Genomic DNA, 72,089 nt, shown 5'->3' with positions numbered 1-72,089 from the left:
CATGCGATTGATGGTCGGTCGGCCTGGGATTGACGGATCCTACCTGCAGCACGTAGGACCAAAGATGCGACCAAACGAGTGGCGTGTACGCGCATCGGATCGGAATCGGATCAAATAAATGACAAAAAAGCCCAAAAGTACATACAATCTGCATACAACCGGTCGGAATTAGATCTAAATTGACAGAATCAGGCCCTAGTCGTCCTGGTGTGTACCATGGCTTTCATGGCACTCCTAGGCCAAAAGTTTCTTACAGAGAAATTTAGAAAAACATTTTAAATTGAGTAGGTTATGTTAATGGTTCATAATTAACTTTAATTATGTAGTTATGTTTAGGTGATTGGCAGCCACCAGCACTGATTTTTCCTGTTACATTGATCATGGATATTTAAAATCAGCCCAGGACCACCATCCCAAGGCATCCCTGCAAGTTCCCCACAGCACCCCAGGGTTCCACAGCACAAGGTCCGCTGATCGGTGCTCCGGTGAGGGCTGCCAGTCATCGGGTTTCCCTGCTGCTCCGTGACCACCAGTGCAGTAAAGTGATGCTGCAAAGTGGCAGCTCACTTTACAGCACCGGGGGTCATAGAAGCAGCGAACTCTGAGGACTGCCAGGGCTACAGGAGCCAATCCTTAGATGGTATGATCAGCTGTAGTTGGTGGTGGGAAGGCGGTGTGGTGGTGGGGCATCATGGCGGGAAGGGGGTGCGCGCGGTGATGTTGACCGTGGCACATGCGAAGCACAGGATTGGGTTATTTTTTCTGAAAATACCCTAATAGTGCTGCGGAGACCTATCGCAGGGACAGAGCTTTATTGCAAGCTCTGCCCATGCATGCGATAATTGATACATTTGTGTGATGTAGTCGGATATTGCATTGCAAGTTTTTCCAACACACCTGCATCGTCAGATGAGGATGGTGACGAATCTGCCAGTTGGGAGAAAGACAAAGTGGACAGAGATAAAATAACAACCAGCTCATGTGCTTTTATAACCACAGTCTGTAACATGACAGGAGCAGATTGCTGGTACTTTAGTACTAGGGCAGGGATGGCTAACCTTGACACTCCAGCTGTTGTTGAACTACACATCCCAGCATGCCCTGCTACAGTTTTACTATTTGGCCTACAATTTTTGGGTGAGTAGTCTAAGCCAAATAGTGATGTTTTAATGTGTATAGAGGCCAGAATAACATAGTCCTACCTACTGTAACAATCTCCACAGTCTTCTGCACAGCAATATACTCTATTTTCGTCTACAGTATATAGATTTGGCATACAGTCTTGAAAAGAGGCAAGCAGGGAATAGTGCATCTACCCACGTATATGCAGAGCTGTTCTAATCACTAGAGGTGCCAATATCTGCATCACTGGACTACGTACTTGGTTTTCTACTAGTCGTCGTCGTAAGAGAACGCCTTGCAGCTGCTCTATATTAAGTGCAAAAGATACACCTCCAAAAAGGCATATTTAATCCTACATCCAGGTCTCCATGAACTTCTGTATGTCTACATACAGTACAACTGAAACATGTCTGGCACATACTGGCATATGCCCATTTTCTAAGCATGAAAGAGGCAAACAAGAGCGGTTTCCTTTGCATCTTAGCACCCCCCCCCCCCCCCCTCTGGGATCAGTGCAGACATATGTAATGCACGGTCAGGAAATTGCTGAATATTCAATTATATATCAGCCTCTAATTAACCACTTTAGTTTCCACCTACTTAACATAGTACCTTCCATTCCCTTATCTAGCAAAAGGACACAAACACCAGACACAGGCTGTACTGATAGCCCCCTCTAGTGGACATATGTTGCACAGACATAACCATTAATTCCCATCATTATACTGCACAGATAGGGCCTGATTCAGACCCATTTGCTGGGCTGTGAATTGGCAGTGAGTATTGGACTACCGCGCATGCGTATGCAGTGTGCATGCGCAAGACGTTCGACCGAAGGCAGTGAGCAAAGGTGTTTTCTGGGCATCCTCCTGAAAACGCAGGTGTTCCCCGGCTGTCTGGAGGGAGGGCCGCTATGGTCATAATCGGCCTTCGCAGCACTGAGTGAATCCTGTCTCAGTCTGCGCTGCGAGCAGGGTGATAATCATTTGATGGTGAATGATTTTCCTCATGTGCACGGCTACGTACGTGTTCGGAGCTGTGCACATTGGCGGGGGAGTACGATGGGTGTGCATTTGGTGGGGCAGTGTTTATGTGCTCGCTGAGCTCCAAACACTCACAGCTCAGCGAGCAGGTCTGAATCAGGCCTATACTCTCCAAACACAAACCATATCCTTCCTCTTTGCAGAGAGGAACCTGTAATCAGGGGTTGAAGTGAGGAGGAATGGGGTGTAACTGAGCTCCACCAGCTCTAATGGTAGGGGGAGCTGAGTTCCACATCTACCACAGCACTGAACAGTAATTCCAACAGAAAAACCTGTCCCAGCGACTGCTTCTTCTGGCACAGCATATGTGATGTCATGCCATCACCTCCGCTGAAGTGAAGAAGAGCCACTGAGAGGAGCATACTCTGTGCTTGCTGAAGGTAGGGTGAGAGGGGGCTGGAGGGACTCAGAGGTGGGGAAGCTGCAGGAGGAACACAGGGCATGGAGCTGCTGCGGGACATGGACAGTAGGCTGCTGGAGTGACAGATGTGTATAAGCAGTACAACTGTGGACATTATGTGTATAAGGGGCACTACTGTGTGATTTAATCTGAATCAAGGGCACTACATGCGGTGTAATGTCTATATGATTGTGCTACTGTGTGGCATTTTAATTGGTGTTACTATTGTGTGACCATGCCCCTACCTTGTGGAACCATTATCCTATTATGGAAGGTTGGGCACAAATTCCCTGGCACTGGTCTAGGCTCTGCCTAAAGGGAGGGGGGGTGGGGGTGTTCGAGTAAAGGAGTTCCACCACCTCTCCAAGACCACTTTAGGCCCCGCCTGTAATTGTAACTACTAGTTGGCACAAAATCCATTTGTCTCATACGTTGTATATATCCTGTTCCCTTCCATCCAGCATCTTATCAGTTAATAATACTTCCCTTATTCTCTTCGGAGCTTCAGTGATGAAAATAGATGATCTAGTTCAGGGGTGCTCAACATGCAGGACGCCAGCTGTTGTAGACCTACATGTCCCAGCATGACCTGCCACTGTTTTGCTATTCAAGATTGCTCAAATTGTGGCAGGGCATGCTGGAATCTGTAGTTCCACAACAGCTTAAGGGTTGCATATTGAACACTCCTGTTATCTGTACATCTTCATTTACTTACATTAAATTTAGAACTTTTAGTTTAGAATGTGTTCATCCCTTATGAAGCATTGTTTTGGATCCAGATGTTCAGACAAATCATCCATCACATGGATCCAGTAAATCTGGCCACCCACAGACTGTCTGTTTTGTGATTAATGTGTGTAACCAACTTAGGTTTTTTTTGTTATCAAAAAAGATCAAGAGCTGGGTCAGTATTTTCCTCTTTTACATTATTTTCTGCTCTTTAGGACAAGTAAAATCATTGTGTGAATATTTACAAAATGTTTGGCAATATCGAACATCTGATTCCTCACTTGGTTGAGGACTGCATCTGATTGTGTAGAAATACCAGTGGTGCAATTTTGTTTTTTTTTCTCTGCATATTTATATATGGGTACACACTGGCTAATATATCAGATATACAATCGAATATTGTGGATGCTCCAGTGGATGTCTACCCCCTTTATGTCTGGGAACGATTTTGTTCACAGACATATTGCAGTGGCCCTACAGCAATGGCTGGAAAATCTGCAGTTTTATTGTCGCATTGTACTGTGGTCTGCCTGTACACTTGACTGCTATCACAACAGGGTGGGTATATGTAAATGCAAACGCCTGTCCAGTTTGGGGCCAATGATCAATAAGTGTGTATGCCCTTACTAATAGTCACATTGGTCTGTTGAGCGGCCATAGGGTTGATCTGTGGGCCTGGTGAGTACCACGCATTGCAGAGTTACTGTACAGCTGCTCAGTGTAGTTGGGGTATGGGTCATTGGGGTGACCCAATTTAGGTCAAAATGCATTTGGTCGACCATTTAAGGTCAACAGGCCTTAGGTGGACACCTGAAATAGGTCGACATGGCTAAGGTCGACAGATTTGGAAGGTCGACACAAGCATTTGGTCGACGGTCAAAAGGTCGACATAAGTTTTTCATGTTTTTCCGTTCCAAATATCGACATTCAGGACACCATCAAAGTGTACTGAGAAGAAGCATTAAAAAAACGTATCTGGAATTTGGTAATTGTACAAATTGGGGACAGAGTCCGTGTACTGGAGGAGTTGGCACTTCAATAATTTTACAGTGAATGGCTCCACCCTTTATACCCATCCAGACATCAGTCTTAGAAAAACTGTGTCCGAGAGGAGAAGAGACCAGGCGAACAGCAGGGAAGGAGAAACAGCATAAAAGAAAAGGCAAAGAATAGACAAGAAAAACCAACACACGACACATACACACGCTATGGCAGGAACACATGCACTGAGAGGGCCTGCAGTGTCCCCTGCTGAATCGGAGAAATGGAATTAAGTACCAAATTACTATTTCTCCTTCATGCAGCAGGGACACTGCAGTCTTTACATTGGGGACTTCCCAAAGCTTCCCTCAGGTGTGGGAGAGCACTGAGAGTCCTGCAATACTGCTCTACCAAATCTGGATGTAGATCTGGCAAAAGTGTAGGTATTTCAGCCTGACCAAGTAGCAGCCCTACACACTTGGGAAATGGAAAAACATCTCTAGCTACCGCCCAAAAAGTACTAACAGAATGGGTAGAATGAGCTGAGATCACAGTAGGGGTCCGACGTGCAAAATGTTTGTTGGCCTTGTGAATGGTGAAACAGATCCAACAGGACAAGGTCTATTTTGACACTGGCCATGCATGTTTTATCACACCATAAAGGACAAACAAACAATCTGACTTTCTTACTGTTGAAGTCCTTGAGACATAGATTCTTTGAGCGAACACCACATCCAATGAGGCAGCCTCTCTGGACAAGAGTGGCACCACTATTGGCTGATTTACATGAAATGGTTTAACCACCTTGGGTAAATAATATGGCCTAGTACATAATTCCGCCCGGTCTCTGTGAATGATCATATAGGGAGACCTACATGACAAGGCATTCAAATCAGAGACCCACCAGGCCGAAGCCAAACCCAATAACATTTTGGTCTTCCAAGTCAAAAATTTGAGATCCACAGACTACAATGGTTAGAAACCCTAGGATTGTAAGAAAGATAAAACCAAGTCCCATGGTTCCGTAGGTGACACAAATGGTGATTGCAATCTTAGGACCCCTTAAGGAACATCTGAACCTCTGGAATGAGTGCCAGATGTCGATGGAAAAATACAGAAATCTGTACTTTAAGGGACCCTAAACAAGGTCGGGCAGAAAAACCGGACTGCAAGAAATCGAGTAATCGATATAGGCTGAAAACCGCATCAGGCCAATGATGTGACTCACAAAAAGAATCATACGCCTTCCAAATCCGATGGTAATGTGCCAACGTTTTTTTCCGACCCTTAAGCATGGTTGGAATTACCGTGACTGGAATATCACGTCTTCTTAAGATATCGGGTTCAACAGCCATGCCGTTAAATACAGATGAGGTAAGCCGGGGTAAAGTAATGGTCCTTGTTGAAGAAGATTGGGTTGCAATGGGAGACGCCAAGGCTCGTCTGCTAGGAGTAGATGCAGATCCGAGTACCATGTCTGCCTCCTCCAATCTGGAACCGCAAGAATCACCAAAACAGACTCTCTTTTGAGTAACCTTGGAAGAAGTGAGAACGGAGGAAACAAATACACTAGATCATAATTCCACGGAATGGAGAGAGCATCTACTGCTACTGATGCTGGGTCCTTTGAATGGGCACAATACTGTGGAAGTTTGTGGTTCAAAATCAATGCCATAAGGTCGATCTGGGGCATGCCCCACCTCAGTGATAGTTGAGGGTGTAAGGCCCATTCCCAGGGGTGTTTGTCCTGGCGACTTAGACAGTCTGGCTCCCAGTTCTGTACTCCAGGGATAAAGACTGCTGATAGATTGGTCGCATATCTTCCGCCCATAGCAGTATTGTATGTACCTCCTTCATCGCCAGGCGACTTCTCGTTCCGCCTCGGTGATTGATATACGCAACTGCTGTTGCATTGTCTTATTAAATATGGATTGCTTTTCCTCATTAGAGAACAGCTGTCTTTAACAAGGCTAAGTGAATTGCCCTCAACTCGAGGATGTTGTTTGGAAGCCTCAATTCTGCTTGAGACCAATGTCCCTGAAAAGTTTGACCCAGGCTTCGGGTCTACGAAAATATTGGAGTAATATTCTTGGTTTCTTTGGTCCAATGGAACTAGAGTCAGGGCAGGATTAAGCCTTCAGGAGGCCCAGGTCACTTTAGACAGGGGGGCTCCCTCCCACTTGTTATTACTGGCCGCAAACTGCATGGGAGAATATTACACTGTCAAAACACAGAGTAAAGGCAGTATAAACTTGTCCTCCATGGGTCTGAGAAGCATATGATGAGCTCCACCAAGCAGAGCTCAGAACAGGCCTCTCAGCCTCTGACCTCTTGTGCAAATTCTCAAGGGACTTAGTCAACTCCCAATAATGCACTGCACACTTTTGCAGTCAGTGTGCCTTGGCTTCAGATGTTTAGCACCATTAATCATTGTCACATTGGTAGATATGTGAAGCTGCAGCACTACCCCACTCCCATGCACTGAGCTACCCCCCATAGAACAGCAGCAATTAACGGGGATTGACAGTATCGGTGTATTTTAATTAAGATCTGGTATACTGGTTTAGCAGGGTCAAACCATTTACGGCGCCGGACTTAGGAATATTGCTTTTCAGTATGGAGGAGAAATGCAAACTCGATTCCGTAGCCAAGGAAAACAATGTTGAGAGCCCAGATGTCTCTGCAACTTGATTTCCAGATGTCCCGGAACCTCAGCAATAGTGTGTCCACAATGGGGTCACCACATGGGCAGCGATCCCATTATGCCATAGGCTTTTCTGTTGGCTTAGGATCCTTGCGACGTCCAGTTGCTGGTGTAAAGAATGAAGAATGTTGACTTCCCTGCAGCTGCTTGTGAGATCAATTAGTCAAGTTCAGGTCCAAATAAAATTTCACCAGTAAAAGGCAGTGCATCAACGGCTCTTTCAATCCCCACTTCTGCTTGCCAGGAACGCAACCATAAGTTGCGTCTGGCCAAAACAGTCGAAGCTGAAATCCTAGCACCTAAATAAGATAAGTCTAAAGACGCCTCTCCCAAATACGAAGCAGAATCCCTAATATATTCTGCTAGGGGTACCAATTCCATTCTGGGTCTATTCTGCTGTAAACCTGCGGCAAGCTCATCTGCCCACTTTTCCATGGCCTTGCTGACCCATGCACTAGAACTCCCCCGTAATATAAATTGTCTGGGTGAAGTGACCTGAGACGTTTTGAAATCTGAAATTTTTTGTCAGGCATTTTCCACAGTGCTTGTAATGGATTTTCTAATTCTGATGAATCCAGAAAGGCAACAGATTGTTTCGGGACTTCCCCAAAAATAGAGGCCTGTGTAGGAGGGTCATCATCGGTAACATTAAGGGTCAGTTGAGCAGCCTTTATTAAACCGTCAACGCCCTGAGAATCATCCTCCTCAAGATCCCCTTGAGGCAACTTTGGTTCAGTATCTAGAACAAATTCCCCCTCCTCTGGGGAAGAATCATGGTCTCAATCATTGTCTGAACCATTCCGTGAATGTAAAGGGGGGGGGGGGGGCAAACCTTTTGTTTGGCCATGACTGGAAAATGTGTCCTGACTCTAGCAGGTGCCGACACAGACCTAGTTAAAGTATCAACAGACTGAATGAAGTGTCTGGCCCACACAGGCTCTAAAGAACCTAGTTGTTCAATATGAGCATGAAGAGCCTCTCTCTCTTTGCAGGACACCACTAGTTCTGCAGCTAAATTAAACATAACAGAAGTAAATAAGTCACCTGTAACAGGAGCTGAAGAGACTACTGACCGACCTGAAGCTTCTGAACCAGGCACCTGAGGCGGTGCCATACAGAGCTATACATACACAAACACAATCACACCCAGTCATCAGAAATAGCAGGGTCTGGGTGTTGACAGGGGTAGAGGAGCCACCACAAACCCCAATTTACTGCACACAATATTGAATAGAATCCTCTCTGCAGGATGTAGTGTCCCTGAAGTCCTTGTGAGGATGTGCTGGAGACTGCACAGGTACCCAGGGGACCAGGAGCTTCTGCTGTCTTTTGGGACACAACGTGGGCAAAGATGGTGGCCATCTGTGAAAATACTTCAGCCACTACACAGAGAGAGAAGCAGCTCCGCCTCCTGGACCTGCCATCGCAGCGCACTCAGTGGTGCCCTGTGTAAGAAAAGGTGCCAAATTTAAAATGAAGTGTCCCATGCTTACCTGTAGCAGGTCACCTGGTGGAATGGCAGCAAGCCATGGACCCGAAAAGTGAGCTGCATGCAGCTGTGGCAAGGTCACCAGAATAAGTGTCTGGTGGCTGGGTCTTAGGGGCACACTGCATGCAGTGACGACCTGTACCCCACCAGAGACTCCCACGTAGTAGGCAGACAGAACTGTCACTGTGTAAAAAACAGAAACTAATGAAAAAAGCAAATAAAAAAACCTATAAAGCCCAGGGATCCAACTCCTCCAGGCACCTTTTCTAAGACTGAGGTCTGTGTGGAGATAGAGGGGGGAAGAGTCAGCTGCTATAAAATTATTGAAGTGCCAACTTCTCCAGTACACCGACTCTATCCCCAATGAGAAGACTGCAGTGTACCCTGCTGCAAGAAGGAGAAAGGAGGGTTCTGGTCATACTTGTCTATGCTCAAGTAAGGGATCTCTTTCATGTGGAAACACTGATCAATTATTCCAAACAGGATGAGAGAAATTAAGTGGGGAATACTTGTTATGCTAGCTAATGGGACAAGCACGCATGTATGTTTATGATAATAAAAATGAGTTGTACAGTATGGTGGGGTCATGTTTTTATTCAGAGTCGGTGTATATTATGCTGTAATAGAGAATGTGATTCATCCAGGGCTATAAATAGATATTGTGTCATTTATTTACACAAGAATACGACCCGTTCGTCACTCATGGTCTTCACCCGTTGTGTCTGTGTAACCTGCCTACTGTGTTATCTTATAGCTGCATATGTGTAAATCCAGAGGCCAATGAGACAGAAATACTGTACTAACAAGAGCACACTACTATGGGTATCGGATTCATGCAAATCAACTTTACATAGCACTGCACAACAGTAAAAATGTTTCCAATGTGAAAATAGTTACATTTAAGCATATGGAGAACAAATATGACATTTAAAACTCCAAAATAGCTCTTGGTTTCAATATATAGCCCATGTATGATGATGTAGACATGCCAGCTGTTCCTTTTGGGAGGGAACAGACAAGTTAATCAGAATGGGGCATGGAGGTGGCGGTCTGTGGACGCTAAGACGCAATCACATCATCGTAGTCCACCACCCGCTTTACAATGCCCCCTCACTGCCATTAAATAGTAGGGGCTCTGTTTCTATGATGTAATTTACCGTGAATCACATCATCGCCTTGCCCTTCTTCTGTTTGAGTGGATGTAGATTTGGGGTAGGGGGGTGAACAACTGTATTGGGGTGTGGGTGAAGCGGGAGTCTTACCTACTTATCCAGAGAAGCTGAGAGTGCCACCCTGTATTCGGGAGCCTCGCGGCCATTTTGGCTGAGTAGGAAAGTATGTATAGGGTAATCTGTATGGAAGTTTTGCGTCAAGAGAATAGTTTTCCAACCTGAATGCTGAGTCATTCTAGGCAATATTTTGTTATGACAAGAAAGTACAAAACGGGAGTATACTGATGCGCTGTCAGACAAATAAATAGGGTGGATTCGTCACTCCTTCTTCCCTGGTCCTGGATTCTGTCCAAGGGTTTTTATAGGTTCATGGGTAGAAGAGGAAACAATAGATAGTCAAACCAGACACAATCCCAAAGAGGAAAATCGTTGTGATTAGGTTCTAGGAAGAACACTGACCTGTCCAACAGGCCCTATGTGCCCGTAAAGGTATCTTTCAAACACCCACGTTTTTTCCAAATTCCCATACACTTAATGCTCACCTTCTGGCAATGCCCTATATGCACATAGGGGTATCTTTTCTGTTCCCTGGTTGTCCAGATCTCAGCCTCAAAATCATAGGCAGTTGACGGTATAACAAAATTTTATTTTCACAATCCGTACAATGATGAGAAAAACAGGATACAATGGACAAGCAGCATAAAAGATAAAAGATAAAAAATTTCCAAGCAGAGCTTCACCTCCTATCCCTGCCAACTCAGCACTCACCCGGGTCTAGAGGAGAGTTGGTGCCTCACAAGATGACAAAAAAGTGAAGAGGCCAGAGGGGATGGATCGGCAATGCTGGAAAACGTCACTCCACAACACCAGGGGCGAAATGTAATAGGGTGTGATTTTTGGACGAGTTCCAAACTCGTCAGAAATCGCACCTTTAAAAATCGTGTTTTTTGCCGCGAATTCGCATATGTAATGAGATGCGAATTAGCGGCAAAAAAATGCGATTTGCCGCGATTTCGGGCGATTTTTAGTCATGAAAATGTGCGCATTTTCAGTCATGAAAATGTGCGCATTTTCATTAATGCGATTTTGTGCAAAAAAAAAAAAAGTAAAAAAAAAACGGCGTGGGGTCCCCCCTCCTAAGCATAACCAGCCCCGGGCTCATTGAGCCGGACCTGGTTCCAAAAATACGGGGGGACAAAAAGCATAGGGGTCCCCCGTATTTCTGAAACCAGCCCCGGACTCTTGGACCGGTCCTAGTTCCAAAAATACGGGGGACAAAAAATCTGGGGGTCCCCCGTATTTTGAAACCAGCACCGGGCTCCAACAGCCCGCGGTGTCATGCCACAGCCGGGGGACACTTTTTATACAAGGTCCCCCGGCCATAACATGAGCACCGTGGCTGGTCAGCCTTGGACGGGGTACCTGGAGGAGTGGGGACCCCCCCAATAAAGGGGTCCCCCCCCCAGGCTTCACCCGTCCAGGGCTGAAGCCCGGGGCTGTCACCGGCGTCCGTGGCCAGTGGACGCCGGCCTGATAGGGTTAAAATCGATCATACGTTACATTGCTTTATACCGGAGAACTACAAGTGCCAGCAGACCTCCCCCGCATGCTGGGACTTGGAGAACCACAAGTCCCAGCATGCGGGGCATTAATGGGCCCGCTGGGACTTGTAGTCCACCTGTAAAAAGAATGTTTATAAAAAACACACACACAGAGAAGTAAAAGTTTATTACACACACACACCTCACTTTTACACCAGCGTTACTTACCATTCCTGGATCCAGCGCTGGTCTGGCTGCTTCACAGCCGGCTCCCCCCGCACTGACAGGCAGCGGGGAGAACCGGCTTTCTCCGTTGCTTCTAACAGCTTCTGTAGCGCTGTCCCAGTGCTACAGAGGCTGAGAGCGCGATTGGCTGAGCTATGCGTCTCCATGGAGACGCATAGCTCAGCCAATCAGGACTGAGCTATGCGTCTCCATGGAGACGTATCGGCCAATTGCGCTCTGAGCCTCTGTAGCGCTGGAACAGGGCTACAGAAGCTGTTAGAGGCAACGGAGAAAGCCGGTTCTCCCCGCTGCCTGTCAGTGCGGGGGGAGCCGGCTGTGAAGCAGCCAGACCAGCGCTGGATCCAGGAATGGTAAGTAACGCTGGTGTAAAAGTGAGGTGTGTGTGTGTAATAAACTTTTACTTCTCTGTGTGTGTGTTTTTTATAAACATTCTTTTTACAGGTGGACTACAAGTCCCAGCGGGCCCATTAATGCCCCGCATGCTGGGACTTGTAGTTCTCCAAGTCCCAGCATGCGGGGGAGGTCTGCTGGCACTTGTAGTTCTCCGGTATAAAGCAATGTAACGTATGATCGATTTTAACCCTATCAGGCCGGCGTCCACTGGCCACGGACGCCAGTGACAGCCCCGGGCTTCAGCCCTGGACGGGTGAAGCCTGGGGGGGGGGTCCCCACTCCTCCAGGTACCCCGTCCAAGGCTGACCAGCCACGGTGCTCATGTTATGGCCGGGGGACCTTGTATAAAAAGTGTCCCCCGGCTGTGGCATGACACCGCGGGCTGTTGGAGCCCGGTGCTGGTTTCAAAATACGGGGGACCCCCAGATTTTTTGTCCCCCGTATTTTTGGAACCAGGACCGGTCCAAGAGTCCGGGGCTGGTTTCAGAAATACGGGGGACCCCTATGCTTTTTGTCCCCCCGTATTTTTGGAACCAGGTCCGGCTCAATGAGCCCGGGGCTGGTTATGCTTAGGAGGGGGGACCCCATGCCATTTTTTTTTTATAAAAACACTTTTACACATTTTTATTAACAGGACCATGCACAGATCTCAATGATCTGTGCATGGTTCTGTGAAATTCGCCTGTCAGAACCTGGTCTATTTTTTTTGCGATTTTTGGTAACATTTACCAAAAATCGCACCCTATTACATTTGCGAGTTGTATACTTTATAATGGGAAAACATCTGGATGCGAATTGAAATGTGACTAAAAATCGCACTTCTAAAAGTGCGATTTCGCGGTAAAAAGTGCGATTTTTTACCGCGATTTTCAACCTATTAAATGTGCGATTTTCGGAAAATGTGCGATTTCGGCCGTTTTTGACCAAAAATCGCACATGTCTAAAAAATCGCACCCTATTACATTTCGCCCCAGGTGTTTTCCAGCATTGCCGATCCATCCCCTCTGGCCTCTTCACTTTTTTGTCATCTTGTGAGGCACCAACTCTCCTCTAGACCCGGGTGAGTGCTGAGTTGGCAGGGATAGGAGGTGAAGCTCTGCTTGGAAATTTTTTATCTTTTATCTTTTATGCTGCTTGTCCATTGTATCCTGTTTTTCTCATCATTGTACGGATTGTGAAAATAAAATTTTGTTATACCGTCAACTGCCTATGATTTTGAGGCTGAGATCTGGACAACCAGGGAACAGAAAAGATACCCCTATGTGCATATAGGGCATTGCCAGAAGGTGAGCATTAAGTGTATGGGAATTTGGAAAAAACGTGGGTGTTTGAAAGATACCTTTACGGGCACATAGGGCCTGTTGGACAGGTCAGTGTTCTTCCTAGAACCTAATCACAACGATTTTCCTCTTTGGGATTGTGTCTGGTTTGACTATCTATTGTTTCCTCTTCTACCCATGAACCTATAAAAACCCTTGGACAGAATCCAGGACCAGGGAAGAAGGAGTGACGAATCCACCCTATTTATTTGTCTGACAGCGCATCAGTATACTCCCGTTTTGTACTTTCTTGTGTTGATTTTTGGGGCTGGTATCCCAAGGGGGTATTAGTTGCGGCAGTCAGGTTTGGCGCATTTACAACCACTACTAAATTGCTTTAATATTTTGTTATGGTCTGCGTAAAGCTTTCATTTGATTTTTTTAGTTCTAATTTACATTAAAAGCCAGGATTTCACGTAAACATTGCTGCCAATTTTTATTAAGTGTTAAAAAAAATCTGAGTGGTGGGTTTTGCTTGGCAGGTTTGTCCTGCCCCAGCAAAACCCACCACAGAGCTGTGGGCCACCCTGTCGCTCCCCCCCACCTGTCGCTCCCCCTCCCCCTCATCTCTGCTTCAGAGATCATACGCCGGCGCTCCTGGGCCCTGCCGCTGCCCCAGCCGCCATTTACAAAAAGTGGCAGCCTCGGGGATGTTCAGAGCGACTTGGGAGGTCTTGGGCACCTGCACTCTCGAGTCCCCCCAAGCCGACATCCCCGAGCCTGCCGCCTGCTTACTACAACTAATGACGGCAGGGGCAGGGGAGCTCCAGCGTGCTATCGCTGGAGTGGAGAGGTGAGCGATGGGAGAGCAGCCACTGGGGGGTGCCCGGACCGGTGATGCACCAGTGGTGCACAGCTGCAGGCACCACTGTTGCACACCTTCATCTTAGTGGTATGCCTGTAAATTTTCCGGGACAGCCAGCTATGGCAGCACAGCTGAGCCTGGAAAATTTTCGGGCATACTACTCAATTGGTTAAGGAAGGAATTTTTTGATTGTCTGCAAACATGTCAACTTCTTAAGGATGAAAACATTGACTAAATCCTCCAGGTTAATCAGGAAGCGGCTTGGAAACACATCTAACACAGCACAGTTTGCATATTCATGTATTAAATATATTCCATTCCACCTATATAAATGAGTATTGTCTTTTAAATGAAAAGTGCATCATTCGAAAAATAGGTTTATTCATTCTTGCATAGCGTTTCTTGTAATGCAGCTGCTAAACTGGGGTATCAGTTTTAACAATTTCACAACAGTTTCCTGTTTAAACATCATTATAGAAGTTTTCATGAAAGCTGTGAATATATGTGTTTTTTTCTGTGTGAAGTGGCACACCACTTAGTTTTAGGTATTCAAATGTGAATTCTGTACGCAATCCACTGACATTGGGCCAGATGTACTAAGCTTGAAGAGTGATATTACATGTATATTTATTATGTTGTAATGTTGCATTTTAATCACTATGTGTCCCCACATTGGTTTTACTTTAAAAAAAAGTTAAGTTGGTGTTACAGTGAAAAAGTTGACACATGTCGACTTCTGTGAATTGAGTGTCCTGCTTTTTAAAGTTTACAAAAACACTTACTGAATGGGTGTAGATGGTTATAAAATAAATACCTTGACATATGTAAGCAGGTCTTAGAATGAATCTTACCTAAAATTAAAACAACCTTTACATGTAGAGAAGTGTTGAAAGATATGCTTCCAATGTGTTTGAGGGCTGTGTGTGGCTTGCAGGTAGTGAAATCATGGTTTTCACTTAATAGGCTGCAGCATTGCTTATTACATTCAGGTGTAGTAATCAGCATTAATTAGCAGACCCAGGCGTCCGCTCTCATACGGTGTCTCTAGGGGTGGTCTGGAGCTATCTTTGGGGTCCGCATGTTTTTGGCCCGATCGAGCGGTTGTAGCACCGTACATTTTTGGTGCACACCCCCGTGTACGCCCAGTTTTTCTCATTATTCCGGCTGCTCCCCTTAAAACGCCCCCATGCCGCCCACAATGACCGTACTCTTGCGGACAGGTTTTTTCGCACAGAGAGACCCGTCCGTGAGAGGTGTGAGGTCGCCGCACCAGCGCATTGCGAAAGCTACTCATGCACAGATGAAAATAAAAAACCCGATCCGCCCGTATATGGTCCCACCGTACGAAGCAGAATAAGGCCCAAAGTCTCACCACTTGAAGAAGGATATTAATTCTGGGTTTGGGCCCTTGATCCTCACTATTCTGCGGTAGTAGTAATAGTACGTTTATTTATAAGGGGCCACAAAGTGTCCTCGTGCCGTACATAACAAACAAAAAAACAAATTACAAGGTAACATACAGGGTGTGTTGATAAAATAAAGAATAAATAGGGGTATAGCTGGTAGAACTAAAATCAGCATCAGTTCTGAAGTAGGTGTCAAAATTGTCGAGGAGACTGAAGATGAAGTAGAGGAAGGGAAGAACGGGACAGGAGCACAGGTGAGGTAAAGAGGTAGGGTGAGTACGTGAGGAAAGAGGGCCCTACTCATAAGAGTTAACAGACTAAAAGGAGGTGGGTGGACGAACGAAAAACAATAGGATAAGTAGGAATGGATGGGAACGGTTGGAGCAGTCGGGTAGGCAGGATAGGAGGAGCGAAAGAGGATAGGAGGAGGAGGGATAGGCTAGTCGGAAGTGGGTTTTGAGGGAGCGCATGAAGGAGGTAAGGGAATCAGAAATCCTGACGGTGGCGGGAGGTTGTTCCAGTGCAGGGGGGCAGCGCGAGAGAAGTCTTGGACATGGGAGTGGGAGGAGGTTATTAGGTGAGAGGTCAGTCGGCGGTCAGCGGCGGAGCGAACAGGACGGGAGAGAGTGTGGATTGAGATTAGTAAGGAGCGGTGGAGGAGAGAGCCTTGTAGGTGGTGGTGAGGAGTTTAAAGAGAACTCGGAAAGGAATGGGGAGCCAGTGAAGAGATAGACAGAGGGGGGAGGCGGAGGTAGATTGACAGGAGAGGTGGCTAAAAGACATGGGAGGGAGGCTGACAGAGAGGGAGGCTGAGATGTAGAGGAGGCTGGAAGTTACGGGGAGGCTGTAAGACACAGGGGAGGAAGGCTGACATCAAGGGAGGCTGAAAAACACGGGAGGGACTGAAAGAGGGAGGTTTAGTGACACAGGGGAGTGTGGCTAAGAGACAGAGGAGGCTGAAAGACACAAGGATGCTGAGAGACAAGGGAGGGAGGCTGGAAGGCATAAGGAATGGAGGCTGAATGACACAGGGAAGGGAGGCTGAAAGGTTGGGTGGCTGAGAGACATAAAGGAGGCTGGAAGTCACGGGTGGCTGAAAGACAAAAGGGAGGGAGGCTGACAGAAAGGGGGCTGACCCCCGAAATGTAGTCAGGCTTTCACATAATGGATTAAACCTGGTCCATGGTTTTTCACCCATCTCAGTCTTTAAATGCCTTTGTATCCACACTACCTATCCTGCTGGCTGTGTGTCCCATGCAGCCACCTTACTCACGGCAATGGAGCAAGCTGTTGTTACTGCAGCTCAAGTAAGTTCTGAGTGTTGGTTCTCCCTTTGCTCCTCATATATGTGTGTGTGTGTTTCTCTGTGTGTGTGTGTGTAGAGATGTTTGAAGGAGGTTGGCGGTCAAGTGTGGTCAGGGGTCGGAGATATCTGTGTACTGGACCCCAAACTTTTGTTGTAGACCCTGCGTATATCTCTGAATAATACATCTGAAAAAGCTCAGATGACGTCTGCTGGACATTCAGTCTTAAAAGGCAGGTAAACTCATTAAGATGATCACTACACCACTCCTGTTAAAATGACAGATGTTTTCTGTTCTCATCTGGAGGTAGTTTGATGGGTATTATAGCAAAAAGATCTTATCGTACTCCATTATCTTTTAGCCCACTGTTAGAGCTATATAAGGGTGGTAGGAGAGCCAAAACCGCCAAGAGGCCTTTTACATTGCCACAGATACATGGAATGGTACCTCACTATCACGATTGGAAAGAGAGAGATGGCTAATGTGAATGTCACGAGGCGCGAATATTGATTTACAAGTGCAATAATCACAATGGATGTAAACAATATCTTGTGGAATTAACACTTTGTAAGTATTGAGACAGCGACTAACTACTAATCCAGATTAAATTATTACAACTACTAACTACTATAGCCGCCCCCAGTTTGAAACTTTTTATTTATTTTCTTTTTAATTTAAGGTTTTTTTTGCAATTAACCCTTATAAGGAGATGCATCTTCGTTACATTACAGATGTAGCTGGTAAGATTAGGTGCCAAGTATTTTTATTTTATATCTCTGAATAAGGCCCACAGCATAGAAACATTTTTGTTATATTTATAACAGTGAAGACAATATCATTACATTATTATAATGTGCACACTCAGGAAATGTCAAGATCATAGGTGAGATTTAATGGGATGAGAGATTCAGAAAGTGAGAGATTTGGTAAGAAATCTGCAGTTTTTTTAAAGCGGCAATCATTTACACTGCAAAACCAGTTTGATTTTGAAGTGTAAATGATTGCCGCTTTAAAAAAAACTGGAGATTTCTCACCAAATCTCTCACTTTCTGAATCTCTCATCCCATTAAATCTCACCCCATATCTCTATTCTTTTTTTTGCATACTAGTGTCAGAAAAAAGAATACGTGGCTATATATATATAGGCTTTGTCCACAACAGTCTTTATCCACAACCTTCTTGAATGTAAGCTTTCACAGTAAACTCCCTACGTCTAGATCATGTTTGTTCACTGCTGTCTACCTCGTTTGCGCCTTGCCATGACTTTTATCAGATCTGATGCTGAACTTTTCATTATGCCATTTGCTCTGTAAATTGCATCAATTCATTTCGTTTTCTGCTCATTTGTACCCCATGTACTTTCCATTATATGTACTGTGGTCATGCAATGGTATTTATGCCAAGTGCTCTGGGATCTGTGTCACCATAGGGGAAAAAAAACAATGATATAGATGTCTTCACTATATTGCAATTAACAGAAAATACAAGGGCATTTTCAACCACCAATGGCACTTTCTTTGCTGTGTCAGACCCCATGTAAAGTGTGTTTCTAGACAATACAAATTTAGGATTTTTGTGTGGACGGAAGAGTTACTAAAACACTGATGCAGAAGTGTAACCAGCCCATAATATGCCAAAGTAGGCTTAGTACAATGGTGGGAAAAAGCCACTGTAGTGGAAGCGTTATGGTCCAGCTGTCTTTACCATGTCGCTGTCTGATACTTGGTGGTAAATGGGGCCACAGCTACAGTATGTTTATAGGATATGAATAAAAATAATTAAAATTGTAGATTTAATTGTCTCTCAGCTGCATGTAAACTTTATGGGGCAGATTCAATTATTTTGTGGGTCCCAAATGTATTACCTATTGTATGTTGACCATTAGGGTGTCCACCTAGTCACTGTTGACCATTAGTGGTCAACCTAGTGACTGATGACCTAGACATTGTCTATCGATTATACTGTATCTGTTCAAACTCCCATTTGACCGTCCAAACCATCTAAGAGGCTGCAAACTGAAATGTGTCTCCATGGCTGCATGCGTTCCTGAGCTGAGCAACAGCTGAATCGTTCTGTTGGTCAACTAATAGTGGCCAGGGAAATCAACAATTGAATCATCCCCTATATATTTTTATATATCCAATGACCATTAATAGACAATTAACAGTATTCTAATCAGATATGTTTTTGCCATTAACCGCAAATGTCATGATTAACTTTTCCATTAACACCAACGCTAACATGTAAAACCAGGTACATCAGAAAAGTTTATATGAACTAAAGTTACTTTGCTTCATTTATAATTAAAATACTTTTCCTATACAATTTGCTGTGGCATTCCTCCTGTGTATTTTAAGAATATTTACTTTTGACTTATAAATTCTTATGACACATCCAGCCTACTATCGTGACACATAAATGTGTACTGACAAGTGCATTATGAATCACTGCTTTAGATGATACATGATTCCACTTGTACTAGTGTGTAGGAAGGCAACTACAAACATAGATCATCCTGTTTAACAAATAAATGCCTACAATTGCATTTTCGCCACATAGATGCTAAATATAAAGGTTTATATACACAGAACTTTTATTATGTACAGGTCTATAGAAATAGTAAATATTAAAGGTCTCGATTTAAAGTCCCGAAATTATAATCTCTTTTGCATAAACAGCAATACTTAACTAGTGTGGACAGCATGGACCGTGTAATGGTTAGAATTACTGCTTCACAGCACTGAGGTCATAGGTTTGATTCCCACCCTTACTGTGCGAAGTTTGTATATTCTCCCCGTACTTGCGTGGGTTTCCTCTGGGTACTCCGGTTTCCTCCCACAACCCAAAAATATACTGGTAGGATAATTGGCTCACAACAAAATGAACCCTAGAATGTCTGTGTGTGTATTGACATGTGGCAGTAAATATAAATTGTAAGCTCCACTGGGCAGGGACTGATTTATCACAGCATGTACATAAAAGAAATGGGTGCCGTGTGTGCTCTGGGGCCCACTGTACACCGCGCACACTGCACCCATTATAAATGGATAGCAATCACACTGAACGCACCAAGCCCCCCCCCTCCCCCCGACTGGATTTACTCCTGGCTGAGAAATTTGCGCTTAAAGTAATACTTTTATTTTTTAGAAAAATGCCTGAGACCCCGGCCAGGCTCTCTATTGCCCTGGCATACATTTGTGTTCAAAATTATTCAACCCCCAATGCTGTAAAGGGGTTTAGGGACTATAGTGTACATTTGGAATTGTATTCAGAATGAAATCCTACAAGGACGTTTTAAAGAACCAAATGCAACTAAAATGACATCAATTGTTTATATAACACAGTAGTAAATGTGTATTTTGTGGTTTCTTCATTGCCACAATTATTCAACCCCTTAAAGACTACCACTCTGAAGAAGAGAGGTTAATTCTGGTGTTTTCAATCAGGTATTGAAAACACCTGTGGATGTCACCGAGCACCAATCAAGCATAATAAGCACCAATTAGGCAGCTTTAAAATGACTGTGATACTCAGCTCCTTCTAGACATTTACTGGTGTGGTTACAAACATGGTGAAGTCAAGAGAATGGTCCAGGAAGACAAGAGAAGAGGTGATTTGTCTTCACAGGAAGGGCAATGGCTATAAGAAGATTGCAAAGAAGTTAAACATACCAAGAGACACCATAGGAAGCATCATTCGCAAATTCAAGGCAAAGGGCACTATTGAAATGCTACCTGGTCGTGGAAGAAAGAAGATCCTGACTTCGACTGCTGTGCGCTACCTGAAGCGTAGAGTGGATAAAAGTCCCCGTGTGACTGCTGAGGAACTGAAAAAAGATTTGTCAGATGTGGGTATAGAAGTTTCAGCTCAGACAATAAGGCGCACACTGCGTAATGAAGGTCTCCATGCCAGAACCCCCAGGCGCACCCCCTTGCTGTCTCCCAAGAATAAGAAGAGTCGACTGCAGTATGCCAAAAGTCATGTGGGCAAACCACAAAAGTTGTGGGATAGTGTTCTCTGGACTGATGAAACAAAATTAGAACTGTTTGGGCCCATGGATCAACGCTATGTTTGGAGGAGGAAGAACAAGGCATATGACGAAAAGAACACCTTGCCTACTGTGAAGCATGGCGGAGGGTCAATTATGCTTTGGGGCTGTTTTGCTTCTGCAGGTACAGGGAAGCTTCAGCGTGTACAAGGTACCATGAATTCTCTTCAGTACCAGGAGATATTGGATGAAAATGTGATGCAGTCCGTCACACAACTGAGGCTTGGGAGACGTTGGACCTTTCAACAGGACAATGATCCCAAGCATACCTCCAAGTCCACTAGAGCATGGTTGCAGAGGAAAGGCTGGAACATTTTGGAGTGGCCATCGCAGTCACCAGACTTAAATCCGATTGAGAACCTCTGGTGGGACTTAAAGAAAGCAGTTGCAGTGCGCAAGCCTAAGAATTTGACTGAACTGGAGGCTTTTGCCCATGAAGAATGGGCGAAGATACCCGTAGATTGCTGCAAGACACTTGTGTCAAGCTATGCTTCACGTTTAAAAGCTGTTATAACTGTAAAAGGATGTTGTACTAAGTACTAAGATTGAATGTCACTTGGGGGTTGAATAAAAACTAATAATGATGTGAGCACAGAAAAGACATTTGTGGTTATTTCATTATAAACTTAAGTTTATATTTCTCTGACCTACAAGTGCCTCTTTCATGTAAATGTAAGCAAGATGACTGAATGATCAAAATCAATGTCAAACTGGCCAAAACATTCAATTTCAGTGGGGGTTGAATAATTTTGAAGACAACTGTATGTGATAATACTGCCCAAATGTATAACTGTTAACTCACAGTTCAGCGCAATATGTCTGTACATGGACTATATACATGTCTGTAACTAAATAAAAATTATTTCTCCCTGGTGTCCTCTTGTGTGCAGTCAGGGAGTTGCTTTATCTGTGAATGTGCGGTTTGGCCAATGTGTCAGGTGTGCACAGCGTCATGATATGAGTTATGGGTAGAGCAATAAAAAGATGGCCCTAGTTGGACTATTAATATAACAGTATGGGATATGCATGTTAGGATCCCACAGTCATGGTAGCATCATAAATGGACCCCATACTAATTACTGTAACGGTTTGCTTAATACAGTACTAGTATATAGATAATGCAAAATGAATAAAGTCAGGGTTTCAGCTTTAATGAACAATATGAAAAAGATTAAAATCACACAACCTACATATCATTGACTTCTAATTCCAGAGTTGCACAGTTTTTATTTAATTGCTTTTTACTTAACTTGGATGTATACTTTAATTAATTCATCCCCTGTGGGCCTGATCTCTTCACAAATGTAATATTGCTTGCTATTTACCGCTGGTATAAAAGCCTTGTTTTCGTTCTCTGCTAGTATTCCTAAGAAAATACATTTAAACATTATAATTTTAATGTTAGAAGGAATCACTTAACTGAATGGGCTTCCAATGAGCCAAGCACAAAAGAATCACGGGGGTAAACAACCACACTTCAATATATGCCTCTACTCTTGTTAAGACATCAATAACTGCCAAGCATTTATCGCACTTTCCCTTCAACTGTGGAGAAAAAAAACAAGTGCTTAAAAAATTCCCACTGCTATACAACTAAATAGGGTTATAGACCTGACTGAATTCCATTTGCCCTTGGTTAGTGTTTTTTCATTACTGAAGTGATTGTGTACGTCCCATAATTGCTGCCTTTTATTTATCAGAATTGAGTCTAACAAAAAAGAATGAGGATGAAAACAACATGCAATTTCACAACAGGCATTAAAGTTCAGCAATTTACTGATCACCGCTTTGACCTTATTTTAAAGTATTAAACTGTTTAATACACATGCACTTTGGGGCAGGGAGGAAGTGAATGACAGTGGGCACTATTAAAAGAAGTAGTTATAAATAAATTAAGTTATATACAAATGCTTTCAATTTCAAACCTTGTTAAAAAGAATGATAAAAAGGTGGTAGGAGGTAGTTTTGCTCAGTGCATTTCTGGAGATTTTCCCGCCTTTTTGAGGACCTAGTCTCAACCTCGTGTAACTATTTTGCCAGCTCCTTTTATGCCCCGCCAATTTTCCTCCTCCCGCCATGCCCGCTTCCATTCATCAACCCGCTGTTCTTGCCATACAGCTTCCACAGTTAGGGTTTGTGAGTCTCTACCACATTCTTGGAAAGGGATAAACTCTTGTAGCTCACCTTGGAGCAGATTATGAACTAGCTTTAAGTGCATTTCTGCACTTAACACTAGTTAACTGGGGGGATTAAGTTTTTTCACATGTATTAACCCCTTCAGTGGAAATCCCGACTGGTAAACCTGTAAAATTCTCGGGATTGCCACTGTTTAACATCGGCTCCCTCTGCTCTGCTACGCCTCCTCCTCACCCACACTGCAGCAGAGAGACAACACCAGCAGGCAACACTTGCATATCAAATGACAATTGAAGCACTAGCACTGGAGTGAGAGCTCCCAGGATACTGGAGATCAAACCAGGCTAGCATTGGCTGAGGCAGACATGTGACCGAGAAAACATGGCGGCCCCCATGTCTGGCTAAGGTGGGAAAGTATGTTTTTAACTGCCATGCTTGTGGCCAGGAGCAATGGAGGCGGACAGGGAGACTGCTGAGGACCGGACGCTGTCACTGGCAATGAGGGAAGTGGTGCGCCACGCAGCCACGGGCTCAGCAGCGCTGAGTGGATCAGGAGATGACAGGAAGAGAGGCGCACAGCTCACAGGACGCCGGCAGTGTCGGGACTTGTAACGCAAGCTGAGCCTGCGCAGACACTTAGCCGGTAAGAGAACTTGCTTGCGCACTTGGATCGTGACAGCACCCCCCTTTAGGGGTGGCCCCAGGACACCTCTTAGGCTTGCATGGATACTTGGCATGGAAAGCCCGGATGAGTCTTGGAGCATGGACATCTACTGCGTTGGTCCAGAATCGCTCTTCAGGATCATAGCCCTTCCAGTCGATCAGATATTGGAGGTGACCATAACGGATGCGAGGGTCCAGAATTTTTGCGACCTCGTACTCTGTACCACGCTGAGTAAACACCTTGGGTGCCTTGGGGAGCCTGGAATGGAAGCGGTTGAGGACCAGCAGCTTTAACAGGGAAATATTAAATGTAGCTGGTACCTTCAGGTATAGAGGCAGTCTTAATTTGTAGGCCACAGGATTGACGACTCGCTCAACGGGGAATGGACCAATATATTGGGGAGTGAACTTCATTGATGGCACTCTCATCTCAAGTTCCTGTTTGATAACCATACACGATCTCCTGGTCGGAGGGTTGGCACAGCTCCACGCTTTCTGTCGGCAAACTTCTTATACAGTACCTATTGGAAGCTTTGAGAATAGATTAACGAATGAGCTTCCAGTTCTTGCTGAATTGCCGGACGGTAACATCGACAGCTGACACTGAAGATGCAGGTTGCAGACTGAAGTCAGGAATTCGAGGATGGTACCCGTAGTTTGCAAAGAAGGGAGTGACATTTGAAGAAGACTAATATTGGTTATTATGACAGAATTCTGCCCAAGGAAGAAGTTGAGCCCAGTCGTCTTGAGAGGAGGAAACATATACGGAGGAAAGTTTCAAGGTCCTGATTCACCCTCTCTGTCTGGCCGTTTGTTTGAGGGTGATAGGCCGTGGATAATTTGAGCTTGACCTGGAGGAGAGAACACAGACTTCACCAGAATTTGGCCACGAATTGGACTCCTCTGTCAGATATGATTTTAAGGGGCAGACCATGAAGCTTAAAAATCTCTTTCACGAACAACTGTGAGAGCTTGGAAGCAGATGGAAGACCGGTGAGAGGAACGAAGTGGGCCATCTTGGTGAACCGGTCAACAATCACCCAGATGGTATTGAATCTGTCAGACTGTGGAAGATCAGTCACAAAGTCCATTGAGAGGTGCGTACAAGGACGATGTAGCACCGATAAGGGCATCAGTTGCCCAGGAGGAGACTGACGAGAAAACTTGTGCTGGGCACACTTAGACAAAGACAAAGTCCTATACATCCTGTTTTAGGGACAGCCACCAGTATGACCTGGTGATAAACTCGTAAGTTTTCTGAATGCCTGCATGGCCTGCGAACTTGGAAGAATGAGCCCAGAGCAAGAGCTTCTTTCTTAGAGCCGGCTTTAGAAAACTTTTCCCTGCGGGAGGCGGGAGATTTGATACTCCTGTAGTGGAGAAAGCCACTGGGTCAATAATAGAACGTTGACACATGGACTTGGACTCACTATCTTGCTCCCATGAGTGGGAAAGGGCATCAGCTTTTCGGTTTTGTGTCCCAGGACAGAATGACAACTTGAAACGGAATCTGGAAAAGAAAAGTGCCCATCTGGCTTGATGAGGGTTAAGACATAGTGCATACTTGAGATACAGAAGGTTTTTGTGATCTGTGACGATTGTGATCTCGTGAGCAGCGCCCTCTAAAATATATCTCCATTGATCCAACGCCAATTTAATGGCAAGGAGTTCTTGGTCGCCTATGGTGTAGTTACACTTTGCAGGCAAGAACTTACGTGAGAAGAACCCACAGGGATGGAGTTGTCTGTCTGGAGCCCTCTGCGAAAGGACTGCTCTCACGCCCATTGAAGAGGCGTCGACCTCGAGGATGAAAGGCAATGAGGTGTCAGGCTGCCGCAACACTGGAGCTGAAGTGAACTTCTGCTTTAACAGCTGGAAGGCTTGGATGGCTTCTGCCGACCACCTTGCTGGATTAGCGCCTTTGCGAGTGAGAGTGGTGATGGGAGCCACAATTGTAGAGAAGTTACGGATAAACTTTCTGTAGTAATTGGCGAATCCCAGGAAAACGTTGGATACCCTTCAGGGTGGAAGGGATTGGCCAATCTTGTATCGCTTGCAATTTGCCTGGATCCATTTGAAGGCCGGAGCCGGAGATAATGTACCCTAGGAAGGGTATAGACTTCACCTCGAAGACACACTTCTCTAGCTTACAATAAAGATGGTTAGCTTGCAATCGGGACAGGACCTCTTTAACCCAAAGACGGTGTTCCTCAAGATTGTTGGTGAAGATTAAATTGTCATTGAGATATACAACAACATGCTTATAGAGAATGTCCCGAAAAATCTCGTTAACATACTGCTGGAATACAGCAGGACCTTTACTGAGCCCAAAAGGCATGACGAGGTACTCGTAGTGGCCGTCTCTGGTGTTAAATGCCGTCTTCCACTTGTCACCCTCCCGGATACGAATAAGATTGTACGCCCCTCGCAGGTCCAGCTTAGTGAAGATAGTCGCCCCACTAACCCAATCAAACAGTTCAGTGATGAGAGGTAGAGGATACCTGTTCTTTACGGTAATCTCGTTGAGGCCTAGTCGATGCAGGGACGCAATCCACCGTCTTTCTTTTTGACAAAGAAAAATCCGGAGCCAGCAGGGGAGGTGGATGGGCGAATGAACCTCTTTGTTAGGTATCGGGTATTACCCCGCAGCCGGGACTGCTGTTCAGGACAGCCACGGCAAAACCCTATTCTGACTCTGTTATACCCCCCAGGCTGGGTGACCGACTCCTGCAGGTGTTCTAGTCTTCGCCTGTAGCCGTCACGTTTGGAAGGGGCGAGTTAAGCCCACCCTAACTCCGGTACAGCCAGGTGTTACGTATAAACAAGGAGCCGGGGACCCCCCCCAGGGTACAGTAAACAGGAAAAACTAACTAAGGAGCCTAACTAAAGTTTAACCAAATGGCGACTAGCCAGGCCCTGGCTAACGCTACTATGCGCCAGCGACCTAGTCACTACGACTTTGCGATAACCAAATAACCAAACAGCAAAAACACAGTAAAGAAGAACCAGGGGAAGGAATGTCCCGTGGGAACGGGGGCAGGAAGGAAAAGCCTGCTAGGCCCAAACAATAAACAAGACTAGCCTGACCGGTTGCGAATAAATAGCAATGCAAGGAATGAATACAGGAACTAAGGATAACCCCCTACTGGGGTAACTCACGAAACCAGGGGTATCGAGGGAACAGCGTTCCACGGGGAAGATCCACAAGGAACACAGAGAAGGACACCGGCAGGTGGATAGAGTCAGGCAGAAGCTATCACCGGCGGGGTACTGCTGGGCTGGCTCCCTTAAATGACCCTGAGGGACCAATGAGAACGGGGAGTCCAGCCCCACCTACATTAATTGCCCCCTCCGGACACCTGTGGTCCGTTTGTGATTAGGCCGAATAGAGGCCGCCATATTACTCTGCCCGGCGGCGTCATCCGTTGCTAAGCAACGGCGCCGCCATGAGCAGGAAGTCTCTCCAGAGGCTGACAGCTACCCAGGTTGCTGGGAGACGCTGGGTTGAAGGGTGGGCGTTGCGTCCTGCCGCCGCATCCTCCGGCGTCCCAGGTTGCCTAGCAACCGGACGTCAGACCCGGAAGGACAGGCGGCTGAACGGACGCGTCGCCCTGTCCTTCTGCCGCCCGTAACACCCTTGACCAGGTTCTCTATGATATACTCCAGCCATCGTCTGGGTCTCTGGAAGAGATAGAGGATAGGTCCTACCTCTTGGAGGTTCCTTGCCAGGAAAGATCGATTAGACAGTCCCAAGTTCTATGAGGAGACAGGACATCAGCGCCAGACTTGCTGATGATAAGGAGCAGGAGAGAGGTCTGTAGGAACTGGAAGTGACTTGCGAACTGGAAGTACCTTTTGGAGACAGGTATTGGAGCAAAAAGGATCCCAGGCGAGAATCTGTGAAGTTTTCCAATCAATCTGAGGATTGTGGAGACGAAGCCAGGTCAAACCCAGGACCAGAGGATGTGTGGCTTTGGGTAGTATCAGGAAGGACAAAAGTTCTTTATGCAAAACTCCCACTTTCATCTGGAGCAGCAAAGTTCTGTGGGAGACTGTCGCATCAGGAATCTTACTGCCGTCCATTGCAGTAAGAAAGACAGTATTAGGAAGAAGCTCAGTGGGTAAGGCCCACTGCTGGACCAGTTCTTCTGTGACAAAGTTCCCAGCTGCACCTGAATCAAGCAATGCAGACAGTGATTCGAATTGCTGGCCAACTTGCACGGATACTGGCAATACACAATCAGTCGCTAATGGAGAGAATTTGATTACTCCTAGCCTACCCTCTCCTTGGCGGTCTAGGAGGAGGAGTTTTCCTGTCGCTTTGGGCACGCAGAAATCTGATGTGACGGGTCAGCACAGTATAGACATAACTGTGCCAGCCGACAACGTTCTCCTGGAGACAGTCGGATGCGATTCACCTCCATTGGTTCTTCCTTGGGTGGTAGCACCGGAATAAAGGAAGTGGGTACAGGAGGTGCTGGCGACTTAGCTGGAGCATGTTTACTGCGTTCAATAGCTCTCTCACGGAAGCACAGGTCCAATTTAATGCATTAGGATACTAGATCATCCAATTTGGACGGTAAATCTCTGGTAGCTAGTTCATCCTTAATTCGGTCGATAGACCTTGCCAGAAGGCTGCGTATAAAGACCCATCACACCAGAAGAGTTCTGAAGCGAGAATCTGGAATGGAACCAGATACTGACCAATGGAGCGGGAGCCCTGCTTAAGGCGGAGGATTTCAGTGGAGGCGGAGGATACTCGCCCAGGTTCATCGAAGATGCGCCGGAATGCGGTGACAAAGTATTTATAGGAAGACAAGATGGCATCAGACCTCTCCCAAAACGGTGAGGCCCACTCTAATGCTGCTCCAGAGAGGAGAGAGATAATGTAGGCCACCTTAGTTCTTCCGGTGTGAAAGTTGCTGGGCTGTAGTTCGAAATGGATCTCGCACTGATTTAGGAAACCTCTGCAGGCCTTGGGGTTCCCGTCAAATTTGGTTCGCGTAGGTAGCGGAATACGAGGGACTGCAGCCATTACAGGAGGATGAGCTACAACTGGAATACTGATAGTCTCTGGGCCACTGACGGAGGTCTGAAGCTTATCCAGCCAGGAGGACAGCTCTTGACCCTGAGCCACTTCCTGCTGATTCAAGCAGGCAGCCAGTTGTTGTACCGGAATGGATGGTAATGCTTGGCCGGAGGCTGGATCCATCTGGCTAGTGCTTACTGTCACACCAGGGGTCTGAGTCGGACAGACTGAGACCGCTGGTGGGGGTCTGGACTGGTACTGGAACCTGGCAGGTTGGAGAAGACCTTGTGCATGTATTGCACGACAGTGCACCCAGAGGAATAACCAGACAAATATAAAATAGAACCGATTTATTAGCAGACGGTTGATAGTAGTACAAGCAGTGAATGATGCGATAATAAAGCAATGGTACAGTCACTGAGATGGAATACTTTACAACTTGTACTGCTGGAACATCGATGGTGGAACATCGGATGAGGAATCGAGTTAAGTTGTCCGGAGTATCGGACCAGATGAGTAGCTGTGGAATCCGGAGGACGGATGGGAGACAGCTGGAGACAGAACCGGAGTATCGGACCAGAGTCGATGGTGGAACATCGATTGGGAGCTAGGCAGGAACCGGCAGGTGAGCATAGCTGCAGGCAGGAAGCACAGGTAAGCCTGGAGGACACAGGTAATAGAATCCTGGCTGGACACAGGCGATGAAGAACCTGGCAGATCACAGGCGATGGTGAACCTCGATAATCACAAGCGATGGTGAGCCCGGATAGACACAGGCAGTGGAGAGCCCGGATAACCACAGGCGATGGTAAGCTTGGTCAGGTTCAGAAACTTGAACACCTGGAGGAAACACCGCAGCAGAGAGACAACACCAGCAGGCAACACTTGCATATCAAATGACAATTGAAGCACTAGCACTGGAGTGAGCGCTCCCAGGATACTTATACCCACAGGGTAGCCGTAATTGGCTGGGCAGGTGTCCTGGGAGATCAAAACCAGGCTAGCATTGGCTGAGGCAGACATGTATATCAAAGAAGTATTGTCTAATTTTTGCGCTTCATCTAACAGGTTGCAGCTACTTAGAAACACCGGAACTTTCACCAAGTACCAAGAACATTCACAAAAAATAAAAAATGTGTTCTAAAAATTAAGCGCCACCCAATTGTTAATCAAACAGTATGGAAACAGATTTATGAAGAAAAAAACACTATCCTCCTCAGAATTTCTGTTTCCTTTTGCTCCTTTGTCCTTATCCTAAAAAGTTTTAAAGAAAACAAAAAAATAGTGCAATATTGTCTGTATCGGATGGGATTTTTTATTTAGTCAAGTTCACACTCACATGTGTCTTCACATAAATAGGCATATCATTCCATCCATTTGGAATTCAAAATTCTTTAAATCCCTGGAATCCTTTCACGATTCCACTGTAAAGAACTCCAAAAGTGCAGACAAATAGTGCAATAACGTTTTTTGTACCACACAATAAATGTATTCATAGATACACTTACAATTTAAAAGAATTAAAAATGCATATCACCATATCAATATGGTATCCAGGGGAAGCCAGAGTTATATGGTGGAATTCCAGATGGTATTGGAAAGGGGGACACCTGTTCAGTTACTGTCCATGTATGTCCCCCTTTCCAATACCATCTTGAATTCCACCATAGAACTCTGGCTTCCCCTGGATACCATATTGATATGGTGATATGCATTTTTAATTATTTTAAATTGTAAGTGTATCTATGAATAAATTTATTGTGTGGTACAAAAACATTATTGCACTATTTGTCTGCATTTTTGGAGTTCTTTACAGTGGGATCATGAAAGGATTCCAGGAATCTAAAGAATTTTGAATTCCATATGGATGGAATGATATGCCTATTTATGTGAAGACACATGTGAGTGTGAACTTGACTAAATAAAAAATCCCATCCGATACAGACAATATTGCACTATTTTTTTGTTTCTTTAAAACTTTTTAGGATAAGGACAAAGGAGCAAAAGGAAACAGAAATTCCGAGAAGGAAAGTGTTTTTTCTTCATAAATCTGTTTCCACACTGTTTGATTAACAATTGGGTGGCGCTTAAGTTTTAGAACACATTTTTTATTGTTTGTGGCAGACATGTGACCGAGGAAACATGGCGGCCCCCATGTCTGGCTAAGGTGGGAAAGTATGTTTGTAACTGTCATGCTTGTGGCCAGGAGCAATGGCGGCGGACAGGGAGACTGCGGACGACTGGACGCTGTCACTGGCAATGAGGGAAGCGGTGCGCCACGCAGCCGTGGGCTCAGCAGCGCTGAGTGGACCGGGAGATGACAGGGAGAGAGGCACACATCTCACAGGACGCTGGCAGTGTCGGGACTTGTAACGCAAGCTGAGCCTGCGCAAACACTTAGCCGGTAAGAGAACTTGCTTCAGCACTCGGATCGTGACACAGCGTTGAGGGTGGAAGTAACATATCGGGAGACCAAGGACCAAGCGCTCCTGCCCTACAGTGGCACTATATGGGGATTGGTTAAAGGACAGCAAAAATTTAAAATATTGGAACTTTATTTATAACAGATTCAAACAATAACACTAACCAACAAAATACAACTTTTTATTTGCTTCTTTTACAAAAATAGTCATTTTTTACTAAATATGGGTCAGGAAAACCAAACATGACCTTCGATTTTGTTTATTAGCTCTAGTTTTTTAGATACACTACTTGTGATACATGTACTTCTGTAGTAAAAAAACAATATTATATTAATACGATATCTGTACACAACAGAATTAGCAATTGTTTTAATTCAATCTATGTACAGGTAAATTAGCAGAAAATAAGATAACAAGCCTTGCTATTTCGTATGACGACCTATTTATGAGTGCTCCTCCGTTTTGTTTGTCGTTTGCACTCTTGTCCTGAAGCATCTCTTGTCACCGTCCAACAGTATTCTGCAAGCATGGAAAGTCTCATTTACCCTGATATCTTCGTTCCATAGTTGAAATATCTTGGTGGAATCTCTCACCATGCTCATTACTTGCACGGTGAGAGACCATGCACCACAATTCGGAGGAAGGAAGTCCAGATGAGAATCGAGAAAATGAATTTTGAGTGACATATATGAGTAACATATATATTGAGTAACAAAATATGGCTGACAATAACTCAGGATACCTGTACTGAGAATTGCCAACCTACAATTTATTTAAATAAAAAAAATCCCTAGTATTTTTCGAAAATCCCTCTAGCATTTAATGAAATACCCTGGATTCTGTGCAATTGTGTGCCGAAGCCGCTCTGTGTCAGTGGTGGCAAGCTACCATCCTGCTGCTGTTTAAACGGGACTCAAAAATAACATCACCACCTTCCTCATCTGGCATAAACCTAATGTGCAGTGAGAGGAGACATAGGCTGACAGCCACTGGGTGAAATAAACACAATATTAACTAACTGCTTTTCCGGCTCATTAATCCCCCTCCGATTGCTGTTTGAACTGTGTCTTGCGTGTCAGTTTGCATGCTAATACAGCAGGAGAATGACTGTGAGCTTTTAACCCTTCTAACTCAGCAGGAGAGTGACTTTGAACCCCTAACTCTTCTAACATAGGCGACCAACAATATGTATTGGTAACAAGTGGGCTTTATCTGCTTCTCATTATTAGAATCATCTTGCTATTAAGCATTCCACATTAAGACATGACTTTTTGTTTATTTATTCTTTATATTTTTATTAGTAAATACTACATGTATACTATGTATGTCTTTTTATCGATTTTGCATATATAAAAATGTTTATTTGATCAGTGTGTCCGGCTCATTTTTGCACAACAGGCACCACTCAATTATTAAAGTTTACTCTAGAAGCGCAATGTATTACTAACATTTTGTGTTCAACTTCTTTGTGAGTATTGGCTACACACGTTTACATTGCTGCAGCAATCTCACTATTTTATTACTTTAAAATTACTGTCTTAACGCGCCAGGTACCGATTTCAGGAGACTTTTGGCCTTGGCTAAATTTCTTCCCTTTCCAAAAATGTTTATCTAAATATTTGCACCGTTTACTTTTTTGTCCGAAACCCCCACGTCACATGTGCGATTTTTTTTGCGGTCTAAAAAAACTGCACCCTATTACATTTCGGCCTAAATATTATCACCAGCCAAACCCACAACTGATCTCAGTGGTGACCTGTATGCTTGGCAGCCGGTAGTTGCTAAATCCAAGGGTAAAGAAAGGATCTTTCACCCCCAACCACGTGAAACACGATGCCAGGAGAAGGATAAAGGCTGTCAGTTTCCACACCACCACCTATTGGGGTCTGTTCATTTAAAAAAACACAATAATAATTATTAATTATCACTATAGATCGCATTGGTTCCATGCGATATATATAGCTCTGATAACTAAAAATTCATGTATATTTAATCTTCGGGTGCTGCATTCTGGATCAAGTCCTCTGCAAAGTGTGGAGCGGCAGTCATGTCCCATTCTGCACATGCGCCAGAAGTCAGGGGCAGCTCTGGGATTGGAGCTAGCACTGGGTGCCAGGCAGATAGCAGGAAATCATTGAGCTACCCTGATGATTTCATTTACATACCTCCCAACATGACCCTTTTCGAAAGGCAAAAAATGCTCTATCCTAGACTTTCCTCTTCATTCATGATGGCCTTCACCGGTTCTATTGGTAAAAAAGGTATTTCAACACAGGTGATGGCTATCTAAAATGATGGCGAGCGAAGCAGAGGGTCAATTTGGACTACCATGTTTGGATCCTGTAAGGCTGGCCATTGACTATTGATGACTCATAATGGATTAAAAATGGTTTTGCATTGATGAACCATAACTTGCCAGATGGTTCCTCCCCATCGATGGCAAGACATAACTGAATAGGTTTTTGTTATGTTTTCCCACGGTGCTGGGACACTGAACACAGCTTTGTTAGGGGTAACTAACACCTGTGAAGCCATGCAAGTTCTGAAACTCCCATACCCGTTTACCCATGCACCAGCAGCAGCTTTTCTTAACCCAGCACATACTGCCAGACTCATCGCGGGATGCAGATCTCCTTCCGGTGACGTCATAGTTGTGCGCCGGCCAGCGGCGAGCAGTTTCCCCACGTGATTGGCGCTGGGACACGGAGCAGCAGCGTGTGTGTGAGCGAGGCAGGATATAGCAGCATGGCGGATCAGCAGCGAGTGGTGCCCAGCGATCTCTTCCCGCTTGTCCTTCGCTTCTTGAGAGACAACCAATTCACCAACGCAGCCAAGGAGTTCATCAAGGCCACAGGAGGGGTGAGCGGCAGGAGACATGTGGTCGGGGGGTGCTGGCCTCTGCCCTCGTGTGTGGGGCTCTGTGCAGGCTGTACAGCTGTAGTCGCACTATAAGACAATGTGGCGCCCGATGCAGGACCTTGTAGCTCCACAGATGCCGAGAGGGCGGAGGCATAGGTTTTCTGTGTTCTGCCCACTGATCGGGCTGTTAGGATAGTGGCGCAGTGTACGCTGTATTATACGATATTTATGTTTCTTTTAAATGATCAGACAAAACACCTTCAGCCAATGTACGCTTTATCACAGACGGTTAATTAGTATACCACTTATATATTAGCACAGTTCATTACGAAGTAATAAAGGTGTGTTGAATGAATGGGAGTAGGCACAGGTAACTTTGCACACTAGTAACCCGGGACTATGTAAAAACCGGACCGGACTAAACCCCGGACTGCCGGACAGGACATCAAAATCTGCAGTCCGGAGCTTGTAGGGTCCGGTCCGGGGGGTGTCCTGTCCAGGGGTGTCTTGTCCGGGGGGGTCCCTGTGATAGCTATCACCAGGGACATGGGGGAGGGGAGATTACAGCCTCCCCGGGTGGTCCGGACCGTCCGGTTCTTGCTACATGCCCGGCCCTGGACCATACAGGGAGGCTTTATTCTACCCCTCCTCCTCTACCTGGTGACAGGTGTGACAGGCAGCCCCCCCGGACAGGACACCCCCGGACAGGACACCCCCCGGACCGGAGGCTACAAAATGCAGAGTTTGATGTCCGGTCCGGCGGTCCGGAGGTTTTGTGTTGATCCGGTTTTCACCCATACCCTAGTAACCCACGGTATGTGTCATTTGCCACGTGTTATAGCCTGTACCACACTTTTCCAATACCTGTATGAAAAGTAAATGGGGAAAAAAAAAAAAAAAACTAGTAAAATATTAATTCAAAACTTTTCTAACTATAGGGAATTATGTGACTTAAGCCCTGTACATTCTCTAATAAAAGCAGTTGTTATGCATGTTAACTATATCATTGATATTATTTTAAAAAACATTCGGTGTGTACTAACTAGTATGATGCATGCTCTCGCAGGTTGCTATCAACCTCCTTTCTCATACATACAATCCAACTTTTCCTATTTAATTTATGACTAGGTGCATATCATTCAGTGTGTCTGAGAAAAATAGATTAATGGTACTTCCTCATCTTTGCTGCTACCACTTACACTAGGGAACTTACGTAGGAATCTTTGCGTACCATGCCACCATCAATTACCTTTACTAAAGTTGTGGCGAGCCACCAACTCGAAGCGTATGATGCTATTCTGAAAGCGGATAACGTAAGTGGTGGATGCAAAGATGAGTTACCAGATTTTTTTTTTTCCATAAAGCAAAATGGTCACTGGAACAGTAAATGATCTATCTTTATCATATGTCAGTGTGTTGTTCGTTCTGGAGCTCCGTGATGTTCAAAGGAAATTTTTAATAATATGCGTAGTGTGTATGCAGCTTTACTTTTGCTATTGTTCTAATGTCAGCGTCTTAAGCCTACACACTATAGCAGTGATGGCTAACCTTGGCACTCCAGCTGTTGTTGAACTACACATCCCTGCATCAGCTTTAGCATGGACAAATAGTAAAACTGTAGCAGGGCATGCTGGAATGTGTAATTCAACAACAGCTGGAGTGTCAAGGTTTGCCAACACTGCACTATACAATCAAGCTGCATCCTTTTACATTCAGTATTATTAACAGACAATCTGGTCAATTAGGACTATGAAGCCAATCTGCATATTCAGCAGATTACTTCACTGGACGGTATCGTTGAATCATGGCATGGCCTATATCTTTAACTATGTTGACTGTGCCACGGGTCGTCCAGTGTTTACGGGGCTTTATTCACCGCAATTTGCTAACTGGTATTATTTGTGCGTGATGCACAAAGCTCACCAAACTGACCTTATAGCCCAAATAGTTAAAAATTAATATAGCTACTTTTGTTCCTGGCTCGATAACTGTTTTGCATTGAATGAGTACTGGTATTTGGTACTGCTATATGAAGTTGTACTGTGCAAATATATTTTAGTGTGATTGTATGAGCTAAAAAAATAAAAATAACTTTAAAAACAATGCGATAGTAGCTTTGGCATTTTTCTTATTTGAAAACAATATACCATATTATGTAGTGTTCCTTCTGCACGGGGGCAGCATCAAGGGGGCGGACCTGGCCCACTGACGTCACTGTTCTGGGCGTGGCTGTGCCGTGACTAAAAGGGGTCGCCCCGAAGGCTCTGCACTGCCAGGAAAGTGCCAGGCTTCCCCAGTACCACCAGAGGAGTAGGAGGTAGGCTGCTTTAGCGGGGCGCTGCCAGAGGGGGAGGCAGCATTTTGCCCCTTAAAAATCGGGTAGGGCGTAGCGCCCCGCTAAAACAGCCTAGCGGGAACCCCAATATGGCGTGACATGAGAGCCAGGTCACTTTGGGGTGGGTTCAATTACCTACAAATTACATGCAAAGCAGCACTTACAATAGGTCTGGACTGGCAGAATTTGATTCCTAGTCCTATAGGGTGAGCCCAAGGTTAGGTCTAAATTGTAGAAGTCTAAAGGACCTCCTGATGTTACAGGGGAGGAGAGGAGAAGCAAGGTTGAAAGAAGGGTCCCAAATGGACCCTCGCTGGCTTGCTCCGCTTTGCTCGCCACCTGGTTACTAAAGGCAACCAGTGGTGGCGTGGATAGTGAAGGAGCAAGCCCCCCAGCCTTGCTCCTCCCCCTGGGCGTGGAAGGTCCTTTAGCTCACTACAATTTAGCATCTACCATGAGGGTGGCGAGTTTGGCTGCTCTTCCATTCTTCGCTATTCTGCTTCAACGGAAACTCGCCTCCCTCACGTTCAAAATGAAAACGTATAGTTTAAAAACTGATCATCAAATGGTAAAATGTGTCCTTGTCCTGATCGAGCAACAACCTTTTTGTATATGAAGAGTTGTGGTCTTGCTATCTGGAATGTTTACTGTAATTGTTTATTTTAAACAAAATTTCTTAATTTTTAACATTTGTCGCCACTTGTTAACTATCATCTCAAGTAAGCACAGGTTCCCATTTTATTGCTTGTTTATTCCATGTCAATTGTTACATCTGCATTTCTTTTATTGTACACAGCTGTATATAATTCTTTGTAAAGTAGAAGCAGCAGGTACAAAAGATAACTTCTAATACTGTATGCTTCTGAGATTTGTGAATTTGGCTGTAAAACAAATCTTCCCCTTTGATCTACTCATCAGTTTTGTAAGGTGCTGAGATTAAGGATTCTTGCACTTGGACCAGGATGATTGGCTAGACTGTGCAGCATATTGATTTATAATATAACATTGTTATCTTTTCATACAGAAAGATCAGGACTCCAGCCCATCCACCCTTTTGGATATATACAGCGATTGGTTGAAGTAAGTGAGAATGTTTATGCCTTTATTGTAGTTCATTTACTTTTTGTATCCATATACTGTTAAGATTGGAAATAAACTTTTCTTATGTGTGGTACAGTTGATTGAAATTATATATGCCCTTCAACCACTTGTCTTGATTCTCAGCCAGGTCATGTTTTAGAGATTCCCTTAGTCAGGGATGGGTATTATAATGATGGGTAAGATCATATAATGACTGATAGCTCAGCACTGTGTGCTGAGCTATCGGTCACTGCCCTTGTTCTCAATAGAGAACCCGGACGATGACTAGATATTTCAAGCATCCTTGAAATATCTAGCCCGGTGATAGCGACGCATGCATTGTGATGGGCCCTACACACATAGTGATTTGTGCTTAATTTCTAAGCTATCTAGTCAAATTGTTTAGAAAATAGGCAAAAATTGCTATGTGTAGGCCCTATTAGTCTTTCTTTTCCTTTCTTTCTCCTCTTGACTACAATTTTATTAGCTTTCTGGCACTGCCTTTTGTCTAGCTTAGTAAGGAGAGATTCTGATTGGTGGAAAAAGGTAGATGTATAAAGCAGTCGTAACTGGGGTGAATTGTACTAGGGCAACCAATCAGCTGCTAAGTATAATTTTAGTAAATGCACTTGATACATTTTTACTTTGCACAGTTCTCCACTGTTATCACTGCTTCACCATCTGCACAGTTCTCCACTGTTATCACTGCTTCACCCTCTGAGCAATGCATAATCTGTGTGCACATGCAGTGCTACATCAGTAAGACTGTTTAATAGAGTATGATGATGGTATTAAGTGGATAAAACAGCCCTTTATACAATTGAGTTAGCAGCCAGGTCTTGTACAACTAATGTTGGGCACTTTTTTTTTTTTTTTTAATCCATTTTAGTTGCAACACAATGTGACTATGGTGCACCAGGAGTTTTTGCAGAATTTAATTTGATTTGAGAGTTATACATCTTGTCTTAATTGTCCACACAGCGCAAGATGCTTGTGTGAGTGAGCGGACTTGTCCTGTGCAAATCCATTAGCATTGGATGTTATACACCACTAGCAACTTTTTTCTGATAAAATGATATGCAGCATGCCTGTGTTCTGTGTGCATCCACAAATGTATCTGCATCTGTATAGGAATACAGCCACAGCAGCACACACAATATAGGCATTCCCCATAGTGTTTTTATTTTCATTATTGCTTGTGCGCCCTTTTCACTTCATTTGGCTAAAAGACACATTGTGATGGAAAAAAGAAAAGATGCTTGGCACTACAGAGTAATGCCATGGCATGACTAGAAGGGCTTTTTAACATATTTGGTGCAAGTGGACACATCTATTGTGTATAATTGGATCTGTTTTATGGAGCACAACAGACCTTGTAGTCTTCATTCTATCACCCTGCTCCTTGGAAAATACTTGCAGTTCCCCTTGTCTGCCTGGGTGGTCACTCTCTGCTGTGGTGTGTCTACAACAGTCTGGTTTGTATCTTAACATTGAGATACAAACCTGACTGTTCTTGAAGTACCACAGCAGACAACGACACCCCAGGCAGGAAGGAGGAACCCCCCCCCCCCACACTGTCTCCCCCTCCTGACGCGGCAGTGCGGCCTGCAGTGCCTGATCCCTGTCTCCCCCTCCTGTCACAGCAGTGGCAGTGTGGTTCCAGACCCCGCTCTCCTCTTCTCCTCCTTCCCCCCCCCCCCCTCCCTCCTGTCAGACCAGTGGCAGTGCGGCCTGCGGTGCCCGATCCCAGTCTCCCCACTCCTGTCAGACCAGCAGCTACCTACTTCTCGTACAGGGTTTTAGCCCCCTCCACCCCCTGCCTAAAGTCCCCCGTCGGGATGTGGGTCTCTTCCCCAGCCACACCTCCATTCGTCTGGTGCATCGTTGACCCTACTAGTGTCCCACCTGTGCCACGGCTTCTTGCTGCTGGGCGAGGGGGGGCTGCATGGCTTTCAGCATGAAACACCTAGCAATGAGCATGTTACCCCTGTCGCCATGCATGAAACACATAGCAATAAGCATGTAGGAAAGGTGCATAATAAGTAATAAGCACTAGGGCAGTGGTGGCCAACCCGTGGCTCTTGAGCCTCATGCGGCTCTCCCCCTTGTAAAGTGTGGCTCTTGCTCCCACTGCTGCCCTCCGCCCACCATCCGTCCCAGTCCCCCCTGTTGCCGGTTCCCTGAATCCCTTCTCCTTCTGAGGGGAAGAGAGTGCGCATCTCTCCTTCCCCTTACTGTGCATCCTTGTGACTGAGCCGTCTGCCAATTAGAGCTTGCGGGCCAGCAGCTAATTAGGAGCCAGCCAGCGAGCTTTGATTGGTGGATGGCCCAGTCACAGGGAAGTGAGGGGGAAGGAGACGCGCGGTGTGCTGTGCTCTCCTCCCCTCGGTGACATCACAGGACTGCAGGGGGATGCCAGACTGTCCTCTCCCCGCCCGGCAGCAGCAGCAACAACGGTGAGTGCTGCTGCTGGGAAATTTGCACTGTGGGGGCATAGCAGTTTGTGGCACTGTGGGGGCATAGCAGTTTGTGGCACTGTGGGGGCATAGCAGTTTGTGGCACTGTGGGGGCATAGCAGTTTGTGGCACTGTGGGGGCATAGCAGTTTGTGGCACTGTGGGGGCATAGCAGTTTGTGGCACTGTGGGGGCATAGCAGTTTGTGGCACACTGGGGGCATACCAGCTTTTTGGCACTGTGGGGGCCTACCAGCTTTATGGCACCGTAGGGGCTTACCTGGCACCGTGTGGGGGGCATATGTGTATCTGGCACTATTGGGGGCATATGTATATATGGCATTGCACTATTGGAGGCATATTTGTATCACACCCACCCAAGGGGTCAAAATAGACTAGGCCCCTTTTTTTGGCGCATGATGTCAGCTCTTTAGCTTGACTACCGATATTTTTCGGCTCTTTACCTCTGACCGGTTGGCCACCCCTGCACTAGGGCATATAGTATATGTAATTGACAGCCAGTGTTTGGTATTTATAATGGACATTATGGCATGTGGTATAATATGTAATAGGTATTATAGTGTGTGGCAGAACATGAAATGGGCATTATGGCATGTGATATAATATGTAATGGGTGTGTGACATGTGTAATAGGCTTTACAGTGTACATTTTTGGTGTGCACATTCGGCATGCACTGCCCCTTTTTTTATTTTGCCTGGCTCCTACACCTTTTCATCCTGGCTCCTAGATTTAAAAAATATTGTTGAGTCTTGGTGGTGATGCCAGCTCTGTCTGTCTGGTTATGCATCTAAGCCAGCGACCTGGCTTACTATGGCAATTTCACTATGAGGCAAAACTAATATGTTTTCATTTGAAATCTCCAAAAAATGTCCATGTGTGATAAAGAGCACATTTGAATGTATAAGTCTTTGTGTGGTACTGAGAATTTTTTTTTTATCTTTATAAATAAGAGGAATATCCTTAGTAAGGGTGCAAAAGGTTTACATTTTTGCAAATTCATTGCAGGTCACCAGATTCAAAGAAAAGGAAACATCCCATAAATGGTCTTCCTGCTAAGAAACCTGCAGCGGAATCCAGTGAGGACAGTTCGAGTGAGGATGATGAACCACCTGCTAAAAAGAAAGGTAATGCAGTAACCAGGGTAAACTGCTGCCTTTCACGAAAAAGTTTTTTTTTTATTTTTTTTTCAAAACTGTTTATTGAAAGATTGTTGCAATAATACAATGTATAAACAATGGGAGGGTAGATGGAAGGAAACGGGGAAATGGGTAATAGGCAGTGACACAGTAGTACAAAGTGAGACAGTCGGGTTATCACAGCGACCTTTTTTTTTTTTTTTTTTTTTAAATTGAGTGTAAGGAGTGGGAAGTTAGTGTCTAAAGTTATGGGCCCCATATATCAGCAATTAATTGTGACAATCCTCCGTTCTGGAGATGATTGTCACAATTAATCTTTAATGTGTGGGCTTCCCCTTTTGGCGATACCAATCAAAAAGTAATAGGTATCGCCAATCGATTGCTGAATCAGATTTTTAAACGTATTTTAAAAAATCTGGTTTTATTGAAGTTTCATTTTTGTATGTGTGGGCATTCTAACAGGAAATATCTTCCGAGCACTGAAACAAATCTGTAATGTGTGGGCAAGTCAAATAGATTGAAGAAACCATTTATCTGGGGGGGGGGGAGAATCACTGGATCTGAGAAGCAATTAATTGTGACTGCTGATGTATGGTGCCTTTAGTTGCAATCCTCTTACATGATCCCCTGACATTTAACATTCACCTATTCTGAAGCTTGTACAGTTTATGATGCCCTCTGCATGATATTACATAGTGCTCAACACAGAACATTGAGTAATACCCCTTTTACACCTGACCGAGGAGCGGGGAAAAACACAGGTTTGCACGTGGTGTCAATGCGGCCATGTTCCGGGTTAACCGGGATCGTGCTGCAATATAAATGGGTAACCCGGGTCGATGGGACCCATTCACTGCCATAGAAAAGCTAGCGCCGTCTCAGGCCTTGTCTCCAGTGAAGTCACCTGCCCTGCATTATGCGAGGTAGGGACGCGTTGTAAAAGGGGTCAAAAACCCGGTTTGTTCTTTCAGAATCCAGTTAACATTCCAAAATGTTTTTGTCCACTAGCGAGAATACAATATCAAGGAGACCTACAAACCGGGTTTGTGTTGCCAGAGTGTCTGATAATTTTTTTTTTGTATGATCTCCTTTTTAGCGATTGTAGGAGTCAAGAAGCCAATTGTCAAAGCTCCACCTCCAAAGAAAGCCAAAAGCAGCAGCGATGAATCCAGTGATGATTCGGACTCTGAAGAGGAAACCAAGAAAGCACCTCCTGTAAGAGCATTTGCATTCATGTTCTATAGGGCTGACCTCTATTTAAAAACCAGACTATAAATTATTTTTGCCATTGGTTCATCTAAGAACGTGTGGGGAAGATAAGCACTAACCATCCCAGCTTTTAACCAATTTACCCTAGTCAATTTGAATCTGGGAAGAGGTTCCTCTTCCTTTAATACTCTTAGTGGACATACTTCGCCATTTCTAGGGTATATGAATTCCCTTCTCAGTGGAGAATGGATAACAGTTTGGTACTCCTCTTTGTCACAGAACACACACACACTGATGTTGCTGTTCTTTTTAGCAATATTGTTTATTTGGCTTTAGTAGATGTCCTGAAAAGGGCAGTGGTCTCATTGAAAGGTACCAAGTTCACACAGAGTGTACAGGCAACACTTGATGGTTAGAATATTCACAATATAGGGCTCACAGAGGCTCAGCCTTTTACCATTCCCCAGATGCCTGCAAGGGGGACAGTATTTCCCTTCAATACTTTCTCCAGGATTCTGAGGCATTTACATGATCGAGCAGATTGCATAGATCTCCTAGGAGCAATTTCCTGGCTGTTGGAGCCATCAGTGCTCCATTTTAGCAAGTACCTAGCTGCAATTGATGGCTCTTCTGGTACCTCCATAAGTTAATACAAGCTCAGGATGTTACTTGCTAAGTGCATTCAGCATTGGCATGTAGTGTGGTCTCCTCTGTACTAGGGTGCTTCTGCTGCATCCTTGTCTCTAGGCCATTGGGATGCAAGGTAAGATATGTTTTAATTAAATATGTTCATGGTAAAATATATTACATTTTAAATATGTGCTTGCTCTGTTTTTATATTCTGGTACTTTATTTGCCCATGTATTACAGACTGGGATCTAGTTTTCCTGGCTGCAGTTGCTCCATAACATTTAGAATACATTTTAAATAATAAATACATGTTAAATAATACATGCATTTATTTGTTCTTATATACTTGCCTTTCACTGTACCGCAGCCTGGATCTTCTTCCCCGATTGCAGTGCTGCACAATCCCTCTACGTATTAAAACCTTTATTAAATGCATATTGTTACCCTTTTAATTGCTAGAGAGCCCTCCTATTTGCCAGGTCCAGCCCAATGATGCGGTACACAAACAAACACCTGTCTTAACAGTAGTTCCTTAGTGTTGCTGGATTCCTTTCCTCACCCCAGTCACTGAGATTTGTCTGAGGCTGTGAACATTATCTTTTAAAATGAGAGATTCCATTAGTGTTTGTGGTACTTGTGTATTATCTGGGCGCCCAAGATTTCCATTGTACGACATAGTTTTGGTCGCATCGCATGCGATCCGATTGCATGCGATGCGACCAAATTGGACACAATTTGTACAGGCACCCTGATGGGTGATTACTATGTTAAATGCACCCCCATTGTTAATGCCACCCCCACTATCAACGTCCACCCGAAGCGTGGCGAGCGCAGCGCTACGCATCCTCCGACCTTTTCATACCCCCGAGCGCACGCGGATTTCTTCACATGTAATGCGGGGCTCACTGCGCTCGCCACACTATCTAAAATCAACTCCACGCCGACGTGGATAGTGGGGGTATAAAAAGGTCGGAGGACTCGTACCACCGCCCCTTGCGGGCTCGCTGCGCTCGCCACGCTTCGGGTGGACGTTGATGGTGGGGATGGTGTTAACAATGGGGGTGCATTTAACATAGTAATCACTCTTCAGGGTGCCTGTACAATTTAATATCGCATGCCATTTCTAATGGCATGCGATGCGATATTTTATCGCACAGTGCGGGTCTTTGCACCTGGAAATCGGGGCCCATCACATACTTTAATTATTGCGATGCGATGGGCGCCCAGATAATACACAAGTACCGTGTTTGTTATAAATGAGCTTTTTCAATTTGTTGTATAAATATGCACAGGTGTGCCAGTGAGTTTTTTTAAAGTAAGATATTATAACCTCAGTTTAGGTGTGCACAGTACTGACACGTTAATTTAGCAGGTTTGTTTGATAACGGTATAGTTACCGCTCCTAGAGTGTTCAGCGCTTTAGTAATTGCCACTGGATCAAGTCAGGTAAATGTGACAAACTGGACAACCCAGGGTGGGATCTCTAAGCAACGGCACCCGGACGTTTTGCAATTCATTCTGCTTGATCTGAAGTCCGTCCTTTCTATGAGTCCCCACAGATAAGTTCATATAAACTGGTACCATAAGTTCTTACGCATTCCTTAGCTTATATTGATCGACCGCTTCCTCAGAGAGCAGTGTTTAAAGGAAGATTCTAAATTCACAACCAGTGCGCTCCCAGGCGGGCAGCAAATGTGTACCAGAGATATAAAGGAGGTAATTCCACAGCCCCTCCAACCAGAATAAACTTTATCAACAAATGTAATATCTCCAACACTTTTGCGCACCAAACCCTCACATGTGCATAGAGAAAAAATGAAGAAATTAGTTTATCTCAATCCGGTTGATTATATTCAATCCTCTCTCCAAGTCTCTCTGGTTTTTTTCATGAAAGAGAGAAATATATAGCCACCATAGCGTAATACAATTTTTAATACAGTGTTACACAAACGGTTTAAAGGGCAAAAAATCCTTACAATCACAAATCACAATTACCATATAAAAATGAGAACTTCTATATGGAAAGTTCTCTAAGTGAGCATAAAATACATTAAAAGGTGATCCACCACAGTCCGTCCAACAAAGAAGAAAGAAAGTCCGCAAATTACCAGATCTTGTGGAGAATGCAGTCACTGAGCAGCGTCTAGTGCAGGGCTGGGCAACACCGGCCCTCCCGATGTTGATGAACTACACATCCCAGCATGCCTTGCATCAGTTTCAGCATGGCCACATAGCAAAACTAATGCAAAGCATCCTGGGATGTGTAGTTCATCTGGTCTAGTGAGTGATGAACAGCCAGCCAATCAGCTCCTACCTGTCTTGTTACTGGTTGGGTTTGAAAAATGACAAGTAGGAGCAGATTGGCTGGTTGTTTATCACTCTCCACTTTATCACTTTTTGAAGCTTGATGCATAAACAAGCCATTATTTTAGCAGTCTTTTTCGATTTCTTTTTTTTCTGTCTTATGTGGATAAGTGCCCACATCTGACTGCTGCTCAAATAAAGTACCTCAATCATTAATTCCATCTTATCCAGCTCACTTTTGCAATGCATAGCCATTTTTCCTCTCTTCATTAGCGTTTGTACGCACACACCCCTGGTGCACAACATTGGGAGTTAAACCATTTTGCGCTGCTGCCTTGGCCATTAAACTATTGGGTGCCACAGCGGATGTGTGGGGTTTGCTTGGTATAAGTCTGAAAGCAGGTTCTTCGGTCTACTCATTTCATAAATCGCGTTTAGTAGAGGTATTTGATAAAATGACAAACCTATGCTCTTTGTATAGACAATTTGTATGGTTACAGTAGTCACACCTGATATTATGCTTATCAATGAGCAGTAATTATATTGGTACATCTAACAATTTGTTTTGCTTCCTGTAAATAGAAAAAGGCCACACCCAAAGCGAAGACCGCCAATGCTAAAGTCCCACCTCCAAAAAAGGCAGAGGTCTCCAGCAGTTCAGAGGATGAAGCTCCAAAGAAAAAGTCAACTCCTGCCGCTAAGCCGCCAGTACAGACATGTAAGAATCTCCCATTTATACGCTGTCAGGTTTCGTTCAGACAGTCCAAGCCTGATAGCTGTTCTAAGTAGAATATGATCTAATACAGGGGTAGCCAACTCCAGTCCTTGAGAGCTACTAACAGTTCATGTTTTCGAGACCACCTAGCAGCTGCACTCTTTACTTAATGACTAATTACAAAAGATCCACTGGTTGAGATAATTACTTAACTTGTGATTCTGTGAGGAGACCTGGAAAATGTTAACTGTTGTTGGCTACCCCTGATCTAATATGACTTTCCCTTCTGCAAAGCAGAATGCTGGATAAAACTAGTGATTGCATCCCTGGCCACCTCTCATCAGTCTTGCATCAAAACCTCTAAACTCCCATGCAGCATGTGGTAGTAAATTATTCAACTATAAAAAGGTTTCGAATTCTGAAGAAGAATGTGATTTAATTGATACATTTCCCTCTAGCTGCTAACCCTAGCATAAACGTAAAAGTCACATATGGTGGACTGATTAATTTAAAACCAATGTTATTTTTCTTTTTGCAGCTTCAGCAAAGACCACACCATCTGCAAAGGTGAGGAAATCTGACAGCAGCAGCAGTGAAGAGTCAGATGACAGCACCCCAGCAATGGTATCTAACCTGTAACACTGCGTTTCTGTTGGGTATTCTGACTGAGACGTTCACACTTGGCATAGTAAGACGTGATTGTGATGGGTCACTGATACAAAGTTATGAGTAAAATGATTCTACAGTTTCAGAGCAGCTATAACATGGATAATAGACAATTTGTTAGTTATTCTAGGCGTGATGCACTTCAAATGCCTGAAGCCCCAAAAGGTAGGCTCACCTTTGTGAATTTAGGCCTTTACTACTAGAAAATGATGGTAGTCTGTAGAGAATCACTACAGTGTTCTGATGCACTTATGTTATGTTCTAAATCGAAGAGTTATCCTTGGTCCGTAATGTATGAGATTAGTATAAGAACCGAGTAGGGTATATGTAGATTTTACTATGAGTTGGTTATGGCACAAATTGATGATCCTTACAGCTAGTGTCGCCTTATTACTTAGGTTTGTGTAGCTTGCTCTTTGTTTGCTAAAGATCTAACCTGTTTCTTCATGTATGCTGCAGGCTAACGCTACAAAAACCCCTCCGGCAAAGTCCCCTGCAGCATCCAAACCCCCAGTGAAAAAAGCAATCAGTGGGAAAAAAAGCTCCAGCAGTGAAGACTCTTCCGACAGCTCTGAATGTGAAAAACCAGCGGCAAAGACCAAACCAAAGCCAGGTAGGAATTGCGTCCATTAGAATTAAGGGGGTTATTTTGATTCACTCCTTATGCCAAATTCCTCCTTAGCTGGACAAAACCATGTGCACTGCAGGGGGGCAGATGTAAAATGTGCAGAGGCAATTAGATTTGAGTTATTTTGTTTCTGTGCAGGGAAAATACTGACTGCTTTATTTTTACACTGCAATATAGATCTCACTTTGAAGAAAAACTACACCCAAATTTAATTTTCTCATGCACATGGTTTTGTCCAATTGAGAAGGAATTTGCTATAAGGAGTGAACCAGAATAACCCCATAAGTTATTGATGGCCCCTTTCTAATACAAGCTGAAGGGATATGTGGTAGATGGATGGCTACTAATGTTCTTCGCCCTGGCAGCTCAGCTGCTTGGATATTATCAGTACTATTGCACTGATTGGTGGGAATAGTCAGCTCACAAAACTAAAATGTTTGTTTAATGACTGTCTAACCAAACCCACCATGGTCATAACTGTGCAGAGTTTGTATATTCTCCCCATGTTTGCGTGGGTTTCCTCCCACAATTCCAAAATATACTGGAAGGTCAATAGTCATCCAACAAAATTAACCCTAGACTGTCTGTGTGTGTGTGTGTGTGTGTGTGTGTGTGTGTACATGTGGTAGGGAATATGGATTGTAAGCTCCACTGGAGCAGGGACAGATGTGAATGTTCAACTATAATCTGTAAAGCGCTGCAGAATATGTGTGCGCTATATAAGAAACTGTTTATAAATAAATACATTTCTCAATGAGCCTTGCTGAGTACTAATCCTCTCACTATATAAGTGCTTTGGTGCATGACATTATGGCAAGAAATAAAATGGTGGTTTTTTTTTATTTTCCGGTGATATTTTGTCAAAGTAGCTTTAATTTTTCTCTCCGTGATTGGTAGGTCCATACAGTGCTGTGCCTCCGCCCACAATGACAAAAAAAGAGAATGTGAATAAGTCTACCCCTAAAGCCAATGCAAAAAAGGCAGAAAGTAGCAGTGACGAGGAGGAGGAACAGCCAGCAAAGAAAGGTGAGGTTCTGTGGTAATACTGCCTAATCTTTCAATACAATGTATCGGTATAGAACTGTTCTTAGTACGTATTGTGTGGAGTATGGTTTAAACAGGCTCAAGGAAGTAAGGTTTCTTATATGTAAAACGGATATCTTGCCAATTAGTGATATATTTATTTGTTACACTTTGTATCTGTGATGAGGAACAAGTGGCCCTTGAGCCACATGCGGCCACCCAAGCTCCCATATCCTAGAATATATGTTTGGTTTTAACTTTGCTTTAAATCTATTGTTTTAACTTATTACTGAGGTTAAGGGTAATGTGTGGAACTTTAGTAGGTTCTAGATCTGCCCAATGCAGTCGCTGCAGTGTGTCTGGTTGCTCATTTATTTATTAATAGTTTCTTAGTCTTTTTGGTTGTTCGGCACTCCGGACGAGACAGTCATATACTCTATATTGCTCATTTATTTATTAATAGTTTCTTATATAGCGCAGAATATTCTGTTGCGCTTTACAATGGTAGACAGTGATACAACAAACTGGGTATACAGACAGTCAAATGTATCACAAGCTTACCATGTATAGGGAAATAGGCAGGTATACACCAGGATAGATATTCTTTATTGCATTTATTCGCCCAGAATGCAAAGTTTCCAGGTGGGCTGTATGATAATGGTGACCCAGCAGTTTGGTTTGGGGTCAGGAAGATGGAACACGTGAAAAAAGAATGTGTGTGGGGATGTGATTTGCCTGTACAGTGGGGATGTGATTGGCTAGGAACGGTGTATGAAGGTTAAGTGGCTGGTTCTGGAATTTGATAAGCTTTCCTAAAGAGGTGAGTTTTCAGGGAATTCTTGTAGGTTTGGAGACTGGAGGCGAGTCTTATTGTGGGTGGGAAAGCATTCTACAGAGTGGGTGCAGCCCGAACAAAGTCCTGCAATCGGGAATGGGAGCGACTACTAAGTGTGGATGAGAGACGTTGATCTTGTGAGGAGGGAAGAGGTCGGGTTGAAAGATATTTTGAGAGGAGATGTAAGTTGGTGTAGTTTGGTTCATGGCTTTGTGTGTGAGTAAAAGAATGTTGTATTAAAACTGTAGAATACAGGTAACCAATGAAGTGACTGGCTGCTTCATATGATTCATTACTGCTTCGTATGATTTGAAAACCCAAACATTTTTGTCCGGAATGTGATTGTTTCTCATTGACACAAGATAACTTTGCACCTCTGTCGTGGGTTACACCACCCTTTTTCCAAATTTCCAGGTTTCCACAATCCTTATGAATTCCATAATTTAATATACAAAAGGGGGATGGAGCATTGTGTTCAGTCTACTGTGTAGTATAACATCTTTCATATACGCATTATAAGCTGAGTGAATGTAGACCCTCATAGTTTGACAAAGGTTTGCATTATTTCTGGTGCTGTCGGTGTCATTCAGAAGCATAAATGCTGTGACACGTTTGACGGGAACCCTATTCACTATGCTATCTGTGGAAGGGAGCATTCAGGGCGGCCTAATTATTGTGTATGAAAACATATGGGGATGGAATTTTTTTTTTATTATTAAATTCACTTCATACCAAGCCAAAAGATTAGGACAATAGCTTTTTTTTCTTCCCTAACTATCACCCTCTGTATACATGGAAGTTCTTTACTGTAAGAGCATTTTGGTGTTAGAACTGTGATTAAATAGTGCTGCATTCAAGTGACTTTAAACCTTTGATATTCACTTCTGATTGTAATGCTTCCCATTGTAGCTAAAGTGACTCCAGGGAAATCTACCTCAGCCAAGCCTGTGGCTAAGAAGAAGAAAGCAGAGTCCAGTGATTCCGGTAGGTTTCTGCGTTTTCAGTACTGAGTAGTTGGGTGTAGCAGCATCATATGTCTTCTAGGTGGATGAGCTGGACTAAAAGGACCATCCCGCCTTCCTTACCAATGATATTTTTTCCCCCGTACAGTGCCACCTTTTTCATATCCTATGCCCACATAATGAAGTAAATATGCATGTGCGTGCTGATCACCAAGTTTCATCTGTGTTTTTGCTTTATATCAGTCACTCTATGGTACTGCAAAACTTCCCTAATAATAACCATTCAGTCATGTGCAATGCTGAACATGTATTGATCACTGCTTTGTTTGATTCTGCCAGAGGCTCCAGGTACTTCATTGACACCCTGTCATTGGTGTTTTGTGTAGTACAGCAGTCCCGCTCTTTGCACTGTTAATTTGTTCATTACAACTGGAAAATGTATTTCCCGTAAGAATGAATTTAACTTTGTTGCAAAGGTCCAGGAAATATCAAAATACAGTAAATAGTGTGATCTTTCCACAATTTTAAATATCTGCTTTCCATCTTCTCTAGTCAGAAAAGTCAGCATTCACGGTCATTGCTCTTGGGCCATTAATGATGTTTCTGGCTTTTTCATACACTATTTCTCACATGCATCCAACCAAGTTATGAACGGTCTTCACACATAAAATAAAATCCTGCTCCAGCAGTACAATAGGAGGTGTGTAGTGTGTCTAAATAGTAAGAAGCTTTTTACTAAGGGGGCAATGCTGTAGTTTAATTTCATTGTGTTCACCCATGTTATGATTCCACCTGTAGAACTCGTGCATAGTTTAACGTAAGACAAAGACACTATTGGTTAAAAACTTAAGAACCTTCCAATTTTTCCAGTTCCAGTCTGAAAGACACATTATATAGACAGGTTTCAGACCAATGTATCATGCGCTAGTAAGCAGCCTTAGGGGCCCATTTATCAAAATTGTCAAATAAATTGTAATGAAATGGTGATAATAACGATTACATTTGGATTGCGATTTTACTTGAAATCTCATGAATTTATCATTATTCACCTCACAGGACAGGGCTTGCGAAAAAGCCCTGTACCTGCGAGTTCAGCGTCCTGCTCTCCCCTGTATTTATCGCAATGTGATGGCCCAGGAACCTACTGCGCATGTGCAGCTAATAGAAAGTTAGCCAGCTGGCTTACTTTCACTTTCCCCGTATGTGCGTCCCTGCGGTTGCTTCTTGCTTAAAGCAAGCAGGAGCTGATTGGAGGACAGGGGCCGGGTGTTTATATATAGATTTTTAATAAAAAAGTATTAAAAACATATATGTTCAGCAGGTGAGCTCTGTCTCTCCCATGTCCGCCGTCCTCCCCAGTGCTGCTGCCGTAGAAGATACCAGTGTACAGCAACCGGAAGCTCAGGCAGGAGTCCCCGTTTGCTTAAAGAATCACAGTGCGTGCCTGTGTTCGAAGTGCTGCTACAGCTGATGTACATTCCAGTCCCCAGCAGCAGCACTGGCTGGGGAGGGCAGACGTGGGAGAGACTGAGATCACCTTCTGCACATGTATGTTTTATTAGCCTGGCCCCTCTCCTCCGATCAGCTGGCTCAGCTCCTGCTTTTATTAGTTTAGAAGGGGAGAGCGATCCCTGCAGGGTAGTTGATACATTTTCCCTGCAGCTCCATCTCTCCCCCATCCCCTCGCTCTCCCCCGCGCTGCTGCTGTAGATGTCAATATACAATACAGAACACTACAGCAGAACTCGGAGCACAGACACCCCGTTTATCTGTACAGGGGAGAGATGGAGCTGCAGGAATCTCTCCCCTATACTGTGCAAGGAAGCTTGGAGGCAGAATAGTAATAAGGTCTCTCTAGTATTATACACACAAATAGGGGAGAGAGGAGGAGGGGGCTGCTATATAACAGGCTGTTAGAGCAGCCTTATCACACATGTAGACACACAAACATGGATAACGCCACTTAAGTGGCGTTATGATCACTAGGGACCCTTCCGAATTCATTTTACAATTCAAGTTTAATAAATATGAGTAGCTCACATTTCCCATTATAATTATGTGAAATGCGAACTGCTAACTAAAAAATTGCGATAATTAGGTTTGTAGGGATAAATTTGCGAAAAGGCTGACAATTTAAAGTTAATACATTTAGGTGAAACTAAAATAATGCGAAACGGGTGCGAAAACACCCGTTATCACATTATTTTAGTAAAAATAATAGGGGCCCATTTATCAATATTATTTTTACAAAAATAACGTGATAACGGGTGTTTTCGCATCCTTTTCGCATTATTTTAGTATCACCTAAATGTATTAACTATGAATTGTTAGTCTTTTCGCAAAACTTTAGACTTAAAATATATTTTCGCAATTTTTAAGTAAGTAATTCGCAGTTCACATACTTGAAATGTGAACAACTCATATTTATCAACCTCAATTGTAAAAATAATTCGGGACCTTGACAGGTGTTAAATTCGCCATATCTAAGCTGCGTTATCCCTGTTCTTCCTTCTGAATGTGAGATCTGGCAGTATAAAAAGTGAGTTTAACCTCTCCTTTCTCCCCTGTTTTTACAAAGGCAATTCAGCACATATCTTTCTCTGTGCTGAGACTTCTGTTTGTGTATCTTATCTAAAGGTTACATTTGTGCTCTCTCTATCTATATTGATATCGATGTATTCATATATGTGTGTATAGTGTTATATATATATATATATATATATATATATATATATATATATATATATATATATATATATATATATATAATGTGTGTGTTTGTATTTATATGTGTGCAAATGTTATAATGCATCTATTTAGTATGCGCAGTTGTTAACTATATATCGCAATACTATAACACTGCTGACAAAAAATATGTGGAAAAAAATCGCAAAGAGAAGTCATTAACGGAGGCTCTCTCCAGGCTCACGAATATTAATACATTTGCACGATAAATGCATTTATCGCAATGCGAAAAATTCGCAAATCATTTCGTAATATTGATAAATGGGCCCCTTAGTCACAAATTCCAAATATTGAAGAACCACTTCAAATACACATACAATACCACAAAGATAATGGATTGTTCCCAGGGTGCTAGATGTTCTTTTTTTGGTATGATTCCAGAGTAGTGAATCCAGAAATGAAGGAAAGAAATACGCAATAGTGCAACACTGTAATATATAAACTTGACAGCAGTAGTAACTGAAATGTTAATTGACTCGTACCAATAATATTTGTCTACAAGATAAGTAGACAAATGTGCTTGTTTGGAGGGACAAAATCTGTCACCAATGGACTCCTCTTTAGCCTTAGAGACGTGACTCGAAAGAATAAGAAAAACATAATTGTGCAGTATATTTTTTAATATCTAAAATTGAATATATTAAAAATATACTGCACAATTATGTTTTTCTTATCCTTTTGAGCATTAATGCTGTGACCAGTTTGAAACCAACCCTATTCACTATGCTATCTATTGGAGGAGCATTCAAGGCAGCCTAATTATTGTGTATGAAAACATTTGGGGATGGTACAAAAAAGTTAATAAAATAAACTTCATACCAAGCTATGTACAGAAGATTAGGACCAATAGGTTGCAGTTCGGGCAACAAAAAGCCATCACCCTCTGTATATGTAGGGGTTCTTTACTGTTAGAGCTGTGATTAAATAGTGCTGCATTCAAGTGACTTTAAACCTTTGAGATTCACTTCTGATTTTAATGCTTTCCATTGTAACTGAACAGTGCAATATTTTGTAATATCAAAGCAATGGGGTGTTTTGCTATTTAACTCTTTGAGTGCTAAGGTTGCTGTGAGATGTACAAAATGCCCACTGAAAATACCAGGGCTATTGTCAAGGAATATAAATCACTGTAGTTATTGCCAGAAAATGTTCTGAAGTCAAATAATTAAAGCTTAGTTAAGTATAGGTCATTGGCAGAGTGGTGGAACTTGGAAGGAGTGCAGAAGAAGTGGGACAAGTTAAAGGCAATACTGAAAGCAACAGAACTTTGTGTCAAAAGAGTTAGGAAAAACACAAGGAAAAGGAAGCCATTGTGGTTTGCGAAAGATGTAGCAAGTATTGTGAAAGCAAAAAAGTTGGCCTTTAAGAAATTTAAGCAGACGCAGAATGAGGACATGAGGTGTATCTTGTTAGACAGAAGGAGGCTAAGAAGGTAATCAGATGTGCAAAAGCACAGGCTGAAGAGAAAATGGCCCAGTCAGTGGGTAAAGGGGGGAAAACTTTTTTTTTAGGTATATAAGTGAAAGGAGAAAAACCAAACGTGGAATAATAAGACTAAAGACAGAGAGTGGAAGTCTTCTTGAGGGAGACAATGTAATAGCAGATCATAGTAATAATTATGGTACTTGTTTAGTTTCGCAGCGGCCGTGCGTCTGAGTCCCCTTGCGGGGCTCGCTTTGCTCGCCACGCTATCTAAATTTAACTCTATGCCAACGTGGATAGAAGGGGTATGAACTATCTTCATTGGCATAGAGTTCATTTACCTTATTTTTGATAGTTTAGTGAGCGCAGCAGCCGGAAGTTCATGGCGGCCATACTGCCGCCATGAAACTAAACAAGTACCAAAATTATTTCTGCTCAGTATTCACTGCTGAAAGAGAGGGGAAGGGGCCACAGTTAAGTTGCAAGTAGTCAGAAAACTGAGGGAGAAACAAGTACATTTACAGAGTAGAAAGTCCTCACAGAACTCTCAAAACAGTGGATAAATCAATGGGGCCAGATGGAAGTCACTAGCTACTATGGTAATCCTAGAGGACTGGAAAACAGCTAATGTAGTCCCACTGCACAAAAGTGGAAGAAAGGAAGAGGTAAGCAACTATCGACCAGTGAGCCTTAAATCAGTAGTAGGGAAATTGATGGAAACAAAGAGTTGTAGAATATCTCAAAACCAGCAATTTACAGGATCCGAAACAGCATGGGTTTACTGGGGGAAGATCATGTCAAACAAATCTTATTGACTTTTTTGACTGGGTGACTAAAGTAATAGATCAAGGTGGGGCTGTAGATGTAGCTTATCTAGACTTTAGTAAGGCTGTTGACACTGTCCCACATCGCAGACTGTTAAATAAACTTGAAAGCTTGGGATTGGATTTTAAAATAGTTGAATGGATTAGAGTGTGGTTGCATGACAGAAAACAGAGTTTTTGTAAATGGAGTACAGTCAAAGGAGGGAAAGGTTACAAGTGGAGTACCCCAGGGATCTGTACTTGGACCGGTGCTTTTTAATATCTTTATTGGTGATATTGCAAATGGAATTGAGGGTAAAATGTGCCTTTTTGCAGATGACACAAAGGTATGCAACAGGGTAGACACACCAGGAGGGGTAAAACAAATGACTGGTGATCTAGGTAGATTAGAGGAATGGTCAAGAGCATGGCAACTACAGTTCAATGCCAAAAAAATGCAAAATCATGCACTTGGGTCTCAAAAATCCAAAGACTAAATATAGTATAAATGGCACTAGCCTGGAAACTACTGAGGAAGAGAGGGATCTAGGTGTCACTATTTCAGGGGACTTAAAGGCAGGTAGGCGATGTAAGAAGGCAAGTCAGATGCTTGGTTGCATAGGGAGAGGTATCAGCAGTAGAAAGAAGTAATAATGCCACTGTATAGGTCATTGGTACCACCTCATCTAGAGTACTGTGTTCAGTTAATATGTATACTTTGGAGCACAGAAGGTAAAGGGGCGACATGATAGAAACTTTCAAATATATCAAGGGCTTTAACAAGGTACAGGGAGACATTCTTCACAGGAAGAGGAGCAGCAGAACAAGAGGACATGCACTGAAACTAGAGGGAGGAAGATTCAGGGAAAATTTGAGGAAGAATTACTTCACAGAAAGAGTAATAGATAAGTGGAACAGCCTCCCATCAGAGGTGGTAGAGGCAAATACAATAGTACAATGTAAACATGCTTGGGAAAGGCATATTGATATCCTTACAACAAAAATAAGGATCCGATATGGTTTGAGGTAACATGTTTAAAAAAGGGGCAGACTAGATGGGCCAAGTGGTTCTTATCTGCCGTCAAATTCTATGTTTCTATGTTAGAATAGACTGGTAAGATTGAGGCAAGATTGAGGCAATCTTAAACATGAGCTGATAGTCAGTGCATTTACTTACTTTGTCTCAGACTCAAGTGATGAAGATGAAAAGACGGCTAAGCCAGTAGCCAAAGTAACACCTGGGAAAAGTGCCTCCACTCCGAAAGCAACACCCGCAAAAAAGGCGGCAGCGGCCAAGGAGTCCAGTTCCTCGGACAGCTCTGGTTAGTGAGATGATTTGAAAAGAAGTGCTTAACATTGTTCTCATTTGTTCTAATTAGTTTGTTAACATTTGATTTGTATGTTAGGTATTAGTATTATTTTTATGATGTAAAAGATTTAAAAAAAAATATTTTTTAATGGAAAATGTACATATAGTGGTATAGGTGACCGATTTACCAGAGGTGTGAAACTTCACAATGCCTACAGCTAAAACAATGTTACTCTACTTACACAGATTCAAGTGATGAAGATAAAAAGGCCCCAGCCAAGCCTGCGGCAAAAACTACACCTGCAAAGAATGCTGTAAAAGCAGCCCCTGCAAAGTCTGCTGCCGCCAAGAAGGATTCCAGCTCTTCTGACAGCTCAGGTGAAATGGGTATTTATCACTACTTTAGTCCAGTGGGGTAGAAGTCTGTGGAGACTAGCATTGTATTGCAAGCACGTTTTGGTGGTCTTGAACAGCGCTTAATCAACCTCTGTCCTTAAGGACCCCCAACAGTGCACATTTCTCAGGTCTTCACACATTCACAGGTGAAATAACTAGCTCCATCTGTGATCTCTTAAAATGTCAGTGAATGCAGCTGCTAGGTGACCTGGAAAACGTGCACCGCTGGGAGTCCTTGAGAACCAAAGTTGAGAACCACTGGTCTTGAACGTGATGAAATATTGTGTAGGTTTTATGTATGCATAAATTATTTTATTTCCACCCCAGATAGTGACGATGACAGTAAGAAGACTCCGGCTAAGCCAGCAGCAAAATCTACACCTGCAAAGGCTGCAGCAAAACCGGCCCCAGCTAAAAAGGCTTCGAGCTCAGAAGACAGCTCTGGTGAGACAGAAGTCTTTTGAAACGGGATTCCAATGTTCTTGATTCTGAAAAGGCTTGCTTTGTCGCTGCGTTATGTGGCTAGAAAAATATCTGTATGCTTAAATCTATTTCTATTTTTTCACTCAGACTCAAGCGACGAAGATAGCAAGAAGACTCCAGCTAAGCCAGCAGCTAAATCTACACCAGCAAAGGTTCCTGCAAAGCCTGCTGCAGCTAAAAAGGCTTCCAGCTCTTCTGACAGCTCTGGTGAGATAGGAACTTGCTACATTGTTTGGTTAAACAATACTGTAAAATGTAATGTGTCTATAGGCTTAACTGATTTCCATTACCTCAGACTCAAGTGACGATGATGAAAAGAAGACTCCGGCTAAGCCAGCAGCAAAGACTACACCTGCAAAGGCTGCTGCAAAACCCGCCCCTGTCAAACCTGCCGCAGCTAAGAAGGCTGCCAGCTCTTCCGATGACTCCGGTGAGATGGGAATTTAGATGGCAATTTCTGTATATTATGGAAGTGTGTCTCAACGTCTAGCAGTATTTTACTGCTATATTATGTTTAGATAAAAAATGAGTCAAATATAAAGTAATGTGTCTATAGGCTTAACTGATTTCCATTACCTCAGACTCAAGTGACGATGACAGTAAGAAGACTCCGGCTAAGCCAGCAGCAAAGACTACACCTGCAAAGGCTGCTACAAAACCTGCCCCTGTCAAACCTGCAGCAGCTAAGCAGGCTTCCAGCTCTTCCGATGACTCTGGTGAGATGGGGTCTAGTGTTATATCTACAGATGTGATAAAGCGGATAGAAACATTTGTTTTACAAAATGAAAGATTGCTGAAGTGCACTTCCAGCTTTGGCAGCAGAATAATGAAACCTGTAGGGGCAGAATATCCATTTTTAAATTCTAATGCTTTATATACCCCTTTACTGGAAAATCTATTCCTGTTGAAGCATTCAGATTTCAATTCACAGTTGGTCTATCCCGTGTCCTCAATGTAAATGTTGTAGACATTTTTGTATTGACTTTGATTATATTTATACATATATTAATTGCCCCTTATTTGCTTGCCTCCCTATAACGTCACTTTGCTTAACCCCTTCCCGACATTTGACGTACATTTACGTCATGGTCGGGATGTACTTCCCGACGCATGGCATAAATGTACGTCATGACTTTAAAGTGTCACCGCGTCTAGACGCGGTGACAGAGGGACGATGGCTGCTGTCCCTGACAGCAGACATCTTCCCTCGTGGCCCTCGTCTTCCCTCGTGGCCCCCCCCCCCCCCCATCGGCGATCGCTGCGATTGGCTGTTCAAATGTGAACAGCCAATTGCAGCGTTTTCTGTGTTCTGTGTATAATTTTGTCTCTGCTGCCCCCTAGTGTCCAAAAAAATTAAAAGGAGGTTGAAATAATGATGGTAAAATAAAGTAGACATATGGTCTTTGTTAGTTATTAACTATTTTGAGTGGTATGATTATTTGTCTCACAAGCAGAAAATTTAACATTTTGCAAATTGCAAAATGTTCAATTTTTTTACGACCTTTTTCACAAAAAAAAACAGACTGTATCGACCAAAATTTACCACTAATTTGAAGTACAATGTGTCACGAGAAAACAATCTCAAAATCACTGGGATAAGTAAAAGCAATAAAAAGTTATCCCCACATAAAGTGATACATGTCAGATTTGAAAAAAAGGGCTCTGTCAGGAAGGCAAAAACAGGCTGCGGTGGTAAGGGGTTAATTGTTTTTCATGCCGATGAACGCATCCACATTATTCTGTGTTCTAGTATGACCCTTTATTCATGATGTGGAACTACTGATTGATATGATTATTACGTAGTCCTTGGTTGTAGGTAGAAGTAAGAGACACTGAGGGCGCAATGAGGTAGTGGCACACTAATTCCAGTGAGTGATATAATAATGAATATTTATTTGTTAAAAAGGTAAATAAAAACGTCATGCAACAATTGATAAAAGCGATATGAACTTGATACAAAAAATTTTGATACAAAATCCTCCCTTACCCAGTCTTGGAGGTGGAGCCAGGGATGGTAGAACAAGGTGTTCACAACTGGTGAGATGGACACCCTGTAGGCTCCACAAACATGTACTGGATAGGGTCCTGGACAAAGTCCTGCTGGTAGCAATCCTGTGGGCCAACGCGTTTCGAGTCCTATGACTCTTTTTCAAGGCTAAAGATTGCTTAATGGACTTCAGTATTTATGTGAAAAAAAGCGGGAAAAAAACCGTCACTGATGCGGTTAGAGGCACTCCCCAGGAAGTGGTCTTCTGGCCGTGTGTCTCCAGAAAGGGATTCCCCCTGTGTATTCGCGTCTGAAAGGTGATCGCGTCACTTCCGGTTCCGGTTAGACGGCATCCCGGAAGTGATCGGTCAATGTTATCCGAGCCAGGGACTCGCGGTAATCTTCATCCGCGACTTCCGGTTTAAACGAGCGTCAGAGGGTGGGAGATCTTTGGGCAAAGTCAGCGGCGGCCATCTTTGTTGTGGTGAAGGGGTGGGACTTTACCCACACTTTAAGATTACCGGAAGACAAGACTACCCCTTCACCACAACAAAGATGGCCGCCGCCGACTTTGCCCAAAGATCTCTGACGCTCGTTTAAACCGGAAGTCGCGGATGAAGATTACCGCGAGTCCCTGGCTCGGATAACATTGACCCGATCACTTCCGGGATGCCGTCGAACCGGAAGTGACGCGATCACCTTTCAGACGCGAATACACAGGGGGAATCCCTTTCTGGAGACACACGGCCAGATGACCACTTCCTGGGGAGTGCCTCTAACCGCATCATGTGACGGTTTTTTCCCCGCCTTTTTTCACATAAATACTGAAGTCCATTAAGCAATCTTTAGCCTTGCAAAAGAGTCAAAGCACTCGAAACGCGTTGGCCCACAGGATTGCTACCAGCAGGACTTTGTCCAGGACCCTATCCAGTACATGTTTGTGGAGCCTACAGGGTGTCCATCTCACCAGTTGTGAACACCTTGTTCTACCATCCCTGGCTCCACCTCCAAGACTGGGTAAGGGAGGATTTTGTATCAAAAATTTTTGTATCAAGTTCATATCGCTTTTATCAATTGTTGCATGACGTTTTTATTTACCTTTTTAACAAATAAATATTCATTATTATATCACTCCCTGGAATTAGTGTGCCACTACCTCATTGCGCCCTCAGTGTCTCTTACTTCTACCTACAACCAATTCCCTAGGTGTTTGGGAAACACCAAAGAAACACCAGGGCAGCACCAAGGGGAGCGCAGGGTGGTTTGCCTTCATTACCCTTTTCATATTACGTAGTTCTGTTTAGCCTGCTTTTTTTATACCTCCCTAATCTGTTTGCCTAAGAAAAGTGATGTTTCCTCTTCAGTCTTCCTAAAGGAACCCTAAAGCTGCATGCATTACCATAACGTTAAAGATCTAATCTTGCATACCCAATATATCGGTAGTTATTCACGCTCCTGCAGGTCGATAATGATGCCCCCTGTCGTCTGAACATGCAGTCAAATCTGACTTACCAGTGACTGCATGTTTGGCAGAAGTCGGTGATTTTCACTGAACAATATCATTGACTATAGTTCAGTGTATTGTCGCTAAAATTATTTTGCGGCACTGCTTATAGCATGAATGCCGCATATAGTATAGTGTACTCCTAACAGTCTAGATTTTAACAATATTTATGCCTGTGCACAGATAGTATAATCAATCTTACTGATGTACTAATTAAGTCACCTGTGCTTTAGCATGGATATCATTAAAATATGTATTTTTTCCAATCCCTTGAGGGCTGAGTTTGGGAACCATTGGTGCAGGGGCTTGTTTTCTGTTTGGGACCTAGCTCTAATCTGTGAGTTCCATAGAGTTGGAGCAGCATTGCTAAAGGCTCAACCACCAGATGAATTACGGGAGATACTAGGTACTACGCTCCTTAATCTAGCGTAGTGCCTATATCTGTAGGAAAAGTATAAGGAAAGGATGCAGATAGAAAAACATCTAATCCCAAAAGACTAGAATGCCTTCATGTTTGTATTGCAATAATGGAGTACAGTGTCTGTGGTAGCTACACCCATAGTATGCATGTCTGCTAGAATCACAATTCTCAAAGATAGGTTTTCTTACTGATCCCCCAGATGGAGAGCTTTTTTTTTTAAATATTAGGCTTTTATAAATGAGAAACATATCTGAAGTTATACATTTGTACAGGCTCAATGGCCAGAGCACTTATCAGAGAGCAAAGAAAGCCTTGAAAACTAGCTTATTGGGATGCCTTTAGGAACCAACCACTGCTTTTGTTAAAAGCTCCATACTCTGCCCAGATACATACCTTCATTAGTTGCTATTATATGGACATTTAGATATGTCCTGAACACAACCCCTTAAATAAACTTGTAAAAATCCATAATGTTGCTAAAATGGAAGTTTTCCTTCTAGTACTCCCTGCTATATTCATCGGGTACATCCTGTAGAGTGGCAGATTGAAGAGGAAAGCCATGAAATGCCTGTACCATTAAATAATTTTCCTTGCTATACCCCATGCAGCTAACAGATCTTTCCCATGTTAAAAGATTATGGGGCAGATTTATTAAGCTTGGAGAAGAGATAAACTGGAGATAAAGCGGAGAGAAGGTAAAAGGAGATAATCAGCTGTGTTTGAAAAAGACAGTTGGGAGTTGATTGGCTGGTGCTTTATCTCCTTTTACCTTTTCTCCGCTTTATCTCCAGTTTATCTCTTCTCCAAGCTTAATAAATCTGCCCCTCTATGCACTGGGTGTGATATGGAGGTTCATACTTATTCCTAGACAGGTGCTGGAAATAACTACCGTATATACTCGAGTATAAGCCGACCCGAATATAAGCCGAGGCACCTAATTTTACCACAAAAAACTGGGAAAACTTATTGACCCGAGTATAAGCCTAGGGTGGGAAATGCAGCAGCTACTGGTATATTTCCCTGTATAAAAATACCAGGACACAACAGACTGCTCCCCTTGCATAATAGCAGGACACCACAGGCTGCTCCCCCTGCCTAATAGCAGGACACCACAGGCTGCTCCCCCTGCCTAATAGCAGGACACCACAGGAGGCTCCCCCTGCCTAATAGCAGGACACCACAGGGGGCTCCCCCTGCCTCATAGCAGGACACCACAGGGGGCTCCCCCTGCCTAATAACAGGACACCACAGGGGGCTCCCCCTGCCTAATAACAGGACACCACAGGGGGCTCCCCCTGCCTAATAACAGGACACCACAGGGGGCTCCCCCTGCCTAATAACAGGACACCACAGGGGGCTCCCCCTGCCTAATAGCAGGACACCACAGGCTGCTACTCCTGCATAATGCATTACAGGCTGCTCAGGCTGGGGGACACCACAGGCTGATTCCTGTGCTGACAGCTGGGACACCACAGGTAGATCCCCATGCAAGGGACACCACACACGGAGGGGGGAGGGAGCAGCCACCGCTTACCTCCTCCATCATCCGACTCCAGGGTGTTTAGGGTGCGCCGCTGACAGGCTCCACGGGGGGGGGGGGGGTACGCGGCCACTGCCCTGCTGTCCACTTCGATGCCCGGCTCCACTTTGAAAAAAGGCGCGGCTACGGCAACATGGCCGCCGGCCTCCTGCACTGAGGACATGTATAGTGCAGGAGGCCGGCGGCCATGTTGCCGTAGCCGCGCCTATGTTTAAAGTGCAGCCGGGCAGCGAAGTGGATGGCTGGACGCAGGAAAGAAGCCACTGACTCGAGTATTAGCCGAGTGGGGGCTTTTTCAGCTAAAAAGAAGGCTGAAAAACTCGGCTTATACTCGAGTATATACGGTATCTACTTCTCATTTGCTTGTCTAGTTCTCTGTATTAGAGGTGCATTATTTGTTTCTTCGTTATTTAGGACTGTGGTTAGGACCTTTTTTAAGTAACTGTTTACTTTGTCGCAGACTCTGACGACGATAAGAAAGCTGGAAGCAAAGTTACTCCTAAACAGCCTTCTGCAACTAAGAAATTACCTGAGAAAAAGACCACATCAAAAATGGCCACCCCTAAGGCTGCTGCACAAGCGAAAGGCAAATCGGCAGCAAAGGCCAGTAGTTCAGACTCTGACAGCTCAAGTGACGAGGAAGAGAAACCTGTTAAAGTGGTAAAATCTCCGGCGGCTGCAGCCTCTGCTAAGAAACCGGTTCCTGTGAATAAAACAAAGGCCAGTAGTAGCTCATCGTCAGAGAGCTCCAGCGATGAAGAGAAGAAAGCTAAACCAACCTCTGTGAAAAATGGGACTGCAAAACAGAATAAAAAGGACGGTTCTGATTCTACAAAGAAAAAAACTCCTTCTAATACGCCAAAGGCAGCAGCCAAGAAAGCAGAAGAGAGTTCAGAGGAAAGTTCCTCCAGTGAGGAAGAATGTAAAGAAAATGGTATGTCTGAGATTGTTATTTCTGTATTTTACTTTTTCCATAGTCTAAGTCTTTTGGTTACTCCAGATTTTAATGATGATGGCATTGGTCTGTCCAATGGGAAATAACTGTGGCCTATAATCCCTTTCCCCGCCCCGACTGTGGTAATCTGGGGTGTGGTATGGCTTCCCCACGCCAAAATCCAGACTGCTGGTGCTCCGGTTTGGGGGCATGTGCAAAGAAGCCCCTTTGCGGGTCACTTCACTTGCCACAGGTTCTATTCTCCCTCTATGGTGGTTGTGGACCCCACAAGGGAAAATTACCCCTGTGGGTCTGGATCCCCCCTGTCTGAGCACTGGCAGTCGAGATTTCGACGTCTGGTTACTAACTGTAGGGATCTCCCCGGTCGGGCAGTCATCCGGCACCTGGTAATCTGTCGCAGACTTTATCATGAACTCCACCCTTTAGGTTGAAATGAGAAAGTGCTGTTCTCAACTCGACAATATTAATTTTTTCCTACTCTGATTAGTTATATTTTAAGTCCCCATCCTATTCATACAAGACAGTGCCTCAGACATTTTTATCAGGCAACAAAGCTAAAACAAACTAAAATTCTATATAATAGGCTTGTGCTGCTCTTCACGTCTGAGGGGGATTCGAGTGTTTTGTGTGCGGGCTGCCAGTAGATCGTGCACAGCGGTGCATTTCTAGTGTTGCTCCATCCAGGCACACCCAGCCGACGGTGACATTACATTTTGATAGGCTGGTGTGTATTTTCAGTTTGCTGTTGGATGCTGCAGTCAATCTGCCCTATCCCTGATCATCTACGGTTGTATTTTTATTCTTACATTTCGTAAAAGGTAGATCAACAAATTCCATCAATGGAAACAGTCAAAGTTGTAGTTGCTTTGGTCAGCAAGTATGGTTTCTGACCGCCTATCAAGAATGATTACTTTCCTGCCACAATATAGAAGGACCCCTTTTGAATTTGAATGGGTCATTGTCTAGAACAGGCATTCCCAACCACGGTCCTCAAGACACACCAACAGTGCAGGTTTTGTAGATATCCAGGCTTGAGCACAGGTGACTTAATTAGTATCTGAGGGATTCTTATTAAACCATCTGTGCTCAAGCCAGGATATCACTAAAACCTGCACTGTTGGTGTGCCGTGAGGACCGTGGCTGGGAATGCCTGGTCTAGAATTTATGTTTAGCAGCATCTACTTCCCCCTGTACTGGGAACAATCATACCAAGCGAATGTAGTCTTAGACCATTTCATCTTCTATAATTCTGACAGTCTCTAATGATAGCTTTTGGTTAGTGTGCTCTTCTCGGTGCACTGTGTTTATGGTATACTTGTGGTTTTAGGTAAATCTGGTAAGCGAAAAAGAGCAGAAGATGGATTAACACCACCGAATAAAACAATAGAAGTCAAAACTCCAAATACGTTCCCCAAGGCTAACAAGAAGGTGAGAAAATGAGGGCATTTGGAAAGAAGAATGGCGACCGTCTTTAATATGAACTGTTGGAGATGAATGTATAATTTTTACTTTTTTTTTTTTTTACCTTGTGTTTAGATTAGATTAATAAAATCATTTATATAATGTCATTGTGTTTATTGACAGACCTATCTTAGAAGAGATGGAATGACTAGTGTTTTGTGTTGGGTCGTCTTTTTTTTTTTCTTCTTTCTAGGTAGTAGCCATGGTATTATAAACTGACCTGATTTGTAAGTTGATGTATTGGCTTGACTGAAGATCCCCATTAATAACCTTGAGTTAAAGAGAGAGCAAGCATGTATGTCTTTAAAGCCTATAGGTGAAGGCCACCAGTTGCCTACACACTGCAGAGGCAGCTATTTTGTCTGCTGAAACCATAGTCGTGAGTCACTCGGAGCCGGTGTCATGAATAGAAGTGAACGGTTACGGTGATGGCACTACAAGTGTATTAATTGGCTGTTTTTCCATATCTATTGGTTCAAACCACGTTGGATGCCTCCACTGTGGCTGTCATTAAACAGCACTAGCAACCTCTATTTTTTTTTTGTTTGGTAAATGCAGGTTGTGCATTGGTTAATTATTATTTTTTGCCTGCAGCTTTTCTTTATTTAGAAACTCTTATGTAACCTATTGGTTGAAAACTGTAAATTGCAGCATTATTTGCACACCTTTTACTTTCTGCATTGTTGCTGTTTGGCTGCCAGTTCATGGTTTCAAAAAGGCAATTTCAAGAGAATAAATTTTGACTGTACTAAATAACCTAATTGCAAGGTGTCTTGTGTTTGTGGATTGATTGTTTTTTTTCTTCTCAGACTCTGTGGTCCCCAACTTAACAGAAATAGTCTGGTGGTGGTGTTTTCTGGCATGTGCATATTCACTTGCCGGGGGGAGGGGTAGAGGCCTGCCTGTACATACCATGGTCTGTCGGGCGATGTACACACTGGGCAATGTATAATGAATGATATTGCTCAGAAGGGTCAAAATGAGTGATATTGCTCACTAGATTGCCCATTGTGAATCAGACTTATGGCTTCATCAAATCGGTGTAATAAACACTTTGTGGTCAACACAGCAGCCATCTCTGATGCCTTTGCAGAGCTCACATATATCCTTTCTTTACTGTAGGGCCCAGAAAGTACAAGGGGGTAGATGTATGAAGCAGTGATAAGGGAGGAGAAGTGATAAAGTGCCTGGTACTTTATCACTGGCCAATCGGCTCCTAACTGTTCCTTTTTAAACCCAGCCTTAACTTAACAGTCAGGATCTGAGTGGCTGGTGATAAAGTACCAGGCACTATATCACTTCTCCCTTATTACTGCTTCATACATCTGCCTCAAGGTTTCCAGTTGCTTTTGATTTTCCCATTCCTTTTGCTGAGGTTTTCTATGTAGCAAACCTACATAAAATGCCCTTGGCAGTGAAATATATAATTTGAAATGATTGGGAAAATCTTACATTTCTAACCTGTTTCAATGCACTTCTTCTTTTTTGTGCGTGTAAATCGGATATTTGTTACATTAAGAATCCCTGTGTAAATTAGTGAATGTGATCGCTTCGCAAAAAAAAAGCTCTTCTAGGAAGATGAAGTACTTGTAAGTGGGTTTACAATTAACAGGGCTAACATTTAGCCCCCTCCCCGACTCCCCAACCCACAGAAAATAATTGGGGGCTATTTCAATTGTAGTGCTCCTTATCGGGCTATCAAATTATAGGAATATTTATTTTTATTTCTGCTGAATAATTACTTGTTTTCTGGCGATTAACACATGGATTCTGGGATAAGTTCCCTTTTTCAAGCTTTTCACTGTTTTTTTTTTTTTTGTTTAACCTCTAGTGCTAAGACATCTAGTCTCATCTTTCTCTAGTTTGAGGGAGTGTGAACATTTTTCTGGAACCACTATACCAGTAGCATGGGAGTCGGTCCCCACCGAGAGTGTTTTAACACTCCGAATAGGAGACACAAGTTTTGGGAAGATAAATGATGCATTTTCTACCCCAACCAGGATGCCATGGTCCTGTAATTATCTATCCCGAGCTTATTTGTTTATATGTAACTTTGTTTAATACATTAAGTAAGAGTCCTTCACTAGATCCCTTTTTAATGCGGTTTTAGTAGCAGTTTATTTGGTACTTATGTTAGTTGGGCGCCCACTAACCTGTTTGCTTCGTTTTCCGCGTCCCCTTGTGGGGCTCTCCACGCTTTGGGCTCGGTGGCTCGCTGCGCTTGCCACACTATATAAAATCAAGCCCATGCCGACATGGATAGTGGGGGTATGAGCGTACTAACTATAGTGGGCGCCCAACTAACATATAAGTACAGTTTAAATATGAATAAGCCTAGAATACTTGTTACTAGTTTTACTAAATCTGGATTAAATAAAAAAAAAAAAACTATTATAAACTGCTGAGATGTATGGAGATTAAAAAAACATTTCAGGTAGATTTGATTCTGTAGCAACTTTTTTCGGTACTTCCTCATCTTTGCGGCCACCGTTTATGCCAGTTACGTTAGCCGCTATTGTGAAACTTGCACACCACCACGTTGTGTCCGTGTCACCCTCCTGTGTCCACGCCACCATCTATTACCTTTAAGCCGGAAGCGTGGGGACGATTGCGCTACGTACGTTTGGTAGCGTAAGAGGTGGCCGCAAAGATGAGGAAGTGCCCTTTTTTTTTTATTTTATTTTTTTACTTTATTTTATATCTTTATAAATGACAAAAAAAGCCATATTTATGGCTGACAACCATCAGTTTCTAGCTTAAGAAAATTTAACGGTCAGCGGTTATTTAAGAAGCATTTCTGAAGCAAATAGTGTGAGTTGAGGACACCATAGTTCTAGGTTTTAGTAAAAATGGGGCCAAAAATTTGTAACTTGCGTAAGACATTCTGATTCCCTTTTTTTGTTACGGAATACATTTAAGAACAATACATTTCTACATTGGGACATCTGCAGATTTTCAGGCAATACAATACAGCACATTGAATTTCTATTTGTGTCAAATGAAAATGATAAACCTATTCAGTGCTACTTGTTCCATTACGATCTTTTATCATTCTCCTATTCTATCCACGCATTAACATGCTAAAATGTGTCTTCTAAATTGACACATTGTTTTTATTATGTTTTGTCTTTTATCTACATTAGATGGGGCATACAGCAAAAGTAAATATAGTGCATGGGTAGTCAGGCAGTAGAATTAAATCAAATATTAAATGTAGAAGTATACTTATTTATAATCCAGCTTGGTGAAGGAATGTGCTTTTATGATGGAGGGAGGAAGTACCATAGAATGCCTGGAACTGGTAAAGGGAGGTAGTAATTGGGGAGGAGAGTTGACCGTTATTGGTAGAATGCAGTGGGAGGGGGTGTGGGGGTGACTAGCATTTTAAGTTTATTCTAATTGGCTAAAGGGGCAGCAGAGGTAAAGTGGCGTCAAGAAAAATAAACGGGAAGCAGAGTGCAGGTAAACTGAATGGCTTGCTTTCACAGACTTTCTGGATCATTGAAGACTATATGATACCATATTCCTAGGTGTACAATTTTTTTTTATTTTTTTTTTTTTTAAGAATTAAACTTTTTACTGTATTAAAGACAAATAAAAAAATGACATTCTGCTACTTTTTGTTGCTTGCTGTATTTAAACTTTTTGTTTTTGGGGTGTAATACAGGAAGTTCACAAAGCAACCCCATTCCGAAGAGTAGCTGAAGAGGAAGTGGAAATTGATGCTAGAGTTGCTAATAATTCATTTGAAGCAAAGGTACTGTGCAAATAGAGCAGTATGTGCAATAAATGCCTAGAATGTTACTTAAATTAGTAATTGATCACATGTAATAATTTATTAGTTAATATACAAGTTGCACTGCCACTAAAATATAGAATTGTCACTGGTTCTAGACACTTAGGGCCAGGTGCACTAAGCTTCAAAAGTGATAAAATGGAGAGTGATAAACAACAAACCAATCAGCTCCTACCTGCCAGGTCACAGACTGTGTTTGAAAAATGTCAATCAGCTCCTGTCTGACAATTTTCAAACACAGTCTGTGACATGACAGGTAGGAGCTGATTGGCTGGCTGTTTATCACTCTCCATTTTATCACATTTGAAGCTTAGGGCATCTGGCCCTTAAGGTGGTATTTTATAAAGCTCATGATCTCCCGTCTAAAATGGCGAGATCTAAAGGTGCCCATACACTGCTGCGATGTCTCGCAGCAGTGTACGGACACCCAATACCCTGCGAGTAGCCCCAATTTGTTGTGACTGATTGCATGTGTCCCTGCTTCCTACCTGACTCGCCACCAGGAGGGAGGTCCCAGAACGGGTGGTAGGACGGCCAGCAGGTCTGACCATGTCTGTTACAGCCAATTTGGTCCGGTTTTAGCGGCCTGATTGGTTGCAATCGGACAAAATTGGCTCAGTGTATGAGGGCCTTTAGGACTATATTCAATTGATCAATTTATTTGTTTATCTGGCGCTCATTATGGTCAGGTTTGGTCACACATTTCCCAATTTCAGCTCGGGTATAGTGAGCTGAAATACTGATGAAAAGCAATTGAATACCGCCCTTAGAGGCCTGCAGTATATTTGTTAAAAAGGATAAGTGCAACAATTTATTCTACTTTTTTGAGCTGCTGCAAAATGGATCCAGCATCTTTACATAAAGATATTTTAAGAGAATGGCACAAGTTGTATTAATATGCGGACAGCAGTATTGATATTTGTCCAGTTAAGGGCATTATGTGTAAACAAAAATACCAAGTCAATACAAAGAAATATTAACATTCACCCTATTACTATATTGAGGTGTATTTGATATAGATATTTTACTTGTTTGTTTCCTCTATTACAGGCAGGGTCAAGAGGAGACTGGGGAGAAAGAGCCAATAATGTTTTAAAATACACAAAAGGAAAATCTTTCCGTCATGAAAAGACAAAGAAAAAGCGGGGAAGTTATTGTGGTGGGGCAATTTCCACATCTGTCAACTCCATAAAGTTTGACAGCGAATGAACTAAACATAAAGTCTGAACATAATTTATAAATCACCTCACACCGTGATGGACTGGATACTTTAACTTGCGAACGATGACCTGTTTGTGAAGATTTTATCACATCCATTGCTCAAAGTTTTCCACTGTGCTCAACGCATCATTTACTGTATTTTTTTTTTTTTAAACAACTAATTTTGCAGGTTTTTTTTTTCTTGGTTTAAATAAACTGCCATCCAACAACATTAAATATTGTCCAATTTTATGAGAATATTGTAATTGTTTTATGGTTTTGCCTAATTTTAAAATAAAACCATTTTAATATCAGTTTTGTGGAGCGAATAACATACCATTGTGTGTTTGCATAAAATGTGATTGTAGTTAATTGCATATACCGTTATTTTGGGACATTGCTAAGTAGGCAGCAGATGCTGGAAAATTTAGGTTAGTGTTAAAGTGTAATTGTATTTGTTTTGCACCGCTTGGTCTGGCAACTTGGGCTCATGAGCGTCCACTAGGACACCTGGGACATTTGTTTGCGGGAGCAGTTGGCAGTTCGTGGCATTACTCTTCGGCCTCTCCTTGGGTGTTCTAGTGATCTACTTCTCAATGCTCCTTCCACAAACACCACAGTGATTACATCAGTTATTTCCTCTACCTCCCCCATGGCAGCCATCACAAATGGGTTCCTCCCCACTGGGTAGTGCTCCGGAAAGGGAAAAAAAGACACCTGCCCCTATAAGAAGGCACCTCCTCCTGGCCTCAGTGTCTTTTTTTCCCTTTCGGGTAGTGTGTGAGAGGTGGCTTACCCTGGGGGCTGTAGAGGAAAGAAAGCGACGGTTATGTGTCCCCCTGCAGCAGCTCCGGCGGTCCTGCAGTGAGGGAGGGCAGGCCGAGCCCTTATGGAGGTATGTGAAACTCCTTGAGCCGCATGCGGACCCCTGCGGGGGCAGCTACAAGCGGCGGCGTCTACAGGCGTGCTGCTAATGGCGGCCGGGATCGCGTTGCCGCAGCACGCCTGGCCTGCGTTAATCCAGTAAGCGAAAGCGGGCGGACGTCAGCGGCGGTGCGCGGCGCAGGGTGATGACGCGTCTCTCCGTCCTCTTAAGGGCGGGAGAAGCCGGCGTCTCTGTATGCTTGTATCCCGGCGTCCACGTGCAGCGGACTAAGGAGCGGTGAGAAGCAGCAGCGGTACGGTCTGGTGAGCCTGTGTATTTTTTCTGTTTACAGGTATGGCGCTTATATCGTTTCTTGTTAGTGTGTGGCATGGTTCCAGCCTTGAGTTCCATGCCACACTGAGTGTGTGTTTATTCAGTCTAACAAGTGGTCTGTCTTGTTGTATAGGGAGTTGGATAGTTATTGAAGCAGGCAAAGCATCCAGGTGGCTGTTAGATTACAAGTGTTCATTATTGGAGCAGGTATGCGCAGCATTTTAATGCTGGTGGGTTGCTGGTTTCTCTGTTAAGCAGAGTCTTAACTGTTGTTCTAATTTTGTGTCAGTGCGCACCGCTGCTATACTATGGAAGAGGAAAATCGGCAGACAGCCAAAAAGTCAGGGTAAGCCACAAATGGTGATTTTTATTTTGGGTGATTTTGTTTTGATTTGTTTTGGTTTTGGTGTTTGTTAGTGGTACTTTGGTTTTGGTTTTGTCAATGGTACTTTGGCTTGGTTTTGGGAATTTTTTCCTTATGGTGATTAGGTGATGGTGCTTTGGTTGAAAGGCTAATTAGGCTTGGTATTGGCTGTTGCAGGTCTGAGGCCAGCAAGGAGAAGGAGAGTAAAGCCAAACACAAATCACCGAAATGTTTTTCATGTGATAAAACGTTACCTGAAAAGTATGTGGGCGGCATCTGTGAGGAGTGTAAGGCCCCTCAGCCTCTACCCACGGCTCAAATGACGAACCTAGTGGATATGCTGAAAACAGCATTAGCAGGGACTTTTGTTACAAAAGAAGACCTGAGTAAAATGTCTGGAAAAAGGAAGCATGTGGTCTTAAGTGACGACTCGGATGACTCTGTGGAGGACATCACTTGTGCGCTTGAACAAGTTTGTGTTAAGCCGAACGTTCAAGATGGAGTCAGTAAGATCGATAATTCCAGACTTAAAACGCGGGGATTACATGACGTCCATAGACTTAAAAGACGCCTATTTACATATACCCATCTACGCAAACCATCACAAGTTTCTCAGGTTTCGTCTGCAAGGGGTCACTTATCAATTTGTGACTCTTCCCTTCGGCCTGTCGACTTCCCCGCGAACTTTCTCCAAA

General features: G+C 43.6%; 1 protein-coding gene across 2 annotated transcripts; it reads left to right on the top strand.

The window, feature by feature from the left end:
• The first annotated feature begins 33,564 nt into the window (after nucleotides 1-33,564).
• NOLC1 (nucleolar and coiled-body phosphoprotein 1) lies at nucleotides 33,565-70,146 on the top strand. 2 transcript variants are annotated; one of them, XM_083148532.1, is made up of 19 exons: nucleotides 33,565-33,812; nucleotides 37,172-37,227; nucleotides 40,708-40,826; nucleotides 41,935-42,053; nucleotides 45,564-45,699; nucleotides 46,235-46,263; nucleotides 46,822-46,975; nucleotides 47,888-48,016; nucleotides 49,758-49,832; nucleotides 55,968-56,102; nucleotides 56,336-56,467; nucleotides 56,813-56,929; nucleotides 57,056-57,175; nucleotides 57,264-57,398; nucleotides 57,550-57,684; nucleotides 62,881-63,354; nucleotides 64,703-64,803; nucleotides 68,504-68,593; nucleotides 69,683-70,146. In XM_083148532.1, the coding sequence occupies exons 1-19, from the start codon at nucleotides 33,699-33,701 to the stop codon at nucleotides 69,839-69,841; spliced, it is 2,529 nt and encodes an 842-aa protein (XP_083004658.1). In that variant the 5' UTR covers nucleotides 33,565-33,698; the 3' UTR covers nucleotides 69,842-70,146. The 2 variants fall into 2 exon arrangements, with proteins under 2 accessions (XP_083004658.1, XP_083004657.1); XM_083148531.1 differs by having other exon boundaries at nucleotides 46,235-46,320.
• The last annotated feature ends 1,943 nt before the right edge of the window (nucleotides 70,147-72,089 follow it).

The sequence above is a fragment of the Crinia signifera genome, chromosome 6, assembly GCF_055691185.1.
Source record: "Crinia signifera chromosome 6, ASM5569118v1, whole genome shotgun sequence".
Classification (NCBI taxonomy): Eukaryota; Metazoa; Chordata; class Amphibia; order Anura; family Myobatrachidae; genus Crinia; species Crinia signifera.
The sequence above is the reverse complement of the archived record's forward strand: the minus strand, read 5'-3'. Positions and strand labels throughout refer to the sequence as shown.

Excerpts from the sequence above, each read along its gene's own strand:
- NOLC1 (XM_083148531.1), top strand. The coding sequence starts at position 33,699 with ATGGCGGATCAGCAGCGAGTGGTGCCCAGCGATCTCTTCCCGCTTGTC. Across the intron at positions 40,827-41,934 it reads ACCACCTGCTAAAAAGAAAG|CGATTGTAGGAGTCAAGAAG; the intron begins GTAATGCAGTAA and ends TCTCCTTTTTAG. Across the intron at positions 56,468-56,812 it reads CAGCTCTTCTGACAGCTCAG|ATAGTGACGATGACAGTAAG; the intron begins GTGAAATGGGTA and ends TTTCCACCCCAG.